General features: G+C 37.9%; 9 protein-coding genes and 1 long non-coding RNA gene across 14 annotated transcripts; 3 read left to right on the top strand and 7 right to left on the bottom strand.

Annotated features, from left to right (window-relative positions):
* Positions 1–4,044: 4,044 nt before the first annotated feature.
* LOC103441987 (MLO-like protein 13) lies at positions 4,045–8,354 on the bottom strand. Its single transcript, XM_008380716.4, has 14 exons — positions 8,144–8,354; positions 6,987–7,044; positions 6,613–6,830; positions 6,351–6,467; positions 6,150–6,177; positions 5,946–6,052; positions 5,729–5,803; positions 5,532–5,620; positions 5,308–5,357; positions 5,182–5,222; positions 4,834–5,052; positions 4,664–4,731; positions 4,512–4,572; positions 4,045–4,409 (listed from the first exon to the last, which is right to left on the bottom strand). Exons 1-14 carry the CDS (start codon positions 8,264–8,266, stop codon positions 4,176–4,178), a joined length of 1,488 nt encoding a protein of 495 aa, XP_008378938.3. The 5' UTR covers positions 8,267–8,354; the 3' UTR covers positions 4,045–4,175.
* A 454-nt stretch (positions 8,355–8,808) lies between these two features.
* Positions 8,809–9,963, bottom strand: LOC114826383 (uncharacterized). Its single transcript, XR_003775195.2, has 3 exons — positions 9,910–9,963; positions 9,732–9,829; positions 8,809–8,998 (listed from the first exon to the last, which is right to left on the bottom strand). It is a non-coding gene; the product is annotated as an uncharacterized lncRNA (long non-coding RNA).
* Positions 9,964–10,739: 776 nt separating this feature from the next.
* Positions 10,740–15,993, top strand: LOC103428984 (chloride channel protein CLC-c-like). Of its 4 annotated transcripts, XR_011583538.1 has the most exons (9): positions 10,740–11,051; positions 11,835–12,035; positions 12,352–12,529; positions 13,068–13,330; positions 13,507–13,776; positions 14,035–15,163; positions 15,307–15,410; positions 15,562–15,616; positions 15,707–15,993. XR_011583538.1 is itself a non-coding variant. In XM_070826617.1 (8 exons), exons 1-7 carry the CDS (start codon positions 10,906–10,908, stop codon positions 15,394–15,396), a joined length of 2,277 nt encoding a protein of 758 aa, XP_070682718.1. In that variant the 5' UTR covers positions 10,740–10,905; the 3' UTR covers positions 15,397–15,410; positions 15,617–15,993. The 4 variants fall into 4 exon arrangements, 3 of the variants coding, with proteins under 3 accessions (XP_070682718.1, XP_070682719.1, XP_070682720.1); XM_070826617.1 differs by lacking the exon at positions 15,562–15,616 and having other exon boundaries at positions 15,617–15,993; XM_070826618.1 differs by lacking the exon at positions 15,562–15,616 and having other exon boundaries at positions 15,307–15,405; positions 15,849–15,993.
* Positions 15,994–16,606: 613 nt separating this feature from the next.
* LOC103428973 (probable small nuclear ribonucleoprotein F) lies at positions 16,607–19,356 on the bottom strand. Its single transcript, XM_008367109.4, has 5 exons — positions 19,142–19,356; positions 18,338–18,425; positions 18,189–18,226; positions 17,990–18,054; positions 16,607–16,899 (listed from the first exon to the last, which is right to left on the bottom strand). Exons 1-5 carry the CDS (start codon positions 19,145–19,147, stop codon positions 16,830–16,832), a joined length of 267 nt encoding a protein of 88 aa, XP_008365331.1. The 5' UTR covers positions 19,148–19,356; the 3' UTR covers positions 16,607–16,829.
* A 1,779-nt stretch (positions 19,357–21,135) lies between these two features.
* On the bottom strand, positions 21,136–26,884 carry LOC103441988 (uncharacterized). The gene is made up of 12 exons (XM_008380717.4): positions 26,679–26,884; positions 26,221–26,367; positions 25,936–26,112; positions 25,689–25,771; positions 25,364–25,562; positions 24,579–24,700; positions 23,969–24,035; positions 23,022–23,072; positions 22,339–22,391; positions 21,955–22,165; positions 21,471–21,641; positions 21,136–21,379 (listed from the first exon to the last, which is right to left on the bottom strand). Exons 1-12 carry the CDS (start codon positions 26,748–26,750, stop codon positions 21,320–21,322), a joined length of 1,413 nt encoding a protein of 470 aa, XP_008378939.3. The 5' UTR covers positions 26,751–26,884; the 3' UTR covers positions 21,136–21,319.
* A 10,359-nt stretch (positions 26,885–37,243) lies between these two features.
* LOC103411065 (NADPH-dependent pterin aldehyde reductase) lies at positions 37,244–39,951 on the bottom strand. Its single transcript, XM_008349721.4, has 2 exons — positions 39,739–39,951; positions 37,244–38,089 (listed from the first exon to the last, which is right to left on the bottom strand). Exons 1-2 carry the CDS (start codon positions 39,949–39,951, stop codon positions 37,565–37,567), a joined length of 738 nt encoding a protein of 245 aa, XP_008347943.3. The 3' UTR covers positions 37,244–37,564.
* Positions 39,952–40,256: 305 nt separating this feature from the next.
* On the top strand, positions 40,257–47,020 carry LOC103441992 (DExH-box ATP-dependent RNA helicase DExH9). The gene is made up of 13 exons (XM_008380723.4): positions 40,257–40,544; positions 40,664–40,864; positions 40,961–41,518; positions 41,936–42,040; positions 42,522–42,632; positions 43,018–43,268; positions 43,398–43,521; positions 43,704–43,986; positions 44,065–44,219; positions 44,517–44,666; positions 44,763–44,995; positions 45,136–45,400; positions 46,414–47,020. The coding sequence occupies exons 1-13, from the start codon at positions 40,257–40,259 to the stop codon at positions 46,690–46,692; spliced, it is 3,003 nt and encodes a 1,000-aa protein (XP_008378945.3). The 3' UTR covers positions 46,693–47,020.
* A 90-nt stretch (positions 47,021–47,110) lies between these two features.
* On the bottom strand, positions 47,111–47,806 carry LOC139198174 (uncharacterized). Its single transcript, XM_070826444.1, has one exon. It carries the CDS (start codon positions 47,804–47,806, stop codon positions 47,111–47,113), a length of 696 nt encoding a protein of 231 aa, XP_070682545.1.
* An 867-nt stretch (positions 47,807–48,673) lies between these two features.
* Positions 48,674–57,588, bottom strand: LOC103441991 (auxin response factor 1). Of its 2 annotated transcripts, none has more exons than XM_008380722.4 (15): positions 57,358–57,588; positions 56,561–56,649; positions 55,511–55,626; positions 53,932–54,027; positions 53,761–53,817; positions 53,442–53,594; positions 53,201–53,285; positions 52,548–52,638; positions 52,279–52,443; positions 51,410–51,529; positions 51,259–51,334; positions 50,827–50,992; positions 50,239–50,741; positions 49,701–49,891; positions 48,674–49,294 (listed from the first exon to the last, which is right to left on the bottom strand). In XM_008380722.4, the coding sequence occupies exons 2-15, from the start codon at positions 56,604–56,606 to the stop codon at positions 49,126–49,128; spliced, it is 2,034 nt and encodes a 677-aa protein (XP_008378944.3). In that variant the 5' UTR covers positions 56,607–56,649; positions 57,358–57,588; the 3' UTR covers positions 48,674–49,125. The 2 variants fall into 2 exon arrangements, with proteins under 2 accessions (XP_008378944.3, XP_008378943.3); XM_008380721.4 differs by having other exon boundaries at positions 57,363–57,585.
* Positions 57,589–60,776: 3,188 nt separating this feature from the next.
* On the top strand, positions 60,777–63,465 carry LOC103411067 (large ribosomal subunit protein bL21c). The gene is made up of 5 exons (XM_008349722.4): positions 60,777–61,339; positions 61,568–61,648; positions 62,455–62,556; positions 62,693–62,767; positions 63,302–63,465. The coding sequence occupies exons 1-5, from the start codon at positions 61,004–61,006 to the stop codon at positions 63,371–63,373; spliced, it is 666 nt and encodes a 221-aa protein (XP_008347944.3). The 5' UTR covers positions 60,777–61,003; the 3' UTR covers positions 63,374–63,465.
* Positions 63,466–69,025: the final 5,560 nt, after the last annotated feature.

A 69,025-nucleotide genomic window follows, 5' to 3' on the forward strand; every position in this document is an offset into this window, starting at 1 on the left:
TCTCAAATGCGATATGTTGTAATTCTTTCTAATTTCATTGTTTACCTATCTTTGTGTGGATTAGGCGGTACTGGAAACAGTTGCGAGAGTAAAGTCGAAGAAAAATTAGACGAAGGAAGATACACCAACATTGATAGATCACAATGTAAGATTGCTTCATGGAAAATATAATTGCTCCGGTTATTTATCTTGACAGACCTAAATGTAACTTTGTTTTTAATATTTTTAGGACAGTGTCTTCATAATATCAAATTTTAAATCAAAATATCCAATGCTGCAACTAGACTTGAGGCAAACTTACTGGCTCATTACAGTTTCGTTAAGTTCATTGGTCTTCTCTTAACAAAAAATGCTGATTTGAACTCATCTACTGGTTTCGTTGTAGATTAATATCAGATTTGGTGGTCGTTATTGTATCTGCAACCTGCGGTGGCATTGCCTTTGCTTGCGCTGGACAACCGATCTGTTACATTCATAAGTACATACGTGTGTACATATATTTCCAAACTTATAGAGAAAACTTAATGCCATGATCTTACTTAATGTTCATATTCTGCTTCCTTCATACCAAAACTTGACAGGTTATTAGTGAATATTTGCTGGCTAGATCCGTTATGGACCTTGGAGGTTTCAACTTCGTCAGTGAAATGGTTCAAGTACGTTTTACCCTGCAATTTTATTATCCAACAATAAATTCTTCAAATCCAAAAGTGTGCTTATATTCAGGGTATGGTTGCTTCGTCCTACAAAACCAAAAGTGTATTTATATATTACGTATATACACTACTAATTTTGTTAGTACTAGGGACATAGTTGATTTTTCTACGTGTATGTATATGGGTTTGATTACAAAATTCTGTAGATTGAAAATGATACGTTATGTTATCATTTACTTGGTACATGAAGATGTTTTATTTTGAAAATGAAAGGTACACTATACTAGGAAGAGATTGAAATTGGTGAAATGCTCACTGAGGCTGGTAAGGAACTGAAATTGGAAATTATGAAGCCACATCTTTTGTTTGATCTGAGTGTTAAATCATTGGATGGAGCTTTTGTTGCAGTTATCTTGACACTATATGCTGCGAATATCTTGACACACTATAATAGGTTTTCTTTTTAGCAAGTTTGAGTTTCTTATTCGCATTCATGATTTTGAAATCATTTACATTTTTTTTTTTGCATGATATCTCATAAATTGAATTTGAATATATTTATTATATTTTAACTTTTTTTAGCCAAGCAAATGATTTGATTGATAACTTAAAGTCGATTTCTTTTTCTTTATGTCTACATATTACAGGGGCAACGAGGATGGGGGTTAAGTCAAACGCATGTGTGGGAAAGATTCCAAGATTATTCAGTAAGTTACTGATTAAGTCAAATTAAACTACACCTTCATTTCTTTTTGTGTCCATGGTCTAATTTTACTTGGATGATTTAATTCTATGGGATGATTTCTTCTGGGGTTTTTCCATTTTTTATTTTAAATACATTTAAGGTTGAAGAAGTCAGCGATGGAATTTTGGATGCCAAAGAGAAGAAGCCTGGTATTGTTTCTTCTTTCTTTTTGAGTGAGCATCTCTTTCTTTTCTTCTTTCTTTTTGTTGTTGAATGTTTCAAAATTTCAACTCACCATGTTCATGTGCATTGTTGAGGAGTGTACCATTATTCAATTACTTTGTGTAGAAATTATTCATGCATGTTCCGACTAATACATTCAATCCTCGCAGCGAAGCGCGGACACATTTTCTAGTCAAGAACTAAAAACAATGTTTTGCAAAGAAAGATCTTCTAGATCTCTCGTAATACTATACTTAATCTAAGGATTTACACGAACACATATTTAATTAAAGGGTAAATATCTGTTTACTATCCTCAAGTTTTGTGGTTTTCAACATTTGGTACATGAAGTTTTTTTCGTCCCAGAATCATACCTAAAGTGTTAATTTTGGAACAGTCTCATACATCCGTTAGTCAAACTGTTAACTCTGCCGTTAATTGATGATGTGGTGCTTATGTGGACAATGACTAGACACCACGTGTCATTAAAGGATCGACGTAGAAATTCAAAATTCAAAAAAATAATTATTTAAAAAAAAGTTAAAAAAAAAAAAAAAAAAATAAGCAAAACGCAGATTGCCTTCCCCAAATCCCCCCGTGCCCACCCTCCCACCCACACCCAGATCGTCTTCCTCAAATCCCCCCGTCCCCTCCCTCCTTCTCCCTCCCTTCTCTTCCCTGCAACCATCCTCCCTGTTGATTATTGACTCGAACATGTAGTCAAAGTTCAATTCTTTGGGCTACTTTGTGGTAATGGGAGACAAACTACAATTGTGCCTAACTCTTTGTGCCTAACTCTTTTGACTTGATGGTAGGCCTTTGGCCATTGATGTCTTTGAGAAGCTTTTCTTTGGGTATAAAAGGGGAGCAAGGTGCAGCCCATAAGCATAGAAGAGGAGAACAAGGAAGAAAGAAAAATAGCAAGAAGCCATTCGGCATAGAGAAGAATTTTCTCAAATTGTCTTGCTTTGTATTTTTGGTTTTCTCTTCCTATTGTAAGTGTGAGAGCTTGGTTATTCGGGTCTTTGGGAAATTGAGTGATAAACACTATTGTATGTTCTCATTGATTATAGTGGAATACTCCGTTGTCTCCAAACTGAATGTAGGCATTGCCAAACCAGTATAAATCTTGGTGTTCTTGTTGATGTTGGTTTTATTCTGTTCTGTTTTACTTATTCACTTACAGTGGATGCCGCTTCCGCACAACACTCCCTGCAAACCCACCCATTCCCTCCCATTCTTAGCTCCAGAGACCACACAACAAACAAGCCCACCTCTCTAATTCTTAGCTCGGCTTTCCCTCTCTAGGATTTGAGAGAGACAGAGAGAGATTATGAAGCTCTCGGCTTTGCACCAGAGCTACCTCACTCGACAGAGTAACACCTTCAGGGGATCAGCGCCGTTGGACTCCACATCAGACGGCAAGTCGCCGGCGACGGTGTTCTGGCTACTACTCCACGGCCTCTGCTGCCTCATCAGCCTCTTCCTCGGCTTCCGCTTCTCTCTCCTCGTCTTCTTCTTCCTCTTCTCCACCTCCTCTTTGAATCTCTATTCGGCACCGTTTAGGAAAGTTGCTGATCTCACCGTCAGAAACCTAGAGCTCTCCGCGAACCCGATCGTGAATTGGGTTTAGTTGCGTGCAAGCTTCTTTTGGGGATTATTGTGTAAAATTTCACTGAAAAATGTCCACTGTGAGAAATTAGAAGGAATCATGGTTAGATCTGGTTGGTTGTCTAATACGAATATTGATTTGGGCTAATTGTTTGATTTGAATAGGAAGTCAGCTTAAAACAAACGAAAAAGCCATGCCAATCCAGGTAATTACTTCAACTAATTGGTGATGATTTGGGTTAATTCATAAAATCATTTATTAAGTCTTTCGATTTTAGTTGTGATGGGTTTGGAATAGATACTTTCTTTCTTATTTGTTTGATTGGAATGTGATTGGAAGTGGGCAGATGGGTGGAAGAGGAGCGGGCAGATGGGTGGGTGTGCGAGGTGGGTGGGTGTGCGGGGAGGGTGAGTACAGAGGAGATAAGGGAGGGAGAAGGAGTGGAATGGGTGGGTTTGTAGGGAGGATGTATGCAGGGAAGAGAAGGGAGGGAGAAGGAGGGAGGGGATGGGTCGATGGGAAGATCTGGGTGTGGGTGGGACTGTGGGCACGGGGGGATTTGAGGAAGACGATTTGGGTGTTGGGGAAGACGATCTGGGTTTTTCTTTCTTTTTTTAAAATTATTTTTTTGAATTTTGAATTTTCACATGGATCCTTTAATGACACGTGGCGTCCAGTCCTTGTCCACATAGATGTCACATCATCAGTTAACGGTAGACTTAATAGTTTGATTAACGGATGTAAGAGACTGTCTTAAAATTAACACTTTAGGTATAACTTTGGGACGAAAAAAACTTCATGTACTAAATGTTGAAAATCACGAAACTTGAGGGTAGTAAACTGATATTTACCCTTAATTAAATATTGACTGCAACAAAGAGGATGAAATATTTATTTGTACGTAGAAGTAAATTTCGACAATGAAATATTTTGTTTGTACACATAGTTAAGTATATGGTTACATGCAAATTAAATGAACAAAAGAGGTAACTAAAAAAAATCATGAACAAAGTTGAGAGGATGAAACTGGCGAAGTGGTAGTTGTTTTGTTGGCAGCTGTTTCTTGTTGTACAATATCAATTTGAGATAACTCTGTATTCATCATGTTGTGCGTTTGTGTTCTTTGTGACAAAGATTGGTCTTTGTCTGTTTTATCTTGCTTGTTTTTGGCATCTCCCACCCACGAACCGATATATTGTTGTACATTTTGATCAAACTTGTACATGGTACCCATCTGAATCATCCAAACGGAAGAGATTATTTACTGTACAAATAAAATGAAAAAGACAAGGAAAAACAAAACAAGCAGTGAGAGAGAGACCGAGAGAGAGCTTACCTGGCTGACAAGTGCATACAAAGGTAGTGTGCTGTAACTGCAAAGCACTTGAACAATCACACTGCATACGGTGATGGAACCATGAGATGAGAGTAATTAAGTACACAAGTTGCTATATTATGTCGAATTGCTTCCTTATAGAATTCCATTACCCCATAATAAGTCTCGGCACGATGTACCCCAACTTTTCCATGATGCATGAACGAAATCCATACGTTGTCTGCAAACAAGTGAATCTTGACTGTCAGTCATACGCAGATCCAAATCTGGAGGAATTGTAAGATATATATATATATATATATATTGCACAGTGCACACATACCCAGATCCAGAAGAAGAATGCAATCTCAAATGAATTCTGGAACAATATGAAGTGGATCAAATTCAGAACAATGCGAGGGTTGTGAAACCAAAAGTGTTCGTCTGAAGGTTTCACTCTTGCACCTGCTCCATGATCACCCAGTGCTGTCGTCCCATGCGTAACCTCCTGAGCCAAACGGGTAATTATGTGTTCCAGCTTAGCGCCCACAAGAAGCAGAAGCTGTCATCCCATATCAAACATTAATCATTTTACATGCGATCATCTCCTCAAAGTCACTCAACAAGATTAATAGGAAATTATTGATTTCCAGTTCCACTTAAAATTAAGGGACCTTAAGGCAATACTCACAATCAGCGGCAAAAACGCTAACCAAAAATAGGTATGCCATCCTGCACATTCGAAGATATAGATTGTCAAGTACTTCACTCAGATATTTAATTCAGCTCAAATTGAGATTTTATTACAAGAGCTTACCTTCCACATTCAGCAACAAAAATAGCACAACAAAGAGCCATAGGTACCAGCTACACACACACACACATACATACGGTTGAGTGAATATGTATTACTATATTAGTCGACAATCAAATTCCATCTAATCTTCATACACGGCTCCGGCCACAAAAGGATCTTCATACTTATACGCAGCTGAGCTGCTTAACAAGAACAACAACAAAACCTCAACAGCCAGGCATTACCTTATCCCAACAATTTTTCTAAAATCAGCTTCAAGTGTCCGCATAATGTATTTGTGAAAATCAAATTGAGGATCCGAAGGGAAGTGCTCCTGAAACCAAACCGAGTCAGTCCCATACATTTTTGGTAATGACATGTCCACGGGAGAAACTTTAACCTTGATATGTGAACCACATAGAAACATGAAGGAGATATTAACCTTGGTAAACCCTTGTCGCAATGCAATGTAGTCCGGCTTAGAGACAGAACCATAAAATTGTTTGAAGAATGATATCTAGGAAAGTACATTAAACTGAGTGTTATCAGATATCTTAATCCTTCATATTATATAGGAAATAATATAAAGCAACAAGGAATTTTGAGAACCATGCATATAGAGTCCATAATCTCCAACAACAAAACTATAGCAAACTCACCACCCAACCTATGACAGCTGCTCTTCGCCAATATCCTACTCCTCGTTTACTCAAGAATTCACGATGTTGTCGTTGAGAAACATGCACATTTCCACCACTAGTTGCATCTGCATAGGGTAGCGTTTATTCAATCATACAAAGCGGATACAAGCACTTGGATTGGCTAAAATATACTTGCAAATCCAATTTCATATTTACTCTTACCAGACTCCCAGCGCTTCCATTGACGTACCTACATATGGTAAACCGTATGTGTTACAACGTAGAGATACAAACCATATCCATCGCAGCACTATACAAACTGAAAGGTCCCAAACCATAAAGAGCTGGAATAGGACACCATGTTGTATCAAACATATTTAGATAATCATCCAAATAGTAAAAAAATTCTGAAACAAGCATTACCCTTGCCCCTCCAAGAACCATAGTTGTGACACAAAAGATCACATGCACAACTGCCAATACAAAGATGAAGATGTGTAGATGATGTAGTGCTTCCAATGATAACAACGGAACCTTCCCCTAAGGAAATAGAAAAAAGCAAGCATAGTCCTGTAACTTTCTCTGCCAAAAAAGGGGAATACGCGCGCACACACACACACACCAAACTCATATTACAAGCATTGAAAGTGGTGGTAAAATGTATAAGGTACTAAAAATACAGTACCTTTTGCAGACAATTGTCTGAATTTGTATCTGTAGACAAAAGCCGCCGCCGGTTGTTTATAGATTGATCAAGAGAGTAATGTGCATTATTGTTTTCCTCAGAAGTTTCCCTCTTGCACGGAAGCATGTGATTTGCTAGATTAGAGGGGATGCATATGCGTATTATGGAACGCTGAGATACAGTTAGTAGAAGGGAAATGAACCCTAAAAGCATCAACTCTGTTTCAACGATAGGAAACACAATGATTAGTGTTAGTAAAGTATATAGGCATTCTTAATTTATGATCCATCCATCTAATTGGTCAAGATACAAGAATGAAATGATATGTTGGGAGGGGGAGAGAGAGAGAGAGAGAGAGAGAGAGAGAGAGAGACCTTCTTTTAATTTCTGTAGGGCTTCAAATAGCGCATCTTGTTTCTCATGCTTTAAGTACTGAATTTCCAGACCAAAAAAAAGAAAAAAAAAAAGTTAAACCAAACAGCAAACTAGTTGAAATTTTTTTGATGTGCCCAAATAACCCCTTGAAGAATTGTCCTATAGATAAGTTCAACTTTCCAAAAACAAAGCTAAGAGTACTCTATGACTCTATCCGTCAATAATTTGGAAGTAGGAAAAATCCTCATTTTTCAAGATTTTGGACTTGTCTCGCAGCTTATCAATGCTACGTGCATCTTTTGTGACTGAGACATCTAAATTTCTGATAAGCTCCAAAACTTATTTCCTACAATTTTCTTACAAAATTGTGATTTCAAGATTCGTTTCCCTCCCTTGGAACTATTTGAATCTCAACAGTATCAATTTCTGACAAATATTTATGGACTAAATAAGTTCCCGCCCTCCGTATATGCATTGCATTTATCACCTGTCAATACATTCTTGCTTATTCACATATTTCCATATTCACCAGCTGCTAAGAATTCTATAGATTGAATGAGGAGCAGTATGGTGATGACTGAAGACGATGAAGAACTAGCCTACTGTAATTACTTATTATTGTGGAACTGATGACAAAGGGTTATTTTTCTCCAAGTACCGATGAGGGAACAATGAAAGACAAACTCCATCCACCGCTACTGCTAGGGATCACTTAAGTTAAATCTAATTTATCATTGTTCTATTACTTCTTTTGACCCATTACCTATGTTCCTTACCCAGGGGCCTGATTCAAGCTGTCAACACTGGTAGAATTCTAGCAAGGTTGAGCTTTTTATGTAGGTGGTGTTAGCACTACATCTTCTGAATCATCATCATCGTCATGAACCTTGTGATCAAACTGATCCCTCCACTAAAGGATCTAGGCTAAGGCTAATTCAGTTATCAGATTTGTTAATGATTGTATTTGCTAATATTGTTTCATGATGTTAGATTTGTTTGTGAACACTTTAGGTGAGGTGGCATGCCGGGGGAATGGGGATGGGGTGGCGCACGGTGGAAAAAAATTTCCAGCATGGGAGGGAGAAAAAGCAAAAAGATTTCAAGTGTTATAATGATTGCAAATATGATAAGAGAGGGGGGAACAATGTTTAGATACCTTTCCGAGTTTATGAAGAGCGCGCTCGGCACAAAGAGAGAGCAGAACAATGACAAAGCAAACAAGCGCAACCACCCATGTCGGTGTATACTCTAAAGAGCTGTTGAGTTCTTCTTCTGCCATATAGCTTGATCACACCAAAATGAACAATCCACCAACAAAGATTGCCGCGGTGAGCATTTTAGGTTGGGACGGAAATGAATGTTGTTTTAATTGATTGCGAACTTTAAATATGTAAGTATAGGGAAAATTTGATTCTGGGGACAAAGAATACCCTTTTCCGAAGCAAAGGAAAAAGAAGAGAATAAAGGGAGAAGCAAATAAATTGGGGGTACTCATATTCGAGGTGGCCGTGCATTTCAAGTAATGTACATAATTTGAATCATATATTATTGTTAGCTTATTATGAAGTTTAGCTCATTTCCCCACAATTTAATGTAAATAATATCGTTTGTTAAAAAAAAAAAAAAAAAACTTGCGTGTGACAAAATTTTGGGTAAAAAAATAGTGTTACATATCACTTTTGATTTGACGTCATTTCATATCAACCTTGACACGCCTCGACCCCGATGTCCTCGGGACATTGGGATGGTCATGTAATTTAATTTAGCGAAAGCGGAGAAATATACTAAACATGCATATGGGAACGAATAACACCAACTAAATTCAGCTGCTAATAATTAAACATTAAGATAGTGCACAATATGTCCAGAGCATACGTCTAATACAGAGTAAAGGCGGAATTTAAGATAAGATAGTGCTATTACAAAAGGTGTCGATACAGGAGGAAGATAGCACGATATCAATGATAGGGGAATGCCTCGTAGCTCAAGTCCCAATCCTCGTTCTCAACTCCTGAAGGGGGCGCAAAACAAATATGAGTGGACCAATTTGATATGCATATAATAAAACAGTTATCAACGTACTAACCCCCAGGTTTTATGAAAACACATATATATGATAAAATAGGTTTTCCGGAACCTAGCATGCCGCGCAGTGTCTCAAAAACATAACTCGTATATGCAGTCACTAGTGAATGTCCATAACCCTCCAGGCCCCTTGCCAGCTTCTCATCCCTAGGAACTTCATCCAGAGGAAATAACACTTCAGGCCCTATACCAACTCCCCGTCCCTGGGAACTTCATCCAGAGGAAAAACCACTTCGGGCCCTATGCCAGCACCAAACCGTCGCCCAGGACGGAACTTCATCGCCCCGTAGCGGAATGTGGACAACTAGGTAAGTACAAAATCATTGAACATATGTCTATTGAAAAACAACTTCATAGTATAAAGTCATCCATCATCTATACTATAAAGAGGTGTTCTAAACATGTTCTAAATATTATATCGTCATCCATCAGATATTCTATAAGAACACGGGTTATAGGAAAAATACTAGTAATTCAAACTAGCCTCAGTAAGCATGTTATCTCAAAGCGTTTCATAAAACGTAATCATTAAATCATGTTTTTCATGTATGCAATTCTACTATTAAAACATGCATTTTTAGAAGGGGTCCACTCACTGTACATCGTTGGTGCAAATCCTTACTAACAGGAGTAATAGGAATCACCGCTAAGAATCGTACCTTCCACTTGCCGTGAAACAACCTGTGGTGGTCGGAAAACCTCTCGACACCCACGACCTCGCCGGAGAATGGGTGTGCCTAAACCCGAGCTCCAAAACCTTGAAAAACATGAGTGTAACACTTAATACCACACACCCAAGCTTCAACTAGGATGAAAAGAGATAAACTCGAAGCTTACCTAACCGAAGAAAAGAAGAAACTCGCCGAAGCTTCCTGGGCTCTCGGCGTCCTTGCTACGACAGAAGAGAGAGAGAAGGACGAGGTTGCTGCTGATGATGATGATCTTCCTTACGCAATGGTGTGCGTATGTGTGTGTGTGTTCACGACGAGAACGAGAGAGAGATGGGAGGGTTTCGAAAGAGAAAGAGAAAAGAGAAAGATAGAGAAGAAAGAAAGAGGAGAGGGTCACGGGTAGGGGATAGAAAGAGAGAAGAGTGAGGATTGCTGGAGCGCTGCCACGTGGCAGCTTGAGAATGATTTGGAATCTAGATCAAAGGTCTAGATTTAGTAAAAAAAATAGGGGTCAAAATAATAATTCCATAACTATTTTGGGGAACACTGAAATATACATATAATTGGGGGTTGGGGTGTTACACTTCATCTTGATATGAATGATAGAAAAATCGGATTGCATTGGAACTAAAATTGAGGCTCGAAACTAGATGCAGTAAAATTAACCATTCCTCTTTATAACAACGACTTGACATCATTTTATATGACAAACATGATAATCATTTAATGAGTGTTTAGTCATTCATATATGTCGAACAAATTCACGGGTAGAATAACAAGTAACATCCCGGCAATGACTGTTAAATTCATATGTTTTGACTATTCTAATACGAAACACCGGTTCCGTGGGCCAATCGATTACATGCAGTCCATAATGAAAAACGGATGAAAAAAACATAGAGAGAAGATAGGGTTGGCAACTCCATGACAAGGACGGAATAGCGTTGCTGTCCCGTGGTTACCTCATAAAACCTTGTCCTTATCTTCATCAATGTTGGATGTCTGTTTACGTTAACAATTTCTTATGTTTACCAAATCTAATCAAATTGTCGAGGAAATCTAGTATTTTCATTTCTCAGAGAGATTTCTTGTTCGAAGTAAGAGAGAGAGAGAGAGTGAGATATGATGAACTGCACATAACATCAAGAGAGAGAGAGAGAGGATGGAATCGGAGGAGGAAAAGAGTATAGAAATAGAACGAGGGGAGTTGAGGGAGCCACTGCTTGAGAGGAATAGGAGGAGAAACACGACCTCTCAGCTTGCCATTGTTGGTGCCAATCTCTCTCCCATTGAAAGCCTTGACTACGAGTGAGTTCTTTTAATCTAATTACTTTCTCCTTCTCTTTCTTTTTTCTGGAAATAAGAATTTTTGATTAGTTAAGGAGGGGAGAAAATGGACAGGAAATAATCCCCAGAAAGGGAAGGAAGCAAACTTTGAATCTTACATTTTTTTGTGCGTTGTTTCGGGTTTCGAAACACAAACCAAATAGAGTTGGATTATATTTTTTTCAATGTTATCTTCTATTTTGGGATATATTTCCGTTTTCACTTGTACATAATATATTTATTTGTTTATTTTGGTGACATTCATTCCTCATGTTTTGTTGGTTGGCAGAAGACAGAAAATTCTGGTTTTGTGCCTTGGTGTGTTGGTTTTGAAAATATGACCAATTAATGAAAGAAATAATATTAGATTTAATATTTTTGGTTATAGATACGATGCCGACGCTGATCACCTTCAAAGAAAGGGATGTGAAAATGTAGCACATCAGTGTATGTTGGAGTGTGTATGTAAACTAGAAACTGGGAAAGTAAGAACAATTGCATGAAATTCTTAATTTCACCTGGAAGTTTTTGTTAAATTAATTAAAACATCGTGCCAACCATAAGAACCGTTTTGCATCTCATCAAACAACACTTTCCTGTAAGCCACGGTGGTAGTTCGTTCACATTTAAAACTTTATAGACGTACGCCATACTAAATTGCGTTGGAGCTTATTTGTGGATTATGAAGGCTTGTTGAAAACATAATTGTTGAAATTATCATATATTCTCGAGGAGCCTCACTTGTATATCTTTGCACTCTTGTAGGATTATTGAGAATGATCTTTTTAAGCAGGACTGGAGGTCTAGAACGAAGGCTGAGATATTTCAGTATGTTTGCCTCAAATGGGCACTTGTGCTGCTTATTGCTTTAGGCACTGGGTTAGTCGGCTTCTTCAATAACCTAGCTGTCGAGAATATAGCTGGTTTCAAACTTCTGCTTACCAACAGCCTCATGCTTCAGGACAAGTAAGCCTGGCTACTACTCACCCGATTACTATTTGAGTTCACACACTCCCATCCCCCTCCTTTTTTTTCACTTTTCGTTGCAAAAGAGTCTTTATATCGTTCCAGGTGCATCTATCTATAGGGTTTTTTTTGGGATACCCTAATTGTGGTTAATCTGACCCTGACAATGTTCACATAATTTGTTACTGCTGAAATGTATCCTTCACGTTTATTTTTATGTTTCTTTTGTTGATTACTTGCCTTTTTAATGTGTGTGATATTCCATACATGTATTATATATCTGTGTAACTACTTTTTTATGTGAACTCCAGTGCAGGTATTATCAGGCATTTGCAGCATTCGTTTGTTGTAACATAACCTTGGCTGCTGCTGCTGCAGCTCTTTGTGCATACATTGCCCCGGCAGCAGCAGGCTCTGGCATACCTGAGGTTAAAGCATATCTAAATGGAGTCGATGCTCATTCTATATTGGCTCCAAGTACCCTCTTTGTAAAGGTGAGTGGCATACTGAAAGCAGCTCTCTTTCGCTCTTTCTTTTAATCTCTCACTCACGCTACGATGCAGTTTTTACATCCAATAGATAGATAAAGGTTTGTGTGAGTGCATTTCATAGAATGTAAACGATATAACTAGTTACCAAAACGTTTCCCATGTTTTGGTCATCAAATGATGTGGTGAATGAGACACTACTACGTTATTTGGTACCAAAATCTGGGATTTGGTTTTGGAAAATGGATTCCATCTTTAGCGTTACTCATGTGTAGAATGTTCTTGAAGGGATATAGGACTTGTAATGTTAGAAGATGAAAGAGATGTTCTACTTACTCAGAGCGATGTTCTACTTACTCAGAGCGATGTTCAACTTTCTTTTATCACTAGGACAAATATTAAGTTCTTGATGAAGTGAACCGAAACCTAGAAGGAGAGCTACTTCTAAATCCATTATTGTTTTTATGTGATGCAATGAAAGTAAAATTTTACTAATGGTTTAGGTATTATATTTTGTAATAATTACTTAGTCTCAACTTGGCAGATTTTTGGTTCTATATTTGGAGTAGCTGCTGGGTTTATTTTGGGTAAGGAAGGACCTATGGTTCACTCTGGCGCTTGCATAGCCTCTTTGCTCGGACAGGGTGGCTCTCACAAGTATCACCTTACCTGGAAATGTCTCAGGTTCTTCAAAAATGACCGTGACCGAAGGGATCTGATTACCTGCGGTGCTGCTGCTGGTGTTGCAGCTGCCTTCCGTGCCCCAGTTGGTGGGGTCCTTTTTGCGCTAGAAGAAGCAGCTTCATGGTTTCTCTCTCTCTCTCTCTCTCTCTCTCTCTCTCTCTCTCTCTCTCTCTCTCATATGTACATATATATATAGATAAAATATTCATATACATATATTTAGTAGAAAACTTGATGTTTTCTTCATTCTTCTGTTCTGTCGAGGAGTAAATTTTGTTTCTTATATCAAAAATTTCTAGGTGGAGGAGTGCTCTTCTGTGGAGGGCATTTTTCACAACAGCTGTTGTAGCGGTATTGTTAAGAGGCTTCATACAATTATGTAAGGGTGGAAAATGTGGACTATTCGGGGAAGGAGGTCTTATAATGTTTGATGTCAATTCAGCAAAGGTCAGTTATAGCAGCGGCGATCTACTGGCAGTCATATCCCTTGGAGTTATCGGAGGCATATTTGGAAGCCTTTACAATTTCCTTGTGGACAAAGTCCTTCAAACTTATAGCATCATAAACAAGTAGGCTCTGAAAATTCAATTTATAAGATATTTAAATTTCTTACCATACAACACTATAGCGACTCACAGACATGGAAAGTTACGCGTAAAACAATTTCATCCTGTATAACCCAAAATTCTGCACTTTGTCTTCTCCTTAGTACTACATATGTTAGCTTTCAAACTTGTTCAAATACTTTTATAGGATGTAACTTTACATGCACCTAAAATGATGTATTTGTAGTTTCTACTGTTTCTGATTACCGAGAATGATTGCAGGAGAGGTCCTTCAAGTAAAATTCTGCTCGTCGTTGCCATTTCCTTTTTGACTTCTTGTTGCTCTTACGGCCTCCCATGGCTTTCGCACTGCATTCCTTGTCCCCGTCACCTGGAGGACAAGTGCCCTACCATAGGTCGCTCTGGAAACTACAAGAATTTTCAGTGTCCACCTAACCACTACAATGGCCTTGCTTCACTCTTTTTCAATACCAATGATAATGCTATCCGCAACCTTTTAAGCTCTAGCTCTGATGGGGAGTTCCGGCTTTCCACTCTTATTGTTTTCTTTGTTACGGTGTACTTCCTGGGCATTGTTACTTATGGTATTGCTGTTCCCTCTGGGCTCTTCATCCCTGTTATACTTGCTGGGTCATCCTATGGGCGTGTAGTCGGGACCCTCCTTGGTTCTCACTCTGATCTTGATGGGGGCTTCTTTGCACTCCTTGGAGCGGCATCCTTCCTTGGTGGCACCATGAGAATGACTGTTTCTCTCTGTGTCATACTTCTTGAGCTTACAAATAATCTTCTGATGCTTCCACTGATGATGCTAGTTCTGCTTATTTCGAAATCTGTGGCGGATTGTTTCAACAAGGGTGTCTATGACCAAATTATAAAAATGAAGGGATTACCTTATATGGAGGCGCATGCAGAACCATACATGAGAAACTTGGTTGCAAGTGATGTTGTTTCTTGGCCCTTATTTTCATTTTCCGGGGTTGAGAAAGTGGGGAATATATTACAGGAGCTCAAAACAACAGCGCATAATGGGTTCCCCGTGATTGATGAACCACCTTTCTCAAATTCTGCAGACTTGTGTGGGCTGGTTTTGAGATCGCATTTGCTTGTATTGCTTAAACGAAAGAATTTTACAAAGCAAAGGGTGTTGATTGGGTCAGATGTTACGAGTAGGTTCAGAGCACATGATTTTGGAAAGGCGGGATTAGGCAAGGGAATCAAGCTGGAGGATTTGGACATTCAGGAGGAAGAGATGGAAATGTATCTTGACCTTCATCCCATTACTAATACCTCCCCATACACCGTAGTTGAAACAATGTCCCTCGCTAAAGCTGCTATTTTCTTTCGGGCGCTTGGCCTCAGGCACTTGCTGGTGGTGCCTAAGACACCAGGGGTAAATCTCTCTCTCTCTCTCTGATATGTATTCTTCTGACATACCATTTCTGCTTCTAACACGAAAAGAAGGTGAAATGCCAACTTACTCATAGCTTCCCCTATAATGTTGTAACATTGTTCTAAATCATTAACATTTTGCAGAGGCCTCCAATTGTTGGGATCTTGACAAGGCACGATTTCATGCCGGAGCACATATTGGAACTTTTTCCGCAGTTGAATCCTCACGAATAAAAGTAACAATCCACGTAAGCTGAAACCTTCATAAACTCTTGTTTTTTAATGCAATGCTGTATTAGGCAATTACAGTTTCTATTTTCTGTATACAAAGCCTTGTTTGATCAAGTTTTAACCTTTAGGAGTCAATCATATTTTCATTTATGGATTACTGTGATACAGAAGTTTGCTATTAGGATGTAAGATCTCTTTGAGTTTCTGAAGCTGGGAAATGCAGGTAATTCTTTACTAGTTACGAAAACTCCTTCAAACAACATCCAAGCATCACCGGCATTTTGCAATCTCAAAAATCTGTGCGTCGTTTCAGAGTTCAGACCAGGTCATCTTTCGTCAAGGTTCATTACGGAGGTCCGTAGCCATGTTACCAAGCAAACGTGGAGGAGTTTAATTTTTTCATGATTTGAGTTTTGCATCTGGCACTCTCTTCGCAGTACGTATTCAGATAGTCCTCGCAGACAAGCAAGAAGCTCGATAACTACTGTGTAATATCAACTCTGTATGGATTGTAATACGATGTTGCTTTCTGAAAGCGCACTTGGATGGCACTGAATAAATGTTCGGTCTCCGTATGCTGTTGCTGGGGACGCTTGCAAATCGCAGAGTTTGTTGGGGCTAGAAAATTTGGTTCAATCAATAACCTAATATCAGGGGAGTAGAGTTTGATTTTCGATAAAAAGAAACGATTGATGATATTTCTTTCAGGTGTTTTGGATTCCACATGCATCAACGGCTAACAGTTTTCAAAACAAAGCGATAGGATGACATTTGTTTTTCGGAATATATCTTGAGCAGCAAGCAAGCATGCGATTTTTTCACCATGTTTGGTCTACAAGATGGGAACCGTTGTTTGGCGGAAATAACCATTTCCACTTCGAAGTATTAGAATTCGAACACTTTATGCCATGATTTTTCCAACAAAACTAGAATACAAATGAAAATGGGGGTGGTTTCAGGACGGATATCATCATTTCCAAAACAGAAACCGAATCATACACCCGATTTTCATTGCAGTAGCTGTCCCATTCTGGGCAGCTACCACAGGGAACGGGTTTAACGGTTGAATTTCCATCCCTGTTGGAATGGTAGATGTCCTGCCATGATGCACTCTCGCTATTGGATGAATCTTCATCCCCAATTCAAAGAAGGAACAGAGTGGATTATGCCATTTTAGTGCTACTCTGAACATCAACAAGACCAAATGCGCGAATTGGGTGCAGTAAATCACTACAAAGGTTTTTCATTTCCAACTTCCAACGATACGAGCCTTGTTACATGAAAGGAATGGTTCATTCAACGTTTACGAAGCATTTGTCAAAAATCAAACATCCGGCAATGCCACTCCATACAATGCACCTAAACAACAACAAAAGCAGAGATAAAATCCTGATTACTTAAATATCTGTTTTCATAACCAACCCTTACTGCACGTCTCAGTCCTGTTCAGCGTCTTCAATCTCTTCATCCTCTGGCACCCCACGAAGATAGAGAACGTTGTTGCACCTGTAGAAGAAAGAGAGCAGGTGAAGTGTTAGCTTTGTATTTTACCTTAATGAATGCATCGCATGTTTACATGGTATCATTGGTATGTGATGCTTGGATCATTTTTCTATGCAACAAAACATATAAAAAAACTTATGAAAGGAAACAGATTGTATTGACTAGAGAAAAACTGAGAACTTGAATAATCTGTTGTGTATAGATGTGTGGTGGTTCGTCGCCAAACTCACAAAAGTTCCACCCAGTAAAAAGGAAGAATTAAAAATCAGAAATCTCCAATATGACATAGAGAATATAGCATTTAAAGCATGCACCCATCGAGGAGCTGTTCCCAATTTATACTATCCATTCAGTTCATTTGCAGCTATACAACATATGCGCCAAGAAGTAAACACATTCTAGTAGCATTCAAAATTCGTAAATTCTAGGCTTTTAGCCCAAGTTGCGCTGGTTATATATCTATATTATCACTTTAGAAAAATAAATGACAGGGTCCAGGCTTTTGCACCTTTTCAGGGCCATGGTTTACTACAAACGGTAATATCCGGTCCTCAACGTTGTCAGAGTTAGGGGCTCATTTACGAGTGATTATGGCGGGCCAAAGTCACTTCTAGAGAGTGTAGATAAAGTTTAAAACTAATAATGATAGGTGCTTCTCCTTAGAGGTTTTTTTTTTTTGAGATACAACAGAATCACTTAGGCCTTCAGTGAAACTTTAAAAATGCCAAAGTCAAAATGAGTAAAACCACTTCTGCAAAAACAATGCCAAATGCGACCTAACTTAAACATTTTTCCATAGCATTATATCCTATCATCATATGGTCACAACTTCCTAATTCAAGGGTGCTCACAGTTATCCCAGTAGACTCTTTAGTACACAGAACAACATTTACCCAAAACTTTGCTCCTGACATCATATGTAGATCCTAGACATTAGTTGGGATATATCTTTTCGAGAAAATCAAAAACTTATAAATGTGTCAGAAAAAAACTAGCATAAGTAAATGAAAAGAAAAATGTAAGGCACATTCCAACAGTAGAATTCTAAAGGAAAATTACAGTTAAGTGGTTCAAAGAATTCCTGAAAACTCACCTGATCAAAATTTCTCCCAGATTTCCAGTGGATTGTCCATCAATATATTCTTCGGTGTTGGCCAGCTATGCATATAAGATTTCATACATTAAACATTATACCAGAATTTTTCTTCGCGAAAAAAAAAGAAGGTAAAAAAGAAGCTAAGATAATTATTCACAATTTGTATAGAAAAAGAGTTCAAATTTGAAAGTAGTACCTGCAAGTTCATATAGGCATCCGTTGAGACAAGGAAGCCTGAAAAGATGCACGATCAAAGAGGATCAGAAATACACGGCATGTTAATAAATTTTTGAAGCAGAGGAGTCAAATTTTTTTTTCTCCTGGAAACGTAAATAAAAAAAATACCTTTGTACTCCATTCCCCATTTAAGTTTCACAATGACAGTCTTTCCAGTCAGATTGTTCAAGAAAGGTTTGGGGTTAACTGGTATTGTCTGCATTTTGCACAAAAACATAAGTATTACAATTCAGAGAACTCCATCTAACCTATTCAACAGCTGAATTTACATCTACCATCAAATCGACGATTGAAAGCTCAGAAGTTAGTCATCAACTACTAACTAAACTTGGGAGAAATATTATTGTGCTATTTTTATAAGTTCAGTATTGATATGCTATTTCAAGAAGCAAATCCTACTTATAAATAAACACACATTTAAAATAAACGTAATAAAACTAATGCATATAGGGCATACATTCATACTACGAAATACTTTTAAAGTGCAGTGCACTTAGCACTAAGTTCTAATGGTATTCGTCTCGACTTGTAATTGTAATTGGAAACTGACTCCCGTGGACGGCGCATTCAATACCAAATTATTAAGGTAGGCTAAAAATATATTGTTGCATTCGAAAAAAAAAAACAAGAAAAATCCAGAATCCAGTATCCTAACAGATCTCCAAATTTTAACCAAAATTAAATCAGGGAAGGAAAATTTTGACCTTTTGGTTGCAGAAAAGGAAAAAGCAACCCCCCTGTTAAAATCTTGCACTGAAACCCCCAACAGAAGAAATTTAAAGCACGAACAAATACTCGTCGAGATCGTAATTTTAAAGAGAAACTAGAAAATTTTAGAGTATGTGCCCTAATTAGCTAGAAGTTATAAAAAAAAAAAGACCCAGAAAAACAGATGGAAAAGAAATTACTTACCGCCATTGGCGAGAGAGAGGAGAGCTTCAGGGAAGCTAAAGCTGAAAGATGACGCTTTTTCTCTTCACTCTACGGAGGTTTTAGGGTTTATCCCAATTCCCAGACGACTTTTTTGTTTTTAAAGATTTGGACTGCGAGTTGTCTTGGGTAAGTTTAAAATATGGTGTTATCAATGCACTTATTTGGCTTTCTAATTAAAATGGTTTTTAAGATTTGCTTAACTCTTTATATTGTTTTCTGATATTTGAAATAAACAGAAGTGATCCCTGAGATTGTTTACCATCAATTATTTAGTTATTCGGTGAAAATTTATGTTAAATATGGATCCAAATGACAAAATTACCCTCAATATAATAAACAATGGACCAAAATGAGTTGACAAAAGTTGAGGGTATTTTTGTCATTTTATCCTTATTTTATAGAGATTTTTCACGGATGACCAAAATGATTGATTGTAAACAAACTCATGGACCAATTCTATAGATTTCAAATCTTAAGGACCAAAGTGATGAGTAATGCAAATCCATTGATCATTTTGGCTAAAAATCCCACTTATTTTTATCTCTTAGACACTCTCTTAATTTTTTACTATCGTATCGAATGAATTACAGAAGATTAATTGACAAAATTTAACAAGGTTGTGCGGGAAGTGAAAAGAGAGTGTGAATAGCACTATTTTTTTTTTTAAATTAATAGGTGCAATTAATTGGAAATTTATAGGATTTGAATAGACTTTAAAGTTCAGATGTAGTTAATTAATAAGATTTTTTTTTTAACAAACTATATTATCTACATTAAAGGGATGGGATGGGCTTTGCCTCAAAATGCGCTAACAATAATATGGTTCAAATTTGTCTTTGGCGAGAATCGAACATAGGACCTCTCACTTACAAGTGAAGAGGAATACTAGTTAATTAATAAGATTTTAAAAGAGGATTTTGAAAGACTTTAAAATCATAGTGTAGTTAAATTAAGATTTAGGATTTTAAAGAATACATCCAAATTCAGGGTAGTCGATTACAATTTAAAAAAAGTCCGCACTAGGTGTAGAAAAAATGCCAAAGATGTGTTAGGATTTTAATAGATGAGAGATTTTGATAGATTTGAGGGTGAGTAGTACAAAAAACAAACGTCATCAAGAATCCAACCCTTCCCGCTGATTTCTTTTCACGGTCATCAGAAAAGAGTAACAATCTTCCTCCATCCCTCAAGGTATTACTTTTCTCTTCCGAATTTGTATGGTCATGTATCTAGTGAATCATTCTTTCTTCATTATTTCCATGGTGTTTCAACCCAGGTAAATAGTTGGGCTTGGCGAGGAGGTGCACATATATGTTTTTTTTTAATGTAAATAACACTTATTTATTAGATATGCAATAAATTTACTTGAATTTCGTTTAGGCCCACACTAGGTCCTAACCCGTCGTTTGACTAGGCAATAATAGTGGCTGTAGTTGTGACAATGGCGGTAATAGGGGGAATGGTGGTTGGTGTGACAATGGAGGAGATGCTGATGGTAGCGGTGAGCGGAAATGGTGATTGTAAAGGTGGTAGGGGTGACGGTGGCAGAGTCAGCGGAAGTGGAGGTGGTGGGAGATGGTGGCGACAATGGTGACAGAGGAATAGTGGGGTGATGGTGGTGGTGGAGGAAATGGAGGTTGGGGTGGTAGTGGGTGGTGGAGATAATGGTGGTAGTTGCAAGGGAACGAGAAGATGTCTTAGATTAGGAGACTGATACCCTCCCTCTTTCGCCACCACTGCCCTCCTGCTTCAACATTCATGCATCAGACCTTGTCCCTTGAGCTGAGAAATTTCTATGGGAAAGTTTAACTCAGATTCACACATCATCCATCGCCACAATATTTGAAGAGTACACACACCGATCATCAACCATCGGTTAATGGTTTAGGAACGGCCAACGAGAGGCCATATCGAATGTTTCCAGGCGTTTCGTTTCATCCTTTGATTTGTTTAAAGGATCCACGAACACGCTATTTTCACAAATTATACATGAAATTTTCAGCTATAAAGTTTACTATGTCACTGTAATTATGTACATACTTTTCAAGTAAAATTTCACAAAGTTTGATTTACAAAAAGGAAAAAAAATGACATCCACAATATACAGAAAATCAATCTGCTTCTACTTGTAGTCTAGAAGGGCATTCTGCCAATAAATTATTGTATACCTTCCTTGAAAGGACCAGAATCATGTACTAGTTTCATGACGAGCTCAACCTGCATGTAACAAGTGCATATTATGAAACGAAATGAGACGAAAAATAGAATTAAAAAGGCACATAAATACATAAATTATAAATGCAATCACCTGAGTCGATTCACGCCCTACAAAGTTCTCTATGGCCTTCCTGAAACCTTCATCCATCAGGTAATGACAGCTATAGGTTGTCACAGGCAGATAACCTCTCTGAATCTTATGTTCGCCCTGAGCTCCTGCCTCTACTGTGTTTAGATTAAGTTCAATTGCAGCTTCTATTGCCTGCGATGTCATAAAACCATAAGAAATGAATACTTGTTGTATATATTTCCTTTAACGGTGCTGATTTATAGTTTTATGCTCGTTTACTCTTTGGTGCAATCAATAAAAACCGAATAAATCTAAATTTAGATGCGGTTTCCCATCAAGGAAGTCAAGGAAGGACAGAGACACTGGGCAGAAAATATGGCCCCTAATTACTTAATCATATTGGGCATATGACAGCATTTCGAATTGCTTTCACATTTACAAATATTATAGATATGTCAATTAAAATGACAGAAGAAATGAAAAATAAAAATAAATATAACTACACCTGGTAATAGCAAGCTTCAAAATGCAAACTTGGATAGTATGCTCTTGGATGACATCCCCATAGGCGTCCAAATAACGTATCTCCTCCTATAAGATTCAGAGCTCCAGCAACTAGCTCATCCCCTTCTTCAGCAACAACAAGTAGTACCTGGTCTCCCATCTTTTTGCCCATTTGGTGAAAAAACTCCCTAGTCAGGTATGGAGTACCCCACCTGTGGAATGAGTGAAATTTTAAACAACTTCACAACAAAAAGAAATATGACTCAAACTTCTCTGTTAAAAAGTTTTCACAATAATTTATATTATGAAAATATGATTTATGGCATATATCTCGAACTCAGAAACATCAGGAAATGGCTAAGAAAGAGATCTATGAGGAACCAACTTGTTATCAGTGGTGTTCCGGTAGAAGTTATAGAACGAATCCCAGTGCCTAGTCTGCCAACAGAATATCATTAAAGAAGAGGATGGTCAGGCTTATGTTCTAACTGTTTTGTAGCATAAAGTGTCATAAACCAACTAGAATTTCTTAACAGAAGACAGCAAGCCTTGCAAGATTCTATTGCTTGAGAAGTTTATCGTAGCATTGGATGCACTACACATGCTGGAGTCAGTAAAGATCCACAAATAACAGATACTTGTACAAGTATCACTAGATATTTTAACCAAAGAAATCTTTCAGCAGGCCCCATTTGTTTTGAAAATGAATGAAGAAGTTCTTATAGAACATGAATCGCTGATGGATTGAGCCATATCAAATGATGATTCATCATGTAAAACAGCGCAAAAAGCAACTGAAAGGAGTGTATAATTACATATAAAAAAAAGGTCGTACCCAGTGGACAAGGCTCCCGCTTTACGCAGGGTCTGGGAGAGGTGAATGTCGGCTAGCCTTACCCCCATTTTATGGAGAGGCTGCTCCCAAGTCTCGAACCCGAGACCTACCGCTCATGGGCGAAGGCACTTGCCATCGCACCAAGTGCGACCTCTAGTGTATAATCACATATAAGTGGAAAAAATCATTAACAATCATAGCTATCAATTATTAGAAGAAACATGGTCAAATACCTTTATTTCATTACCCCGCAGCCGTTTCATGGTCAAATTCTGCTGCACAATCTGCAGATCAAGTGTTCAATTAGAAAACCAGTACCTCATGTCTCAAAAAAAGAAAAATAATAAACCACCTGACTTAACCCAGCAAACAGAGAGAGAAAGAGGATGATGGAACATAAACTCAATCATAAGAAAATAATCTCACAAGAGGCAAGAAGAAGATAATGGAAGTATTCATTAATCACATAAAGAGAATCAGGTATTATACAAGTACTTTTTGCCAAACATTAGACTGCCGGCCAACTCAAAGATTATACTACAAATGGCTTGTAGCTCAATTGGTTAAGAGGCTTCGCCTTGAACGCAAGCACCCTTGTTCGAATCTCCTCACCATAATTTAATGTAGATATTTTATCATTTGTCAGAAAAAGAAAAAAAAATAATCAAAGATTATACTGATCACTAAAGGAGGCATTATGAAAAGGTCATACACAAAACATCAAGGAATATGTTCCTCGAGGAAATTCGTCAAATGTAGACTGTTCCATGGTTTGAGTTTCCATATACATACAAGAGGGTCAATATTTACTTAGGGTTTAGGGAGTCTTGCTCCCATGAGTTGACCAATGTTTCTCTCATTCTTTAAGTCATGGCTTTCACCTTTATTCATTCATTTGTTCTTATAGAAAACAACTTCTCATTTTCCACACATTCATTTGTTCCTTAGCATTATCTTAGTTGATTTTGTGATTTTTCTGGTATTTCTGTTATATTCGTGAACCTTTTCTTGGTTCCAAGCAACACCACATCATTGTTCTGTTTAAAAAAATTTTGTCATGAAACAATCTAACAGGAAATCCATTTTACAGAAAATAAAATTTTCTACGACTTAGTTTCTCATTTTCTAGATAAACTGAATATCAATTGGAATATATGAAATCATGTTTTAAAGGGCCAACCTTTTTGCGCTCTTGACGTATATTTTTCCTTTTACTTTGCTTCATGTCCATCAAGAACTCGTCAAAACTGTATCACAAATAAAGGAATTTTCTAGATTCAAGTTCAACCATTCAAATTTTCAATCACAAAATGAAAAGTCTAATAATGCTTCAAACGTATTAGTCTAATATGGTTTGGAAACTAATGATGAACCTCCTTACTGCTTAAATATGTTTCGGAGAGTAGCTTGTGTTAGCCTTCAATGATGGGTAATAAGTTCCTCAAATATAACGAACAATTTGTATACAAGTGCACAAACATACATTCCCGGGCACGCACAAACAGACACACGTATACATACAAAGCTGGTATTTGAACATATTCTAGCGGTTTATTAAGGCTTAGAACTTTAAATACATATTTATTCACCATCACATATACATAAGAACTGCCATTTCAATCTATACTAAACTGTTTTCTTGACAGTAAACTATGAAATACATATTACTTTTCTATCGCATATACATTACAAATGTAATTGCCAATCAAAATTATATCTTCAACCGATGTGAACATACTCCACATTTGACATTAATCCAGTAAATAAGAACAAGGTTATGCATTACTCACTTTTTGTAGTTATGGTTTTTCCAATGGTACTGCATTCCAGTTCTCTGAAGAAAACCTCTTTCACTCAGTTTGTTCCACTCCGTTTCAGATGGGAAGGTAATGTGCAGTGATGAGAGCCGGTACTGTCAAAACAGACAAGTCAGAATAAGTAGTAAGGGCACTGCCATTCAGAAATGGACAAGTCTTATTCTTCGTAAAAAGAAAAGGTCAGAAAAGAGAACCAATGGTCAAGACAAGTGACATGAAAAATAACAACAGCCTCATAGCTAATTAAGTTTCATTATCTTTAAAACACTTTAATATTACTCTAAAATAATACCTCAATTATTAATCTGATAAGGCAAGTTCCTTCCTTCCACTAACTACTTTGGAAATTATAAATGAACAGAATGACAAAAACTGCAATAGCATTCTAAGAGTTCATTCAACTCTTCCCTCAAGGAATCTTCTTTTGGCTTCAAGGACCAGTCATGCTTATGCCATTTTGATTTTGACACCAGAAGTTTACAGATTCCAGTCCGTCCGTGAAACTCACTTAACTCCAATCTTATACCCATAAGATGAAGGCATTATAAGCAAAAGGCATAACAAAAAAAAAAATTCTTAAAATTATACATCTAATCATTTCTTTTGTATGAATGTTGACTTTTATACATCTCAGTTATATGAAAAATTGCCCGGTCAAATACACAGCTCCTCTAGGACTAAGTAACAAGCATAGTAATTTCAAGAGGATCAAAAGGTTCATAAATGCTACAAGAAAGACTATTTGATTACTTCCATACCTTGGCAGTCAGCTGCTTCAAAGCGGATACTATGATGTCAAAAACTTGATCTTTGAATGACGTATTACGAATTAAAATCCTGGGGCCAGTTACCGGAGTAAAAGGCACACAAGACTGCAACTTTGGATAATACCTCCCCCCAAAACTATAATATGCATCAGCCCAAGAATGATCAAAAACAAATTCACCATAGGAATGACTGCACACCAAATCAAAAAGGTCAGACCACAGCAAAAAAAAAAACAGTAGAAGTCAAAGCCTTTGTACATAATTTTGGAGAAATGACAATAGAGCTTGCATCTGAAGAGCTCAGAAGATTCTAAACCTTTTAAGATAGAGTGGAACAACACCTACAATACTTTCACTTTCATCCTTAGCAATGACATGGCGAGGAGTCCATCCGGTTTCCTGGAAAATATTGGAAGTCCAGGCTCATTGAAACTGATAGACACTCTTCATGACAGCTAAAGAACCGGAAATCTCAATTGCTTATACAATAGAAGATCTAAACAAACAATGGTATTATGTATTAGCTTATAATACAAACAGAAAGGAAGAGCTCAATTCCTAACCTTGACGGCGGAAGCAGACTCTTCCAAGCTTGAAAGAAAAGCATGAGTAAGAAATGGATTGAATTTTTCAGGGCCTGTAACATCGAGAGCGCATGCATCCCACTCAGTGGATGAGACCTCAGAGATTGATGAAATGACCGAAACTGATATCTTTTTCGGTTTCACTCCTGAGATTCCCTGCAAATATAACCAACAAACATAGATTCATCATTGATATAACACGATTAAATTACTAGCACACTTGAAGTTAAACGATCGAATTGAATAGAGAACACAAACAAACACCTCTTTCTGTGAACCTGGAGCTGTCAAAGTGAAATCCCCAAGTGAAAGACTTATCTCTATTTCTTGTGGCTCTGCAGACTTCTTGGCTCCCCAAAATAGTGCACTAATCCTAGATGCCTGACCAGCTTTCAGGGATTGCGATTTTCCCTAAAATTCAATTCCAACAAAGAAAAAAAAACCAAGAATTCAAAAATATCAAATAATCTTATAGCAAAATCAATCCATCAACCAATACTTGAACTACAAAGTGAGAGACTGAAGAAAATAACAAAAACCCAGAAGCTAAAATGTAATTTTAATAAGGTTTGATCAGTAAACTAGAAACCCCAAATTGTCACCTCACATTGATTCAGAACATTAAACCAACAAAATAATCCAATCAGACGATGATTGTATACAAAAAACCAAAAAAAAAAAAAAAAGAAGGAAATTGGGAGACAGAAAGAAAGGTGACTTACCAAGTGAAAATGAGGTGGGTATTTGCCAAGAAATGGGGAAGGCCTGCAGTAGCTCATTGCAGCGACTGCCATGGCTGACCCCCGCCCGCGCACTTGAGTTCTCAAGCACTGTGTCCCAAGTTCTGATAACCTCAGGAGCAAACGGTCTTTTGCATGACACGTTGCAAAATTTTATTTTCAATATTAAAGAAAAACCAAAAAAAAAAAAAAAAAATTGACATCGGAACATCTGTACATGCAAATTAAATAGTCAAAATTGTAATATATGTTATAAATAGAAAAGGTTAGAGAAATAATCTTTGCTAAGGACATGAACAAATTGGGTGCAAAATATTACAATGTAACTTTAGTAACTATAACACAAAAGGATGATAGATAAAGAGATGGAGGGATACTGATATTATTTCTTTGATTCTTTCTTTCGCAGTGTGTTTTGATAGCACACATGGTGTTCTATTTATAGAGCAACTCCCGTAATAATAATCATCCAAATACAATTATGACACTTTTGAAAGTATCAAATACTATTCCCAAGTCTTTATTCCTTTGAGTGGGCATTCACCCACTAATTCTACAACACTCACCCTTGAAAGCCCACATATCAATATCAGTTGTCTCGTTAAAACCTTACTTGGAAAAATCCAGTGGGAAAAAACCATAGCAAAGGAAAAAGAGTACAACTTTGCCTGGATTGTTGATATTGTGTTATATATGTTTATGTTGCCTCATTAAAACCTTGATAGGAAAAATCTTAATCGAAGGAAAAAAAGTACAACATGCATATATCATGGATGCTCCCCCCCTGATATGTATCTCCTCCTGATTCCGCATTCTTCAAATTTAGTTGATTAGTAAGTCGACATAATCCGATACTCTGTACTAGCTTCTGAAATGTGCACTTTGATAGAGATTTGGTGAATAAGTCTACTAGATTTTCATTAGAATGAATTTGTCTGATTTCAATAACTTCAACATTCTGAAGCTCATATGCACTGAAAAACTTTGGAAATATGTGTTTAGTCTTATCGCCCTTGATGAATCTTTCCTTCATTTGGGCAACATAGGTTACATTATCTTCATAGATGACAGTTGGACAGTCTTTGAAGGTAGACCACATAAATTCCAGATATGATGGATCATTGATCTTAACCAAGAACATTCACAACTTGCTTCATGTAAAGCAAGTATTTCCGAGTGATTAGAAGATGTAGCAACTAGTGTTTGCTTTGTTGAGTGCCATGAGATTATTGTATCTGCATCCAGTTTGTGAGCGGGCTTTATGCGGATCAGAGAGAAAATCAGCATCTGCATATCTAATAAAGATTTGGTATGTTGTCCCACGAAGGTATCGCAAAACATCTTTAACTCATTTCCAATGACGAATTGTTGAAGCAGAACTATACATTGCTAACAAGATAACTGAAAAAGCTATATCTGGTCTAGTACATTGTGCTAAATACAATAAAGCACATATTGGATTCATACATGGTACTTCTGAACCAAGGACCATTTCATCATTTTCTTTTGGACGGGATGAATCTTTCTTAATGTCCAAAGAACGAACCATTGGCTTACTGAGTGGATAAGTCTTGTCCATGCCAAATCGTTTCAGGATTTTTTCAATGTAAGCTGATTGGTTGACCAAAATTCCACTAGCACAATGCTCGATCTGCAAGCCAAGTCAATATTTTGTTTTCCCAAGATCTTTCATTTCAAATTTGCTTTTCAGATATTCAGCAGTTTTATTGAGCTATTCAGGGTTTCCAACTAGGTTCATATTATCGACATATACAGCCACTATAGAAAATCCATAATTGGATTTCTTAATGAACACACAAAGGCACATGGCATTGTTGGTATACCTTTTTTTTGATCAAATACTCACTGAGACGATTATACCACATTCGTCCAGATTGTTTCAACCCATACAATGATCGCCTTAATTTAATTAAGAGCATACCTTGTGGTTTGTTAGTTGTTTTAGGCAACTTAAGTCCTTCTGGAACCTTCATGTATATGTCAATATCTAATTCTCCATATAGATACGCAGTGATGACATCCATAAATCGCATGTCAAGTTTTTTTCTGAAACCACTAAACTTATTAAGTAACGGAACGTAATTGCGTCCATTACAGGAGAGTATGTCTCCTCATAATCAATTCCAGGTCTTTGTGAAAAGCCTTGTGCAACGAGTTGTGTTTTATATCTTGCAATCTTGTTTTTCTCGTTGCGCTTTCTTGTGAATATCTATTTGTAACCCACGGGATTTACATAAGGTGGAGTTTGGACTACTGGTCCAAAAACACTTCGCATTTCTAAAGAATTTAATTCTGCCTGGATTGCATCTTTCCACTTAAGCCAATTTTGTCTCTGTTTGCATTCATCAACAAAGCGGGCTCAATATCATCACTTAATATGATTTAAGTGGCTACTGCAAATGCGAACATGTCGTCGATGATTATTTCATTATGATCCCACAATTTATTAATACATGCATAATTTATGGAGATTTCTTTACTTTCATGTACTTCTGTCTTTTCAGGAACATGTGTCTCATCAATGACATTTTCTTTTTTTTCTGAAAGTACAGAATCATGAATTGTGGATTTGTCATTCATTCTCTCTGCCTGAATAATTTCATTTGGATTCAGCTGTGCCATCATCTTTCTATTTTGAGGGGTTGAATCTTTTGAACCTGGGGGTCTACCACGCTTCAGGCGTGCACCAGATGATTCATTCGCTACCACTTTATTTTGTCCAACAGGGACATCAATTCGTGCAAGTGCATTTGCAGCTGGTATACGAGATTTTTGTCACTTTCATAGCATCATTAAATGCATCTGGCATTTGATTAGCAATACTTTGACGATGAACAATCATTTTCACCTCATTTTCACATTGAGTGCTACGTGGATCAAAATGAGACAAGGTAGGTACAACTTATGTCAACTATTGTCGTTCTTCTAAAACGGTCTTTTCTTCCCTTAATGACAGGAATATCCTCTCATCAAAGTGACAATCAACAAAACGAGCTGTAAACATATCATCTGTCAAGGGTTTCAAATATCTAATGATAGATGGTGAATCAAAACCCACATAAATTCCTAGTCTGCGCTGATGTCTCATTTTAGTGCATTATAGTGGTGCAATAGGAGCATAAATAGCACAACCAAAAACTTGTAAATGTGAAATGTTTGGTTGATGCCCAAACACAAGTTGTACTGAGGAGTATTGGTGGTTGGCTATAGGTCTTAATTGAATCAATGATGCAACATGTAAGATGGCATGTCCCCATGCAGAAACTAGCAATTTTGTTTTCATGAGCAAAATGCGAGCTATTAATTGAAGCCGCTTGATAAATGCTTCTGCTAGACCATTTTGTGTATGGACATGAGGAATAGAGTGTTCAATATCAATGCCTAATGTCATGCAGTAATCATCAAAGGTTTGAGACTTAAATTCACTAGCGTTATCAAGTCGGATTGACTTAATGGGGTAGTCTGGAAACTATGCTCGCAACTTAATTATCTAAGCAAGAAGTCTCACAAAAACTACATTCCGAGTAGACAAGAGACAAACATGCAACAATCGGGTAGATGCATCAACCAAAACCATAAAATATCGAAATGGTCCACAAGATGGTTAAATAGGCCCACAAATATCCCTTGAATTCTGTGCAAAATTGATGGGATTCAGCATCAACCTTTAGTTATGATGGTCTAATCACCAACTTCCATTGAGAACAAGCCTTGCAAGGGTTATCATTTGAGATAGCAATGTGTCTGCTCAATAATGGATGTCCATTAGAGTTGGTAATGATCCTACGCATCATGGTGGATCCTGGATGACCTAGACGATCATGCCAAAGCATGTAAACCTTTGAATCAATGAACTTCTGGTTCATGACAATATGTGATTCAATTGTCTTTATGTATGTATAATACAATCCACTCGACAAACCACACAACTTCTCCAATATATGCTTCTGGGTATCATTGAAGGTAATGCATAAATACTCCATATTTTCTGCACTTTTCGTTTTGATGTGGTATCCATTTAAACGTGTATTTTTAAAACTCAACAAATTTCGAGTAGATCGAGTATCATACAACGCATTTTGGTATGGACAATATTGTTCCATTTGGTAACATGATTTGGGCTTTTCTTGAGCCTTCAATTACATCTGATTGCCCTGATATTGTTGTTACCCTTACTTTTGTAAGCATTAAGCTTGAAAAAAACTTTTGATCTCGAAGTATTGTGTGTATGGTTGCGTTGTTTGCAAGACAAATATCTCTGTTATTTCTCTTGTTTTAAGAATAACCATAGTTTTTATCCATACTTTTATCAAACATAAATGATTCAATCAGACTGATACACTTCATTCCCTTGATGGAGGCTTGATATAGATCCACTAGATGTTTTGGGGTACGACAGGTACGCACCCAATGCCTATTACCACTACACCTATGGCATGCTATTTTAGAGTTTCTAGGAGCATTGTTCATATGAGCTTTGCCTTTGTGGCGATTTACATTTTTGAAACTCGGGCCTGAATTATGCATTGGAACCTGGTTGTGAGACTGGACACCATGATTCTTGCCTTTTCCATTTCACCAGCCTCACTTGTGGCCACGTCCTCGTTTATGATTATTGCCACTAGAGGATGTGGCGTTCACTTTAAGTGAAACAACATTCATTTTTGGGAATTGTGCATATCCAGTAGGTCGGGACTAATGATTTTTCTATTAGGAGCTCATTGTTTTGTTCAGCTACCAGGAGCACATATATCAATTGGTTGTATTCAATGAAGCATCGCTCTCTATACTGTTGCTGTAGAAGCACATTTGAGGCATGAAATGTGCTAAACGTCTTTTTCAGCATATCTTCCTCAATGATGGTTTCCCCACAGAGCTTCATCTAGGAGCTAATTATGAACATCACAGAATTGTACTCAGCCACTGACTTGAAATCCTAGATTCTTAGGTGAGTCTACTCATAACGAGCCATTGGAAGAATCACTGTTTTCTAGTAATTGTATCTGTTTCTCAATGTCTTTCAGAGAGCAAATGAATCTTTAACCGTTAAGTACTCACTCTTTAGTCCTTTATCAAGGTGGCGACAAATAAAGATTATGACCTTCGCTCGATCTTGAGATGACGCATTGTTTTCCTCCATAATGGTTTCTCTAAGATTTCTTGCCTCCAGATGGATCTTGGTATCCACTACCGAGGTAAGGTAGTTTTTCCTAATAATGTCCAGGGCAACAAAATCAAGTTTTGTCAAGTTTGCCATTTTCTTTTCTGAAAGAAAAATGAGATGTGTAAGAACTTACAATAATATGTATTTCTGGAGGAATATAATGTTAAAACTTCTGGTTCTTAAAAAATTTTCATTTTGATCTTCAGGCCAAAATGATAAGCACTCGAAACTTCAGGCTCGAGATTTACATGATTAATGAGGAGGGCGATTGTACTGCACCATTCTCATTGAAGTAAGCATAGGATGAGCGATTATTCCGCACCACTCAAACAGGAGGAAGATTTAAATATGCAGAGCAGTTTAAATATACAGAGTAAGGTGAACGATTATACTACACCACCTAAAATTGCAGTAAAATTGAATCTGCAGTTCAAGATGGACGATTGTACCGCACCATCTTTGATCGCAGTGAAATTAAATTTGTAGTTCAAGATGGGTAATTGTTTTTGTTTATACCATATTTAGGGCCTCGTATTTAGATCTCGTACAAATATTCGAGGGACTTAAATGTAATTATGTGATAAAGGAATGGGCAAATATGTAATAAGTGATGAGCCCTTATTCTATAAAAGAACTCATCACCCTCACAATTAGAGGAGGCGAATTCCTAGGCCCTCACACCCCCTCTCAAAGCTCTCACTCTCAGAGCTCTCTCTCCCTCAGATAAATATAGAATCAGTGTGGACGTAGCATAAACCTTGAGATGAACCACGATACATCTTGTGTTATTTACTTTTATGTAGATTCACGGTCGGATTTACGTTGTTCCAAGACCTCTGGTTTTGTGCATCAACATTTGGCGCCGTCTGTGGGAAACGATACTAAAAGTTGTGTCGGTTCTCTTTCATTTTTTCACCTCCACCGTGAATCTGCAAAAACCCAAAAACCCAAAGCTTTTACAGAAAACACAACGGTTCATCCTCTTTCTCTTTCTCTCCTTGCTTTCTCTATCATCTTTGGGTACTTGGAGAATGGTCTCCACTTGAAAAGCATGGATGGCAACACACATTTGTTGAAGAAGATTCTACTTTCTGTCGCAACGTTTTGAAAGCCCAAATCCCTGCTACTACTAACACCACTCTGGAAGTGTGGATGCATGTAGTGCAAAGATAGCATATTCATGATTTGTGGATGCATGCATGCTGTTCTTGCAATCCATGGTAGTAACTCACGAAAACCACCACTGGCAACACCTCCATCGTCCAACTTTCTCACAGCAGGCGGCGATGCATGTGTGATGTCAGCAACACCTCCATCGTACAATATAATCAGTTCTAGGTGTAAAAACAAAGAGAGGTTTTGGTTGGAATTTGTGAAAGGATAAGCAAGTAGAAGCAAACCCATCATTTTCTCCGGCAAGAGGAAGAGAAGATGAAGGAGGACTCATGCACTACTGCCTCTAGAACCTAGGACCCAGGAGGAGCTCGATTGAATTTGGCAGAACAGCGTTGCAGTACTGCCCCTGCACTCCAGTGGAACCCTCGGTGGACTCATGCACTCGACCGCCGGCCACCATCATTTTTTTCACAAAAATCTCAGCAAGCCACTGTCATTCCTCTCTCTCTTTCTTGGCGAGGGACAAAAGTGAAGTCATGGAGGAGCTCGCAAAGACTGAATTGTTGACTCGTAACTCGTTTGCGGGGGTTGGCGCGAGAGTTTTGTTGAGACGGCAGAGCTGGCGAAGGCCACGATGGTGATGAGAGGCAGCGTTTGGAACCATAGGATGGTACAGAAGCTGTAGTAGCTGCTCGAGCTCGCCATGGCGGAGAAACTGGAGGAGTTGAACGAGGTCGCTGCCTCCAAGTCCTTGACCTCATCTTCCCAGACAAGTTCTTCCCCGAGCTAAATTTTTGTTCTTTTTCTTCTCGGTAGGTTTGAATTGCTGAGTATGGTGAAGAAGCACTCGAACTTGTTGGGGAAAACAGTGATAGTCGCGGACGAGGACAACACTTCCGATGTCAAATTGGACCACAGATTCTGGCATGATATGTTGGGGAAAATGGAAACTCAACGGCATGGCATGGCAAAAAAGCAGCTGTCACTTTAGTGTCTAGCAAGAAAATCATGTGAGGCGGGACAAGCAAGAAAATCATCAACCAGCACATGGGGGACAACGCAAAAGAAAAAGAAAAGGAAAAAAAAGAAAGAGGAAAACACTTGGATAAGTATACTGACCTTTCATCATGTATATTTTCATTTTGAAAGCCCCATCCGGAGAACATGCAAAAATATCAAAGTATGAGAAACCATGCCTGCTGACCAAACCTGCCTTCACGTGAAGTTTTCCTTCAACAGCTGCACATGTTATCCCACTATCTAACCATATTTACAGCAGCTTTTTTGAATGATGTAATTTATTTTTCTTATCTTTCGGAAACATCTGTATAAACCCCATCAGAGGGTAATATGTATAAACCCCATCAGAGGGTAAATAAAAAATAAATAAAAAAACCCAAAATAATGGGCTACAATATCATGGGCGAAGGTCCATATGCCCAAAAGACCCAGGCCCTTTATTACCACCAACCAGGTGATCAAAAGTACGCCCAGTACTCCACAATTATTCGGCAACCTGCCGCTATTACCACCAACCAGATAATCAAAAGTACGCCTAGTACTCCACAATTATTTGACAACCTGCCGCTATTACCACCAACCAGGTGATGAAATGTACAACTTGTACTCTAAAATCATTTGGCAACTAGCCATTCATGCCACCAACCAGGTGATGAAATGTACAACCCGTACTCTAATATCATTTGGCAACTAGCCATTCATGCCACTAACCAGGTGATGAAATGTACAACCCGTACTCTAATATCATTTGGCAACTAGCCATTCATGCCACCAACTAGGTGATGAAATGTACAACCCGTACTCTCCTTCATGCCACCAACCAGGTGATCAAAAGTACGCCTAGTACTTCATATTATACATGAGCATTATTTATGTCAAGCATACATAAACATTCATGAGCATCACTCATATCAATCATACATAAACATTCATGAGCATCACTCATGTCAACATTCATGATCATCACTCATGTCAATCAGCTTCAAAAGCTTCATTTACAAAAGCTCTAGCTTCAAAAGCTTCATTTACAGAGCTCCAGCTTCAAAGCTTTACTTACAAAGTTTCACCTACAAAGCTTTAGTGCAGGGTATACAAATACCGCATTCGAACAACCACCACTTCGGCCCATACATGGATTCAATTTGAAGTCTCCAGCCAGTAGACTCTATTGACCGAAGACTTGGGGGACTACATTATGTACCATATATTGGGCCTCAATTGGGCCTCATGAAAAATACTTGGGAGACTTAACCCATCACTTATGTATTGAAGAGCAAGCCCTTATTCTATAAAAGGGACTCCCTCATCTTCATTAGAGAGCAACGCCGCCAGCTGAGCAACCGCCTCGCCGCGAGCATCACTCCTAGCCCATCACTTATGTATTGAGGAGCGAACCCTTATTCTATAAAAAGGGACTTCATCACCTTCATTAGAGAGCAACGCCGCCAGCTGAGCAACTGTCTCGCCGCGAGCATCACTCATAACCCATCATTTATGTATTGAGGATCGAACCCTTATACTATAAAAGGGACTCCCTCACCTTCAAACGCCACAAGCCGAGCCAACCAAGGCAACATAAGCCACAAGCAGAGCGGCCTCACAACATGTGCTACTTCTAGTTGAGCATCATTTCAGATTTGGCACTGCCTCATATCGAGCATCAGTTCTAGACGACATCTAGTTACTTCAGCCCACACAGGGACTGAATTTCAAGTCTCCATCCAAAAGACTCTCTCGATTGAAGACTTGGGAGACTACTGTTTATACCATATTTAAGGCCTCGTATTTAGATCTCGTACAAATATCCGGGGGACTTAAATGTAATTATGTGATCAAGGAAGAGGCAAATATGTAATAAGTGAGGAGCCCTTATTCTATAAAAGAACTCCTCACCCTTATAATTAAATGAGGCGAATTCCTAGGCCTTCTCACCCCCTCTCAAAGCTCTCATTCTTAGAGCTCTCTCTCCCTCAGATAAATACATAATTAGTGTGGACATAGCCCAAACATTGGGATGAACCACGATACATCTTGTGTTATTTACTTTCATGCAGATTCACGGTCGGATTTACGTTGTTTCAAGACCTCCGGTTTTGTGCATCAACAATTTTGATTGCAGTAAAATTAACATAAATAAACACTGAGTTAGTAATCATGAACTACACCAAACAAGAAATCAAAGATATAAGTAATTGTTAAATTGAGAACGAGAAGCAGGCATGGTGGTAGCCGTTCTTTGCGAGGGTACATCATGCAGGTGAGGCAGAGGAAGAACAAGAACAGTAAAATCCTTGGAGGAAGCATTTTTTTTTCTTTTCGGTGAAGGGAGATGAGAACTAGTTAATGTTAGAGAGTCGTGCTGATAACGTGTTATAAATAGACAAGTTAGAGAGATAACATTTGCTAAGAACAAGAGCGAAGCGGGTGCAAAATATCACAATGTAACTTTAGTAGCTATAACACAAAAGGATGATAGATAAAGAGAAGAAGGGATACTGATATTATTTCTTTGATTCTTTCTTTCGCAGTGTGTTTTGATAGCACACAGAGTGTTCTATTTATAGAGCAACTCCCGTAATAACAACCATCCAAATACAAGGATGACACTTTTGAAAGTATAAAATACTATTCCCAAGCCTTTATTCCTTTGAGCGGGCATTCACCCACTAATTCTACAACAATATACAGTTTATGGGTACGTCACGTTTGCTATTCATTTGTCGGATCCTAGATATTTGAAGGGAGCATTCTACAAAATTTGAACCAGTTTCTACTTCAAGTTTCCTCTGTAACAAAGCCCATGTCGGTGTTGCTGCCGTACGTCATAAGTCCATACTACGGCATATGTACGTGAATCCACGTAACACAAGCATAGCATGAGTAATGGTTAGGCTTGATTTTCGATTGGATTCGATCCAATCGAAAATAAATTGTACGATTTCCAATTCAACAGGTTTCGAAATTGAAGAAATAAAATTCCATGTTCTGAACTTCAAAACTCTTCCTAATTCAAAAATATTGAAAATTTTTGAAATTAGATTACTTTTGAAGTTTTTGGTACACAATACATTTAGGATGATGTTATCTACCCATTTCTTTTTACCTCTCATACTTTTTTGAATTTACGGCCATCGGATCAAATAAATTGAAAATGATAAAAAAACATAAATTAACAAGGATTGTGTGGGAGTTAAAAACGAATGTGTGGATAACACTACCCTACATATAACTCAAATGAACCAATTTTTATAGATTCATACATCATTCAAAATACATCAAATAGAACAGAGTCTCAAAATAGCACAATTCCTATCCCATTTTTTTTCCTCTTCAGATTTTTTTGGATTTCGGATTCAAATCGATCATAACAAATGTGGATTGAATCCATAAGCAGAGAGATTTGAGCGAAACTGAAATAATACTGCATCATTTCAACAACAGTCAAATATAGACTCACTTTTGTTCATTCATACACTAATACTAAAACTACTCCTCCATTCCATCCTACAGGAATGTCTAGATTCATCTATGTAGCGGAGTTGTCATGTCATACGTTAAGAGAAGCACCGTTGTCAGCCGCCGTAAGATTCAAAATCATGGTAGCAGCCCTGACGGCCCACGCATCAGGTTTCGGATAATTCTTCATACTAGACTCCCCAAAGCACGACTCAAGCATGTCCGTGTGTATCACACCCGGGCTGAGCGCAAGAACCGCCATCTCACTCGGTACTTCCCTCGCCACCGATCGAGTCAACCCCTCCACCGCCCATTTCGACGCACAGTATGGTGCCACGTGCGCTGCACCCGATCGACCCCACCCGGAGGAGATGTTTACTATGATTCCGGATGGGTTCTTCCCCTCATTCCGCGACAGCATCAGTGGAATGAAGTGGCGCAGCACGTTAGCAACTCCTTTAACGTTGGTATCTATCACGTTGTCGAATTCTTCCACCGGAACCTCCCAAAGCTTCTTGTTGTCGTTGATCATGCCTGCATTGTTCACTAGAATATCTGGGATTCCCCTCTTCTCCATAACAACTCGCGCCAGATCAGCAATGCTGTTATTAGACCTCTGCCAATAATATCATTAAAAAAATCAGAACCAAATTCCCCGGATTAAAAGAAAATGCAAAGGAATTGAAATAATCTTCCATGTAAAAATTACTGTGAAACCTTCAAATGATATATTAAAATCCAACCAATAATCTCACTTGACACAAATTTTTAATATCACAAGATGAAAGCCTTATTTGCTTGCAAGAGGCCTACGAAAACAAATTAACTTCCAAACCAACTAGTCATTTTATTTATTATGCCTTGAATTCTCCCTAAGCACAAGCATATCTAAATGCCTTTACATGTCCTCAAAGTTCAACCACAACGCAATACCTTACGTAATAGAACCATAAGCATACAAATAAAATGAAGTAAAACTTTTTTAGCACTTAGAGAAACCTCCACAGATACCATGGGGGTTCAGCTTAATACTTTACAGGATAGTGTCTACCGTCCACTAACACAAATTTAGTCTCCTAATAAGCAACATCATTACTCTCAAATTTGCATATATCAATGAATCAATGCATAGACTACAAAATCACTATGCAATGGAACTTAAAGAAAGTCCATCAGAAGAAAGCAATCACGAAAGAAGCAAAAGGAAAATAAAGAAGTAATTGTCAAATAAAGAGAAAACATGTGTTCGACATGTATTTTCGTCAAAGGATTTAGCGTATCAACTAACACAAGATTATAATAATCTAGAAGCAGAATACTCAAGAGGTTAAAAACGGAGCAATAGCATTGAGGAATAAGTTGCTCATACAGATTTTTTCGTGACCCCAATTTCTAGTCTTGCTCCCATGAGTTGAGTAAGATTTCATCAATTCTTTCATTGTTTACTCTTAATTCATTTAGTTGTTCTTGTTGAGGGCATATTTTCTGTTATTTCTCAGGTGCTTGTAGCTTCAGAACTTTGAGCAGTGGTCTTGTCATGGATGATTTTTAGGCCTTGTTTGGTCTCTAGGATTGGATTGGAATGGATAACTTGTCAAATTCAAGGTATATTAAAGGTGCAGGAGAACAAATTTTCAATTTGCGGGAATAAGAAGGGGATTAGACATGAAGGAAATTTGTCCCTTTCAATCCTCCATTTTGGGATGGATAAGTTTCCTTAATAAATAATCCATCTTCTACCTCCAAGTTTGACACAATTTTTTCATTTCTTCTTAAAGAGCCTTGGCACAATGGAAAGGTTGCTCCTTTAACCGATAGGTCATGGGTTCAGTCGTGGAAACCGTCTCTTTGCAAAGCAAGGGTAAGGCTGCGTACAATAGAAGTCCCCCAGCCCATCTCCCGGACCCTCACAAAGCGGGGAGCTTGTTGGCTCGACCCTTCTTAAATATACCTTCAGCATAGTTGGTTATCCATTCTAATCCAATCCTAGAGATTAAACGATGCCTTAGTATTATCATGATTGATTTCGTGATTTTCCAGATACTTGTCTAGTATTTAGATAATAATTGTTACCATGAAACAATCTAATTTAAATATCAAATGGAAATTTCTCTAAATTAGATATAAAATGAAACAATTTTGCAAAAAGACGGAGCTACCAATTCACAATTTGCACACAACAAATCAATGCAAATTACTGATAAATAATACTGAAACCGTAATTATTTAAAGTAAAAGAATTAAAAGAATAAAATGAAAACTCACGACATCGGCGTTGAGGAAGAGGTGTTTGTCGGAGGAGAGCTCGGATTGGAGGGCGTTGAGCTTATCTTGGGAACGGGAGCAGCCGATTACGGTGTGGCCCCTCTTCGCCATCTCCACAGCCAGTGCTCGCCCCAGCCCTTTGCTCACTCCCGTTATGACTACGATCTGCGACGCTGCCTTGCCTCCTCCGCCTCCCTTGCTCGCCACGTTCATCCCTCTCTGCTCTTTCTTCTGTCTCTCGGTTTCGGCCACGAGTGGGCTCTTTCTTCTCTGTAAAATGATAAGTATGCGGAGTGGACGGGACTTGTAAGGTGGACATTAGAAAGTCACGTGAGGATCACGTTGGATGTGTGGGCCCACCAACCAAAACCTCGCCTAAAACGCACATTACATTTGCTATTAGGGACTCCAATTTCATATAGCCGCCGCCGGAGACGAAGCAGAACGGTGCAAACCCTAGCGCTTCTTCAGGAATTAGCAACAGGACGCCTCTGAAACGCAGCGTTTTGGTTCCCAACATGGAAACGGAAGCGGCATCCCTGAAGAGGAAGTCGGAGGGAGAGGCCGAGTTGGAAGAAGCTCCACAGAAACAACAAAAGAGGGACAACGGTTGGGCAAGCGTCGACGACGAAGCGGTGGCCTGCTTGCACGACGTGTCGTATCCTGAGGGCTATGTCGTTCCTCCTCCTTCTTCTTCTTCTTCAGCTGCAGCAGAAGCTTCTGAGCCTGCCAAGAAATTCCCCTTCCCTCTCGACCCTTTTCAGTCTGAGGCCATAAACTGCCTCGAAAAAGCCGAGTCCGTCATGGTATGTAAATTTGTTACTGTTTTTTTTTCAATTGAAACTTTTAGCATTGAGTTTATTTTAATTGAAAGTTTTTGACTTGTGAATTGGTGCATTTTTGAATTCAATGTCTGCTATGATAGGTGTCTGCTCATACGTCGGCTGGGAAAACTGTGGTGGCATCGTATGCGATTGCAATGTCTCTAAGAAACAAGCAGAGAGTGATATACACTTCACCAATCAAAGCACTGAGCAACCAAAAGTATAGAGAGTTCAAAGAGGAGTTTTCCGACGTTGGCTTGATGACGGGCGATGTAACTATCGACCCCAATGCTTCCTGCTTGGTATGCAAGTGCAATGCACGCCTTTTCTTTTGTGTTTGATTTTCGGGTGTTTATCCTTTTGGGTTTTTGGTGATGATACTTTTGAATTTCATTCAGGTTATGACCACAGAAATCTGGCGTAGCATGCAGTACAAAGGGTCAGAGATAACGCGTGAGGTGGCGTGGATTATCTTTGATGAGGTGCATTATATGCGTGATAGGGAGAGAGGTGTGGTGTGGGAAGAGAGCATTGTTATGGCTCCAAAGAATGCTCGGTTTGTGTTCCTCTCAGCAACTGTGCCAAATGCTAAGGAATTTGCTGATTGGCTTGCAAAGATTCACCGTCAGCCTTGTCACATTGTCTATACTGATTATAGGCCAACTCCTCTGCAGCATTATATTTTCCCTTCTGGAGGGAATGGTTTGTACTTGGTAGTAGATGAAAAAGGGAAATTTCGCGAAGACAGCTTTCAGAAAGCTCTTAATGCTCTTGCTCCTGCTGCCGATAGTGCTAAGAAGAAGGAAAATGGCAAGTGGCAGAAGGGTTTGATCATGGGCAAGGCTGCTGAGGAAAGTGACATCTTCAAGATGGTCAAAATGATAATTCAGCGTCAGTATGATCCTGTAATACTTTTTAGCTTTAGCAAAAGGGAGTGCGAATCTCTTGCAATGCAGGTACGTACCTATCTGTTTTAAAATATACTTCTTAAATGAGGTTGGCTGCTACCAAGCTCCCGCCCAATGTATTTTCTTACTACTATTGGTTAGTCTAATGTAGTGTGAACCTTTTGCACCATATTGCCTACATGGTTCAGACATTATGAGCTATGTTTTGAGTATCTGTTCAATACCCTTGTCAACCTTTTGGATGAAAGATTAAGTATAATATACATGTATTGGTTATTCATTCAGAAACGATACTACTTGGTTGGGAATCCTTGTGAACTATGTTCCAATTAAATGTGGCTGTGTCTGACTGTTGATTTGAATGTTTTGATAGAAATATTTTCGTTGTAATTTTTTAGTTCCTTTATCTTTTTGTCAGCACCAGTTTTTTAGTTCCAATTTTTTGTTTTCTTTTTGGTGTCACAGATGGCAAAATTGGATCTAAATGGGGACAATGAGAAAGCAAATGTAGAAACCATCTTCTGGAGTGCTATGGATATGCTTTCTGATGATGATAAAAAGTTACCTCAGGCAAGCTCTCGTTTCTTCCTTTCTGAGCTGGCATGTCTGTTTAAGCATTGTGTTTGGTTTGCATGAAGTAGTGTTATACTCTTTCAAGTATTACGCCAGATGTAACTTTTTTCTATGTTTAAGCGTTCACGGGTTAGACTTTGTATGTGTGTGTGTCTCTTTCTTTTCCTCCATGTATTTGTGTTATCTCGTGACTACTTTGAAGTTGAGTAAGCAAGGTGGAGGTTTGATGGTTTAGTTAAAGCATAGTGGAACTAATACTCATTTAATGGTTGGGTTCTTCCAGTTAGCGTCAAATAGGATAACAAAAAAGTTGCAATGACGTTACTTAATATTACTTGCTCAGTAGATATTCAGATAACTTGATGTTTAATTTTATCTGAAATAATGTTTCTATATTTTTTATATCTGTGCCCACTGCTGCTAAGAATTTTGCTTTATTTCATAGTGATATTCATTCCTTAGTATACTGCCTAAACAGGTTTCACATATGCTACCCCTTTTGAAGCGTGGAATTGGTGTGCATCATTCTGGCTTGCTTCCAATTCTAAAGGAAGTGATTGAGATATTATTTCAGGAAGGTCTAATCAAGGTTGGGTCTAAATTCTATTTCATCTATTTTTGTTGTATGCTTAATCTTTAACTTTGATTGGCTACTATTGCTTTGGTTGTGACATATATTTGATCCCAATCAGTGTGTCCAAATCTTGACCGGGCAATTGGCCCTTTTTTTTCATACAAAAATCTTGATTTTGTTCTGGCTAGACTACTATGACCACTTTTAGCGACCTCCAGATTGGTCTATTTCTTCTGGTGACAAACTGTTGCAGACATATTGGCCTAGAAAGCCTTTTCAATAAGTTGTATTTTCATTCATTTTCTCGCACTTCCAGCTGAATTACATACATTTTTATGTATATCTATGCTTACATTTTCTTTTAACAAAGTGGTATAAATATTGAACTGTATTTCTTTAGTGTTTATTTGCCACAGAGACCTTCAGCATAGGATTGAACATGCCTGCAAAAACTGTTGTGTTTACCAATGTCCGGAAATTTGATGGTGATAAGTTCAGATGGCTATCCAGTGGAGAATATATACAAATGAGTGGCCGTGCTGGTCGCCGTGGTATTGATAAGCGTGGAATATGTATACTTATGGTAGATGAGAAGCTGGAACCATCTACTGCTAAAATGATGCTTAAAGGAAGTGCTGATTGTTTGAACAGGTGCATCCCCTATGCTTTTACTGAACTTCTATTAAAATATATATATATATATATTGAACAGTAAGAAGATTCCCTCTTTGAGTTTTGTTAGGTTTTTCTCCTACTGACCTTTGTTCTCTTGCTTTTCAGTGCTTTTCATTTGAGCTACAACATGCTTCTGAATCAATTACGCAGCGAAGATGGTAATCCAGAAAATTTGCTTCGTAACTCGTTCTATCAATTTCAAGCTGATCGTGCCATCCCCAGTCTTGAGGTTAGTTGGCTACCATAGAGGATAGTGATTTTGTAATTGCAGTTGGACTGCCTTTTATTCGTATCTTGGTTGGGATTTGTGTTTCAGAAAGTGTCTTCACAATCTAAAGAAATCTATTAAGACATTACATATACGATCACTTCTGTTGTGTTTCTGATTTGTGAATTATGTTATTGTTGCAGAAGCAAGCAAAGGATCTTGAGAAAGAGAGGGATTCAATTATAATTGAAGAAGAAGATAGTGTAAAGAATTATTATAATCTGTTACAGCAATACAAGAGTTTGAAACAGGAACTTCGTGATATTGTGCTTTCTCCAAAGTACTGCTTACCATTTCTGAAACCTGGTAGGCTTGTCTCAATCCAATGTGCTAAAAGTGATGAAAGTTCCCCCTCTTTTTCCATTGAGGACCTCGTCACATGGGGAGTGATACTAAATTTTCAACGGGTGAAAACTGCTTCAGAAGGTGAGGATGCTGAATTGCTTAGAGTCTTTATTCTGATTTGAGTTTTCGAATTGCTAAACAATCCATTCTGTTGTCCAGATGATGCAAGTAGAAAACCCGAAGATTCAAACTACACAGTGGATGTTCTGACAAGGTGCAGGGTGAGTACAGATGAAGTTGCTAAGAAAACCATCAAAATTATCCCTCTCAAAGAGGCAGGAGAACCTGCTGTTGTCTCCATCTCCATATCTCAGGTAAATGCCCTACCAGGAGAACCATCAAAATTATGAACTGTAACCGATGTTCCTTAGGTTGTTGATGCAGTGATTCACTGATCCTTAGGTTGCTGATGCAGTGATTCACTGATCTAAGTGACCTTATTAATATTCTTTGCAAATTTCCGCTTCTATTTTGATAGGGTTTAAGTTTGTGTACAAGTCATTTTGGCAATTCTTTAAGGGATCATCTTCCATTCTGTGCTATGTAAAGTATTAATTGTTTATCACTTACCCAAAAGCTTTTTATTTTGCTAACTTATGTTTTCTGAACAGATAAATAGTATGAGTGGACTTTGTATGGTCATTCCTAAGGATCTTTTGCCACTACCAGCTCGAGAAAACACACTGAAGAGAGTTCTTGAAACTCTGTCAAGATTTGATAAAGGAAAGATTCCTCTTCTTGATCCAGAAGAAGATATGAAGGTATGCTACTGCAATTTGACTTTTTAGTTTTTATTTTATTATTTTCTTTTTAAAATTCTGTGTCACTAATTTCAAGTGCACTTTGCTGTTCTTCAGATTGAAAGTAGTTCATACAAAAAGGTGTCTCGTAGGATCGAGGCTTTAGAGAACCTGTTTGACAAGCATGAAGTTGCTAGAACTCCACTTATTGAGCAAAGGCTTAAGGTTTTTCATATGAAGCAGGATTTGGCTGCCAAGATCAAGTCAATCAAGAAAACAATGCGCTCTTCCACTGCATTAGCTTTTAAAGATGAACTGAAGGCAAGAAAACGGGTCCTTCGGAGGCTAGGGTAATGAATTCTCGTTATTTTCATCTCACTGTTTCTGGCCTTCCGTCACTTTCTATTTTAACCATAAAGTTCTTTTTTATCTTTTAGTTTTAAACTGGGAATTCCATCATTTTGATGCCTTAGAAATGATTGGAATGCAGATATGTTACAAATGATGGTGTTGTGGAGTTGAAGGGTAAAGTTGCTTGTGAAATCAGTAGTGCAGAAGAGTTGACCCTGACTGAGCTCATGTTCAATGGGGCTTTCAAGGACATAAACGTGGAAGAGATGGTGTCTCTTCTCTCATGTTTTGTGTGGCAGGAGAAGCTTAAGGAAGCTACAAAACCAAGGGAAGAGCTTGACCTGCTATTTTCACAATTACAAGATACAGCTCGGAGGGTTGCTGAGGTTCAGCTTGAGTGCAAGGTAAAAAACTTCCTTTCTGGTACAGTTGAATATTCTTTTGAAACTTCCATCAACTGTGGACAACAGAACATTATTTCTTACGTAAATGTTTCTTACTTGGAACTTGGAAGTCATAGTCAAAGGAAAGTTGAGTGCATGTTCACTTGTGTAACATAAAGAACAGCCCGAAAAAGTGGCCAACCTATTTTATGTTGGCCCTTCCTGATTGCAGTCATAAGTTAATGCTAACTACTTTACCAAACTAGTCTGGTGATGCAGTCACGCAGGACCCATAATGCTTGAACAATATTTTTTTGAAGAATATGTGACACAAGAAGCCCCTAAAGTATTTTTGCGAAGCATTTGAATAATGTTCATGTAGAAAAGTGACATCTTATACCTTGTCCAGAGCTTAAGGTTCATATCCATAGTCCCATTCTGCCATTTTGTTATCCTGAACCGTGAACCCTGACCAAATTGCTATTTTGCAGCATAAGTACCTACTATGGGAACTGGAATATCCTATCATAGTATCATACGGATAGGGGTTTAATGAACGTTTGAGTTATAATCTCATAGCCTCTGTGAGAATATTCAGTCGTCTTGCCATGATCAACTTGATCAGAATATCAGATAAAGCTTGTATATCACCAGTCTACCAGAGATTCGTCTTCTCCTTAAAGTAGAATGAGTGCAAAATTTCCAAAGACATTATATTATAATTTATATGCATGCGTATTCTGCAGTAAAATTGTGTGAGACGCTGAGATTCGTTTCTTTGTAAGGTATCATTTAACCTACCAAGAGATTATGATTCATTGACTAAGTGAAGTTGTTATTGCCTATGGACAAGAATAATACAAATATCTACGGTCATTGCTCAGTGTCCATATATTGATTGGTCCGCTGGGTATATTGGTCTAAATTGGCTGAACTGTTTGTCGAACATCTGTGTGCTTGGATTTGTTTACACTATTGTTATATAGATGATTTTTACCTGCCGTTGAAATGCTTTTGCATTATATACACTGCAGGTCGAAATTGATGTTGACAGCTTTGTGAGTTCTTTTCGGCCTGATATTATGGAGGCTGTGTATGCTTGGGCAAAAGGGTCCAAATTCTACGAGATCATGTCAGCTACACCTGTTTTTGAGGGCAGCTTGATCAGGGCAATTAGGAGATTAGAGGAAGTCCTTCAGCAACTGATTCAAGCAGCCAAGTCTATTGGAGAAACCGAGCTTGAGTCAAAATTTGAGGAGGCTGTTTCGAAGATCAAGAGGGACATTGTCTTTGCAGCTTCCCTATACTTGTAATTTTTTATGCTAGTAAGGGAATTTAGATGTCGAAGGGGGTGCAAAAGGTTCATACAGGGTACTGTCCGTTGATCTGCAAATGGATGCATTTCATTTTCCAAGCGAGAGATGAGATGGCGATTGGCGATTAAGTCCTGGAACGAGCATCATACAAAATTTTGGCCTGAAGATGTACATATTATTTCCAACATAGCATAGTCTCTCATGATCGTCATTTTGTTTATGTTATTGTACGAGGATGTGTAACGATAGTAGGAAAACTTACAAAATTGTTGCCAAGACCGAAACATTATCTGATATAAATTTATGCAGGAGCTTTTCTGCGACATGTATAATTCTAAGTTTACATACATGTATGATCAGAATCATTATTGTGTACCAGAAATTGGCAACTACTGCCTTAAAGTAAGATATTACACTACTGGATGTTTTCTTCACGAATGCGAAAACAGGGGCAGATGCAGTGAAACAAACGGATGCCCCAGTCAACAACGCAATTCAAGACCCGAGTGGCGGAGGCGGCAGCATAACATCTCTCCTTTGTTGTTGCTCTGGGCGTTTGTGTTTGTATAACTGGTACTCCATACACAGGATTTGGATCCGTATATTGCTGATAAGATGCCGTCGGAATTGGGTGGTGATACTGTGTGCTGCTGCTGCTGCCGCCGTTGAAAGCAGTTTCTTGTTGGCTTGGAACCGGATCATGATGATGGTGATAGGAAAATTCTGGAGCAGGCTGGAGTGGAGGTGCCAAGGGAGTCTCGTAGGTGTACTCGGCATCCAGCCATGGTGGTAAAGGTGGAGCCGAGGGTTGAGTTGAGAAGGAGGACGAGGAGCATGACCAGTAATAGTTGCGGGGTGGTGGTGGCGGCGGCGGTCGTTGAGGTGGCGGATGAGGACAATAGGGTTGGTGGTGAGTCTTCCTTTTCTTCTTCTTTCTTGGCCAAAACTTGAGCTTCTTAACAGCTTTGATCATGCTCTCTTTGGACTGGAAGCAGTCGAAGGCTGGTAGAAGTCGGGATTCCGGAGAAACGGGTGAGCGATGTGATGTGAGAGCAGCAGCTTGAGCAGGAGGAGTTGATAAGTTTATAAGATATTTGCTTTTGAATTGCATTGCATTGGATTCGCTTTCGGTTTGCTTTTTAATTTTCAAACCTTGTTACCGTTGTCTTTCCACTCAACACCAAACTCATCATTCATTCATGGCGCTCTGATTTTGTCGTCTAGTTGCTAGTCAGCATCGGATCTCCAACCTAAAAACCCAACATGACATCATCGACCCGGTTGGTGGATACATCTTAGACGTCACGTGGAAATACAACTTACTTGATGAGCGTAAGGGGTGCAACTTAGGTTGAGTTAACCTGAACTTTCCTAAATTCGATCCAATTTTTAACCTAATTGGACTAGCTGAAATTAGTCCAAGCTAACCCGACCTTAATCCAATCAATTTTTGTGGTTGGGTTTGGATAAACCAAAATGTTATTGGGAACTTTAACGAAAAGCTTCAGGTATTGTTCACTTTAACGAAAAACCATATTTTTACACTAAAAAACTCAATCATGATACTATTCACTTTACCCTTTATTTTATCCTTATTGTTAAAATTCAAAGTTTTCAAACCATTTTCATTAGTTTTCCTATTGTTATTTTGGTTCACATGCAATTGGTATAGCAACTATTACTACGGATGGTTTAATGGTATTCTCTTTCACTTGTAAGTGAAAGGTCTAGTGATAGGTTTTAAGTTTGGTTCTCACCAAAGGCAAATTTGAGCCACATAATTGCCAGTTCATTGTGAGGCTTAACTCACTTTTCCACTCTCTTAAAGTAGATAATATCGTTTGTTCATCAAAAAAAAAAAAAAGATGCAACTAGTATAAAAACCTTCTATTGCCACATCTTTTGATGAGAGACAAAGAAGGGTGTAAACACCGAAAACGAAAAGCTTCTTCTATACGAAAAACTCGGCGCAATTCACTTGCAAGCAAGAGATAAAGGCTATATATTTATGTACAAAAGCTCAATCCAACATGTCTCAATAAGTTCAAATGTTCAAATGTAGATGATAAATTTAAAAAAAAAAAAAAAAGAAGATGAACAGCATGTACCCTGCCGTACACAGTAGAAAACTTTGGTAGCCCAGTTGGGTCCCAAACAAGCAAGCACTACGAGCTCCTCTCGACAAAAGAACAAACAATAACCATAACACCCAAACACTGCCGCAAGCAATGATTCTTCGGATTGCATATGCATTAGAGACTACTGCCCCGCACCATTTAAGCATGCAGGGAAACTACACAATGTGTTCCAGCATGACTAGTTTGTCGCCGGCACAGCATTATCTTTTCAGACAGTCTCTTGTGACGGTCAAGTTCCATCTTCCAATTTCATCTTCTTTTTCTTCCAATTTTTCTTTATGCAGGGGGCAGATCAGTATGCAGGTCCAACTATAGATGATCGGTCTTCAGTGTTGACTGCTGCTTCAGAATCCAGCTGGCCAGCTTTGACCTCGTTCAGCGGAAGTTTTATCTTGGGCGACAACCTCTTTACTTCCTCTAATGTGTAGATAAAAATCTTCCTTACCATGCTGCAGAACTCACTGCAATATGATGCATAGAATTTACAGGACGAAAATCCAAAGGGGCAAAACATAAATGATAAAGAAATTAGAATCCATAGACCAGATTGCAGCAATTAGATTAATTTTCAAGAGCAAACTAAGAACAGTGGAGCAAACAAAGTTTAGATTCATTATCCTAATTATTTCTGGTCAATATCATAAGGGGGAAGGATACCCAAAAATTATGTAAATAAAAAGGAATCCTCAGTTATATTGTCCCGACACCATCTAATCGTTAAGTTTCTTTTAAGAAGAGTGGTCTCCTAATCCCGACTGCTACTAATTCTTAGATTCCCGATAAGATACAATTGAAGCACTTTAAAACAATTAATTTTCAAGTTTGAGACTCAAATGAGGAATTAAAGAATTGGTCAAATGAACTTACTGCCATGGATCATCCCCAACCATCATCATGTCATCTTCATCATCGGTGTAGACAACCTGCCATTTCTTTGTAGATCCACAGAGTTCACCTTCAATATCGAACATCTCTTCTAGTTTCTTAAGCAGATCCTCGTACCGCTCAAACCGTGTCAAATCTACAGCCCTTCCAACAGCAATCCCTTGCATGTGAACCTAAGACATTTAAAAAAGAAAGAAAAACTCAGTCAGATGGTCACCACCAACACCTAAGGCCCAATGACTTCTTAAAAGAAGGAATAAAGTGGCATGAACCAGTGCAAAGTCCAATTCAAAAAGTAATGTAATAATAAACACACTAAAAGGTCGTACCCAGTGCACAAGGCTCCCGCTTTACGCAGGGTCTGGGAGTAATAATAAACACACTACGGAAAAGAAATATGTGGTCATGTTTAGACATTGATATTTACAAGTTCAGACCATACAGAGCCAGAAACTGCAACAAAAGCAGTAAAAGGGCGGGAAATATTATCAGCTTGAGGGATAAAAACGACATGAACTACCTTTGTGCAGCTCCGGATTTGCCTGCTTTGAGATTCCTGTGGTGATCTCAGACATGACTTCTCAGCATCACAACTTCCTGAAGGAAGATCAGATCGATTGAGATTTGATGGTTCTGAATGTTGGTCAGATTCCGCATCAAATGATGAAACTGGTAGAGTATCCCCCAACTTTCCAGATACCGTAACCACAGGAGAAGTCTCTTCTAAATTAGAATTTTCAAGTAGCTGAATTCCGAACAGCCTACAGCCATTCCCAGTGCTTTGTCTCCTTTCCCCACAATCTTTGTTCATAACAGGTGAAAAAGGCTCGGTTACACCATCAACTCGATTAGGCCAAAACATTGAGTTCCCAGAAACGGCAGCAAGAGAATTATTCCCAGTAAAGCACAGAGAATTGGGTTTTGAAGCAGAATTATACTTGGGAGATGGATAAATGTCTCGACCACGCTGTGAGTCGCTATAGGAGAAAGCCGAAGGAGACTCAGCTTTGGATTTCCATTCACCTAGTAAACAAAGAACATACAAGAATTTAGAATAAAAAAGTCAAAACAGATTAGGAATGGCACGTCCCTATGTAAACAAACATACCCAGTGCAGAAAGGTCTGGGGATGGCGAAGGTAAAACAGGAGGCCGAGCCCGCTTATTCCTCAGTGCAGGTTGGGAGTTTTGGGGAGTAGTTGCCACCAAGGGCTCCAAATCCCATGGTGATACTCGATCTGGTCGCAATATTGATGAGGGCTCATCCCATTGGACCTGAAAAGTTAAACACCCCGACAAATAAATAAATCTTTGCTATATGGTTCATCTTCAACTGATGACACTTAAATCTTGACACACCTTAAAGAAAAAAGTTATTTGTCTTGAAAAAAAAAAAAAAGAGGAGATAATAATGCCTCTAGATGTGGTTTCCCATCACAAAACCATAGTGTGATTTAACTCCAAATGTCTATGGCCACAGTCAATATATTCTTGTAGGACTGACTCAAAACTCAATTTAGAAACATCATTGGAAAAAATACCTTTAGTGATCTCCACTCAGAATTCGCCCATCCAGGTGCCGTATTATCTCCAACTCCAACAATTGTACCACTGAACCTGTAGTGTGGTAAAAAATGGTTAGGTCAGACTGTTAATGACTTCATTCAGAAAAACCAAGCAGGGAAAACATACCTTCTTTCAGGAACTTCCTCACCCTCAAATCTCATCTTAAACCTCATCCCAACAGATAGCTTCTGACTGCGAGCTTCAATGTACTTGTTAACACTTACAAGGAACTCAGACCGACTTGTTCTGGCACAAATGGACCCAGCAAATAATATTTTGTCAGGAATCAGGATAAATTTGAGAAATAAAACAAATGACCCAGCTACCCATTAACTTATCAAGAGATGTCTCATTCCTCCAACAAGGTAAGTATATTCTAATAGAGTAACATCAAGAGATGAAATAACCCAACCAACTAGGCTGCCAACCTTTTTTAAATATACTCTTAACAGAAATGATTATGCCAGCACCAATAACAAAACTCTTCAACATATTTAGGGACAGTTTGATAACTATTTCGTTTTTTAGTTTTTAGTTTTCATTTTTTCTGTCAGATAAGAGGGCATATACAAGAGAGAATGAGAGATATAGAAGAATGGAGGAAGAAAGGAAGGAGGGACATATGCAGAAGAAATATATACAGATGGTTACACAGAATGAAAACTAAATCAAAATCTGATTAAAGATGTTTTTACTTTCAAGATTTTGTTTTCATTCATTCTTTTTGCTTTCCCTCCCTCCTTATCCATCCTTCTTATCCATCCTTTCTCCATACACTTTCCCCATATCTCAAGCACAAAAAGTGAAAACTAAAAATGAAATGGTTATCAAATAGGATTTTAGTCTAAACACCATTATTCACTCGTACAAAATCAGAGTGCAATATATAAGAAATAGTCTGAGAAATTACACATAATAAGACTAGAAGGACATTGGTAACAAATAAGATATGATAAGAACTCATTCGACTCCATATAAAGCAAAGGAGACAAGACCTTGGCTTGTAGAATACAGAAAATAGTGTCCCAGTTGCAATGGCATGAGATGCAGTCGCCAAAACTCCAAGATGCATGCTGTGACTAGAAATAACAGAAGATGGCATATTGCTTGGTTGTCTCATGAGTCTCCTTACTCCAACACGCAGCTCTCCATTTTCACCTCTGGAACATACATGTAAAATGACATATAAGCAAACAATACACCAACTTAATGTTAAGGTAACAGAGAAAAGATAATTAGTCCTCCTTATTGACTACAGACTTGCCTTAGGAATATAAATGCATCCCCAGCTACTAATTTCTTAGAACTCACAAAAACACTCCATCCAGTTGTGAGCAAGTGGCGCCTTGGTTGCCCTGGTTTGTTTTAGAAGAGGAAAAATATAGAACAATACAAAAGTGTAGGGTCTCACTATCATGCTGATAACAGCATAAAATTAAGGCAAAAAAAACAACACAACATCTTATAATGCCAGCCAGCATGACTAATATATGGATACAAATATTCCACAACACGATGCTGGATCTGAAGTCATGAGTTTCACAGAAAAGAAAAGGAGAAACTACATGGTATTGTACTATTTTGGAAGAAATGAGTACAATAAAAAGATAAAAAGATGTTGAAGTACAGCAAATAGATAAAAGAACGCTGAGCCACAAAAGAATAAGGGGAAGCCAGTCCAAAGCATAGCCAACCAGACCACCAAAATAACAAAACTTACGTAAGCACATGTAAGCTACCAACCATTCAAAATAAAAAATATTAACTAATTACTAATACAAAGTTACAAACATAAAAGTGGTTCAATGCATAATGAATGTGACATAGACAAAATGCAATTTTAGGAAGATTCCTAGCTAAAGCAGTTACAATAAGAAACACGAGTATCCAGTAAACCATTCAAAAAATATAGCCAACCTCGAAATATGTGCCGAAAATGCCATTCATTTCCATGCAAATCAGATGCAACCAATTCTTGCCATGGAGGTTGCTGGGTCATATCCTGAAAAATTTGAAATTCAGGCAATGCATAGAGAAACGAGCCAACCCCTACCAGGCCACCCCAAGGCATAGGATAGGAGAAAAAGACAAGCAAACATATGGTATAAATAAGGTAGAAACTCAAAAATATTAAAAGTTTGTTAAAAAATTAACTAACCAGTGGTGGCAGACAATCATCAGCATGCCTACGAAGGACGGAGAATCCACCATGTGTGCTGGTGTCAGAAGCAGTAAGTGTCTTGCAGAATGAATGTACCGTACACTGTGGAGTTTCTGGGAGTGGAGGATCTGGGCTTGTTACCTCACTTTGCTGATCCATGAAGAAGAATCAAATTAAGGAAAACAACACAAATGCAAAAGGGGAAGCCAAGGGCTGCAATCAATTATAAATATAGGTACAAACAGAAACTACAAAAAAAAATACTTCATCAAAATTGGTTAATTAGTCTTTTACAGGTTAGGGGAAGATAACTCACATCTGCTTCTGGTAGGAGGGTAACTTGTGCATAAACCTCATCTGTTTCAGGTTCAGCCTACATTCAGGTTAACTAAAAATCACAAAACTACAAACTAGAGCCAACTGATGCATGATAAGAGAAAAAAGAAAAAAAAAATTACTATAACAAACTTAAACAATGGTCACCCACCCGAAGCTGAACATTAACAACTTTACATAGAATTTTGGACGGAAGATTGAATGAAGGCATTTGCTGCTCCGACCCTTGATGCATTGATGCTTCAAGCTATTATAAAGAAAAATACATGTAAAGTCAGTAAGATAGACAAAGTTCATATAGAGCAAATTAGCAGTGAATTAAACTATTTTAGATCAGTTTATTTTATAATGATGAATATACAGTTGTCATATTCGGCCCAAACAGCAAAACTACACAAGACTAACAATGTATTATTCTTATAGGAAAAGGTGATTAAGAAAATCCACTAATTGACATCTATGAGAGCAAGAAAAATATTGTAAAACTGAAAAGTTCGGAAAACAAAAATGGAAGACAAAAGTAAAATAAAATTCTAAAATTATGCACTAAAACATATTATATGAAAGCCAAGCAGAATACACAATCTAAAGCGAGTTGCATGCTTGACCTAAGCTTTAAAATAAAACTTTGGACTAAAGTTCATAGTACCGATATAACATAGGTGGTGCTGGAGTACAGTTCACAAACTAAAAGACCCAAGGCCCACCAATCAAAACCTCACCTAAAATGCACAATATCTACAAACCATATAACAACCCACATCCCATGTAAAGACAATCTAAAGCATCCAACCTAAGGCAATCAAAACCTGGAGCTTACAATCACACTAATCGGCAACACCAACAGCACATTATGTAAAGACAATCTAAAGCATCCAACCTAAGGCAATCAAAACCTGGAGCTTACAATCACACTAATCAGCAACACCACAGCACATTACATGGCTATTAAGGACTCCAAGTTCATGGAAACACTTTGGTAAGTATCATCACTAGGATCACAAAGCACATCCAACACCAGATTAAGTCCACACAACATACGTTATACCGCAGCTCCAAATTTGGAGAGAAGTCAAAAAAAGAGAGGTGGGGTACTAGCGACTAGCTATTCAATATTTTAATATTAATTCAAATGGGAAAAAGCATGCGTCTTGTTCCAGTTTTCCCACTTAACTTTCCATTTGGTTCGGATCCCCCCTAATCTTTTAAAATGAGCCAATGTCCCCTCTCTGTCAACTCTGTTAGGATTTTTGTTAAATTTAAATCATGATGAACATATGAGGGGTATATATGTTAATTGATGTCACAACCAGAATATACCCCACCCCAAATTGACTGGAACATAGAACCCTCATTTTCGATTAGAACATTAAACCCGAGTTCATTATATTGCAATCCAGACTAAAATTGAGAGAATGATCTTCGCATGAACAATTAAAGCTACTGTCTTCTCTCTTCAATTCTCTTGATGTTTTAATAAAATAAAATAAATATAAAAAAAAAAACCTTAAACCTGTAGTAAAGGAGAATCATCTCTCCCTTTAGAGCTCACTATATATCTCTTCATTGTACAGGTTGTCCATTGACTACAGCTATTTGTATTAAACGGTAATTGCTTATATAATTCAAAACTGGTTTCTGACATTATTAAGTAAAACATCATTCCAAAAGATGCAGTTACCAATTCAACCCACTGGCTACCTGTAGATAAACTTAAAGCTCGGACATACCTGTTCCATATGACCCTGTGGAAAGTAATAAACTCGCTCCCCTTCACGTGGAAGGGTGACAAGGGGACCAGCACAAGCATGCCATAGTTCCTTATACAAAGCATCACCAGGTGTCCCTATAAAATCAACGAAGTTTAGCCACACAAATGAGGAGAAGGAAGATGTACTATGGACACAAAATGAAGACATCAAATAAACCCACTCAAACAAAGGCAAATACTTCTAGCCCCTTCGAAAGCACTGTAGCGATTAGAAATCTATTAATTATCAAGACGTAAGAAAATACAATTCAAAGACAAGTATTAAAAACAGGAAACAAATTTACAATAACAGAGGCATCCTATAAATGTTGTTCCTTCAATTCTTTTCTCCTTGGCTTATAAGATGATACAATGGTTTGTTGTCAGCTTATCATCCTAACTTTAAACTACATAAATGCCCTGGATGTATCCTGTTAGATAGCATATGATATGGCTATCACATTACAAGAGAAACAATTCCCTTAGTTAGTCATCACCTGTGGTAATCCTTAAACTAAAATGATCTTTTACAAAGTGAGCCAATTCTTAGGTTCTACAAAAACTCAAATACATTCCAGCACAACAATGAATTTATAACTTCTCTAGAAAAGTAAAATACATTTATGGTAAAACATTTTTAGAAAACATTTTTAGTAAAAGCATTAGTAAAATGATTACTCCCTAAATTCTAACTAGGCCATGGCCTCAATAAGATTTGTTTCCACACGAACGTATCAGTAACAAGGTATAAGCAAAATTTCTGCATATTAAACACCTGTGATCTGTCCCTTTGGGACATCCGATAAAACACCTATGATCTAGAAAATATGAAAACATATATGATAAGCACCTTTAGTTGGATTTGTATAGATGGTCTTAATGGTAATCAGTAATGTCTTCATGTTTTGGTAAAAATTAACGATCATAAGGTTCATCAATAATTCACCTTCTAATTAAGTATAGCATACTAACAGCAGCAAAACACAACTTTCAAATTAGTAAGGGGTTCCACCAAATGAGAAAATCAAACCTGTTCTGGAACTGCCTTGGGGATGATTGGAAGCTGAGAATGCCATAACAAAACTAAGAAAATATTCTCCCAACCCTGAAGCTTTTTTTCTGCGGAAACCCAAGTGTTAAACAAGTTGGTTGTATAGAAAGTAGAAACAAGCCACCCAACGCTGTCCAACTAATAGTACTACCAACTAAGACAAACCCATTAAGTAAATGCCCTTAATGATCACCCATAATCAATGCAAAACTAGCTTCAGCGCCTAATAGTTATTAAGCCTTAAAATCTACACACTTTCTATGCCAGCAGCTAGCTTTGTGTGAACAATAAAGCATTAAATGACTAACCTTTTCGGGTCCTTAACCTTTCTTAGCCCAAAAACGGCAATTTTTTTCAGTAAAGTAGAATTTGAAACGCACTTTAATGCAGAATTGAAGAAAGCAAAAGCCAGAACGGAACAAATTCCATGAAATGCACTTTTTTATGTTTGTAGATTTCGATTGTGTATGATATCGAAAATGCATTTTCATCGATTTCGCTATTTTTCGGATCCAAAAACGCAACTTCATTTAACCCCCAACTAAGTACCATCTTCAACTCTAATAAAATTTCACTATTTTTTTTCCCTTTTGAAAAAAAAACAAAACAAAACAAAAACGGAAAAAAAATTGAAGCAGTTAATCATGAGTTGGACCATTTTCCCACAAACAAAACTAAGATCCCCAAACTCTGGATCTCTCACAGATTTTGAATCCCAGCGCAAAAAGAAGTGAAGAATTGAGAGACAGATTTAGTGAGCAGTAATAAGAGTGTACCTTACCTCAGAGAAACAGATGCAGAGCTGATCAGCTGAAACGAATCCTCCTCCTGAACTGAAACAAGTAAATTAGGGTTTTGATTTGGGAGTGGGAGTGGGGGAATTTGGGATTTGGGATTTGGGATTTGGGAATTGGGATCGGAGGATGATAAGATTAAGGTCGTGTTTGGTAGAAGCCGACACCACCCTTTCGCTGCCCCTCTTTTCTCTCTCTCTCTCTCTCTCTCTCTCTCTCTTACGCCCTTTGGCTATTTTTTTATTTTATTCTTTTACATTTACTATTTAAATAGAGAATAGTTATTAACACTTTAATAATCTTATTTAACATTCTAAATTTTTTATAATTAGAAAGAAAGAAAAAAATAATGAGAAGTGTAGAATGAGATTTTTAGAAGAAAAAAAAAATCCTCCTTTCCCTAAGGATCCTAGAAATTCTGTGATCGTGATCGTTCATCGTATATCATGCGGTTAAAAATCATTTCAAAATTTAAATTTTAAAATTAAATATAAATATTACTTAACGAAAACTGACTGTACGATATACAATGAACGATTATGATCACAAGATCCTTGGAATCCCTGTAAAAAGATCTAGCGATAATTTTTTCTTTTTTGCAATGTTAATATCAATTTTCTTTAAATAATAAATTATCATATAATTTAATGTTTTAATTACAATTAGGTTTTTTTTGTCCAAGGTAGGCAAATAAACAGGCTACCAGAGATTTTTCAGTATGATCGTCACACGGAATTGTACATCACGTATTGTTATATAAATTGTGGGATGTGTGTTAAAAAGTTAATAACTTAAAAAATAAAATTTTTCACTATTTACATAAAAATATATGGTATACCACCCATATTCCCGTCATAATTAAAAATTTCTCCGGACTAAGAGAGAGAAAGAGACTGACGAGTGACGACTCTTCTGTTGACAACTCGATGGATTTAGAGACTGACGTTGGTTGGGTGGGTGCGTAATGCGCACGCTCTTTGTAAATTGTTTCATACGGAAAAAAAAAAAAAAAAAAATATATAGTCACGGGTGATGGAGGAAGGAATTCAAGGTACCCTGAAATCCCAACAACAGTTGGTACAACTTGTACCCCCTGCTGTCTCTTTCCCCATCGCTTTCAACTTTTTATTTCATATTCAACCTTCTTTTTCCGAGCAAGTGGTTGCTTTTTGCTTTTTTTTTTTCCTAAGAGAATACCATGATCTTCTTCTTTGATGGGCCTAGTCCGACATTGGTGGGGAATAGAAGGAAGTTGATTAGTTGGTTTACGTTTTGTGTTCAATTTTTTATTTAAATAAATGATATTATTTACATTAAAATGATAGAAAGTGGATTAAGTCTTACAATGAACTAGTAATAATAATAATGTGATTCAAATTCACCGTTGACAAAAATCGAATTTAAAACTTCTCACCTTAAAAGAACTTATTTTCTTATAATAATAAGTGAATAAGAATATCACTAAACCTAAGTAGCTGTTCAAATTTATTTTAGTATAAAGTATCGTTAGTATTAAAAGAACTTGTTTTCTTATTATTGATTATTCTTAATTCTCTATTCTTTCTTTTTGTCTTTTGATTTGAGAATATACTAAATTTATTAATTCCCTTTACAGGGTTTGGGATCTATTTAATTGAGATTTTGAGAGATTTTAATTATTTTTACAAATTCAGGAGTATTTAATTAGGTTTTAAGGGATTATCAAAGAGTCTAAAAGTGTTTTTAAATAAGTTTATAATATTTCAGATGTATTAATTAAAAATTGATTTTAAAGGATTTCTAAAAGTTGGAAAATTAGAGATATTTCGTAGTATATTTTAAGCATTCTCAAATTTCATACAAATTTCATCTCTTCCATGAGAATTTGAGAGCACTCACTCAAATTTTACATAAAATCTCTACAAATCAATTAAACTCCATCAAAATCTTTTAATTTATAAATGCGGTAAAGTCTCTTAAAATTCCAATTGAATACACCCCCGTTTAAGAGGGATGCTATTCTTTTGAAATATATAAGATCCTACTACACATTAGTAACACAGAAGGTGCTATTGATATGCATATGTTTGGTTCCCGATGATCTTTTGTTATTCTTGGCGTGAAACATTGCTGCAGAACTGTCACACAAACTTCATGAAAAATGATAGTTCCTATATATGTACTACAAAATACGTAGCCATTAATTTGCTAACAACGTTTGAGATTGTTGAGCCCAAAACCGATTAAAATCGGGACATGTTTCCCACTTTTGCTTCAACCGGGCTATTATAACCGGCAAAGCCACCGCAGCATTTTCCCTTAACACATCTAGCACCTCAAGCCCCATGTCATCGTATAATCGCTCAATGCATCTCAGATTCATCGCTGTGAAGTGATCTTCAAGACGGATTTGATGAACTGTTCCGTTGTTGATCTTGTCCAGTAACTGTTCTGCACGTTTACTGGTTGATTTCACCGTCTCCAAAAACATGTCAAGCTCATACATGTCGTCTTCATAGCGAAAAAGGCTTTGTTCATACTCTGATCTGGGCACAGAAGTGGAAGTAGTACTAGTAACGCATAGTACGCAACTGTTGTTGAGTACTTGAGACTCAAGCCCTCTTCTTCTGGAATCACAATGTGGTGATGAGGAATTCTTTGGCAGCAAGCAATAGCTTGGCGTGCAGTTTCGTTTATCTTTTACCGTTGTTGTTCGTCCAGGGTAACTGTGATAATCTTGACGAAGAGGGGGCAGAAAGCGAGTGAGATCTTCTAGTAAATCTGGGTGGTCTTTGAAAAGAGCTGCAACCTTGTGGTAAATTACTTCAGTAGCCTCGCGGTCATCGTCGCTAGATTCACAACTACTAGTACTACAACTAGCGTTTCGTTTTCGTTTGGATGACCGGCTGACCATTCTATAACTAGCCATAACGTTTATAAAAGACTCATAAACATTAATACCATCATCTCGGCCTTCGCCTAGCAGTCTGGTCTTGACCTTGTTGACGAAATCAATGGCTTTTCGGAAGGCAAGAGGAGGATGAGGGCGGGGTTGAGAGGTAATTTGATGTTCCTTGGGCAAGAAGGCATTGAAACCTAAGAGTAGATGAGGGTGGCCTTGGAAGAGTTGTTTGACGGCGCGAGTGAGAGCGTCGGTGTCAGTTTTTTGGGTCCGGAAGTCTTGGAGGAGCTGAACAAAGTGGTGGAAGTTTTCGATCTTGTCTTGCTTTGCAAATACCTCCTTCACCTCCCTTAGATATGCCAACGATTCGCTTTTTGTTGGTTTCATCTTTTTCGTGTCGTCGTCTGCTTCTTCTTGTTGCTTGGTTTTCTGAAGGCAATCTCAAAGGAATTACAGAAGGAACATAAACGATGAGAGGAGAGGGGAGTATTTATAAGTAGGGGATGTAATGCCTTTCCGTGTTTCAAAAGGATTCCTACCGCACGGTGGGAAACATTAACAAATTTGTTTTTATTATAAATTTGCTGGGAGGGCAAAATTGGGTTTTCGGCTTTGCAGATGCAGGGTACAAGTAACAAATTACTGGGTCGAAATAGAATCCCCCAACGGATAGGATAAGTCTGGCTGGTGAGTCGGAGACGCAGAGTGCGAGTAGTGAGGGAGCTCTGAAAAGAAACGACGGCAACAATGGCGGCCTCTACAACTGCAACTCTTTCGTTATGCTCTTCGTTCGCAACCCATTGCAAAATCTCGCAAAATCTTCAAACTCCATCAACCCATTTCAGCTTTCCGTCGCTCTCTTTGTCTTCTTCCCACAAGCTGTCTTCTTGCTCTTCACGGCGACCCACGTTCCCGCTTCTGACCAAGTCGTCGGAGTCGGATTCCGCCGTGGTCGTCGAGGCCGAGTTTCAAGCTCCCGAGCCGGAGGCTGGACCGGATGATTCGGAGCCGGCGGCCTTGCAAGTAGTGGAAACCCTTTCGTCGGAGGCCCCAAAACGCGAGCAGCTGTTCGCTGTTGTTATGGTATGTATTCAATTTTACTTCTTTGATTGAATTTGTGATTGAATGCTGCCAAATTTCGTTTTTGGTCGTTAATTTGGTGGTTTAGTGGTGATTACCAGTTTACCCAGGTGATATTTTGATTTGTAATAACATTTAAGAGCAAAAATTGAAGTTGGGGTTCTCTAATCAGCTCGAAAGTTGTTAATCTTATGACTGCCGACTGGGTTGCTTGTGTATGATGTCTAATAGATCGGTGGGCGCCAGTACATTGTCATTCCTGGACGATTTATCTATACTCAGCGGCTGAAAGGCGCTAATGTCAACGACAAGGTATTATATTCTTCGCATTCTTCGCTATCCGTTACTTGAAATTCTTGTCGTTGATGCTCCATTTCGGCTTTAGTTTTCGTTGTATGGATTCATCAAGCCGCTAATTGTAGTTCTAGTGCAAGGCCTAGTTTTAGTTGTATTTTTATGCATCACTGTTACGAGAATCGCTCGAGTGGAATGGTCTTGTTGAAGTTCATATGCTTTTACTTCTTGGGTTGGATGAGAAACATTCCATTTCCAGCGATAGGCCTCCAATGTTAGATTCATCAGTTGAGTTAACCTGTGATATTAGGTGATTCCCTGCTAATCTTACAGCACATCATGAAATTTAGAAATCATTGTTAGAACAAAATGTGGTTTGGAAATGCTGCAATAAGTCGTTTCAAGATAAATTGGTGATATGATGCATGCAAACGTCGTTTCAAGACAAATTGTAATAATATTCTTGGTTTTGCTGGTTATGAAGGAATTTTTTTGTAATAATATTCTTGGGATTCTGATTTCAAATTATCAATCACTTCTTGAATAAGAGTTTAGTTTTTGTCCAAGCCAAGCGGTTCCTCACCTACGTCCCTTTCAGCATCTATGTACTTTTAACTCTATATAAATGTACTCTTGCTGTACTAGACTTCATGAAAAATTGGAGAATACTGTGTCTTGTCGTCTCTAATTTAGCCTTTAAAGGCTTTGAAATCATTTATTCTCTCTATTTATAAAATCAGTGAATGTTATCAGTATTGGATCTTTTATTTTCTAAGAAGTTACTGTTGCTTTGTCCTCAAGGTGTTTAATTTGATCCTATGCAGATTGTGCTCAACAAAGTGTTGCTGGTGGGGACTAAAACAAGTACGTACATTGGAAAACCAGTGGTGACAAATGCCGCTGTACACGCTGTCGTTGAAGAGCAGGTAATTCATTATGCTATAATGAATCTTTCCCCTTCACCATTGTAAAGAATGTCAATATAATTGTGAATTTGTTTGCGTTTCATTAGTATCTTTTTAATATTTTCTATGTCTTATTGTTGCGTATATCATTGTGCAGGGACTTAATGACAAAGTGGTTGTCTTCAAGTATAAAAAGAAGAAAAATTATAGGAGAAACATCGGTCACCGACAGGTATTACCCTCATTTCTTTGTGAACCAACGAGAACAGTTGATTTTATTCACAAGTGCAATGACTTATTTTTGTGCTATCTGTTTAGTTACTCCAGTTGACTTGATTTCATATATTGAAACTAGGAACTAAGTTAGAAACTAAGTTAATATGATGGTAGAAACTAAGTTAGTGCATACAGCTATATGCGTCATGCATTTTACGGCAATGAGGCTTGAGGCTTTGGGAATGCTGTACTGTCCTGACAAGGTTTTCTGGGATAATTTATGCATGAAATGAAGAAACATATGTATCTTTGTAGTACAAGGTATTGAATCTTGTAGAATCATCACATGTAATTTGCCGGTGTCCCAACCAAACTCAATTGTTTCGATTTATCACTGTTGATAGGACGCAGGGGTAGCAATATTTCCTTATAGTTTTCTGCATAAACTTCATCTAATGTCCCCGGGAGTTTGGTAATACACATCACTAAATCCTGAATTGCATATTGCTGTTATGATGATCTAGTTTTAACTCGTTTGTCATGCATCCAGCCCAATACGCGCATAAGGATAACAGCGGTCACGGGCTACCAAGACTATCCAGCAGTTACCCTTGAGTCGTAGGGTTGCATAGGGAGGTTTTAACATATGATTCGGGATTTGTTTTGTGCTTGTGAAATGTTTTGAAGTAATGAATCTTACATTTCGTTTTCTTAGATTTTGTTTCGGTTCTCAGTTTGTGTGTAAGCTGGTCTATGGATCAACATTCGTTTTTTGCCCCAAAACGCTCAGTTCCGTTGTCGATCATGTCGTTAGTTTCGCATGATTGCAAGGAACCCCTTACACAGGTTTGAAATCATCACAACCTTCAGCAATCTACACATTGCACCTCAATTAAAGCTAAAACGCCAGTACAAATTCATTATTATAAAATGTCGTATCTATTTCTAAAGTTCGCGAAGGAGGATTCGAATTTGGGTGCACATGAGTAGCATAAACGCTGGCACAACTAATGTATGCCTAAAATAATGCTACTTCAACCATGCACTCATTTGGGTGAAGAAGCATAAAAGTAGAAAACAACCAGATGATGCTTTACTGTAATGGCTGAAAGCAATCATGTCTATGCAATCTGTTGTGGGATCGATCATGATGCCCCTCCCCTAACAACTAATTATTTGCTACTTAGTGCTATGAGCTAGTAATATTTATCTTCACTTGTAAGTTAGAGGTTTTAGTTTGATTTTTGCGAAAGACAAATTTAAACTAAATTATTATAGTTAACCCATTGTGAACCTTAATTAACTCACGCACTCCCAATGTAAATAATACTGTATCTATAATAAATATTTAACATTTTTTAACGCTATCGAGAAAAACAACCCCTAAATATGATGGAAAGGAATCCTCTCCGGATCCCTTCCACTTGAGCCTCCTGACCAACAAATTTAGATTCTTGAAATTTGATCCAACTGCTAAAGTATTATAACTTTTAATGAGACCTCCTATTTTTAATTGTTGAATCAAATTTCAAATATCCAGATTTGTTAATCAACCGGCATGCAAGGATTCATTTCCAAATATGATAACACCGCTTAACATAAAATTGTGCTCATGTGGGGGACCATAGCCCGCCAATTACATCAAGTCAGGCCGGCCCATGTCCGTGTACACCAGCCACGTCAGATGCCTTCATAAATACACCTGTCGCCTTTTTCTGCTGATGTCTAAAACCCTAAAGGTGCGTTTGTTGCAGTAGACTGTTTCGGACTGGACTAGCTTCAAGGATTAAGTTGGACTGACTTAAACTAGACTAAGCTAGATTAGCTTAGTGAAATGTTTGGTGCAGTGTCGGACTAAACTATGGACTAAATTATTTTTTGAATCCAAGTTAGTTTTTTATCACTTTTTTTAATTTACTTTTTCCTTCAAAACGAAAAACAAACAAATATTATGGTTATAAAATATTATTTTGTAGCTATTTAACTTTTAGAAACCTAATTAATGTTTCATCCAAAAGCCTGCGGAGGCTTTAAGAAGAGAACCAGATATTTTGCAAATCTCTCTCTTCCTCATCACTGCAAATCTCTCTCTGCCTCTTTATTCCTCTCACAAAATCCCTTGCAAATCTTAAAATCAAAGGTGAGAGATGGGGTTGAATCTACTTTCGGTTTTTGAGTCTTCTGGGTTTTTGGCTTTTTTGGCTTTTTTGGGTTTTCTGGTTTTCTCAGTTGAAATTTTGGGAGTTGGATATGGTATTGAAAAGGGAAAGGCTGCAGAAATCCATGAAATGGGTTTCTCAGAGAAAGATTTTCTGACCACAGATCCATGGTGGCTTCGTTGGAAGAGGAGTCTTATGGGAGAAAAATAGCAGTCGGGAGGGGGAAAGCAGAGAACTGATGAAGAGTGAAGCGGAAAGGGGTGAATGAGAGCTGGTCTTAGCAATCCGTCCAATTTTGGGGGGCCTCACTAAGACCACCTAGTGAGGCGTTTAGTCTAGGCAAGTCCCATTTAGTCTCATTAAACACTGTCCCGACTGCTAACAAACATGGGATTTCACTCACTGTTAATCCTAGCCAGTCCAGTGACACTTAGTGAGGATAAACAAACGCCCCCTAATAGGAAAGAGTAAGACTATCATGTCTTTATATCATATTTTCATATCATCTTAGGTGACATTTAATGTGGACAGTCGCATAATTTGAATTAATTAGATTTTTAAATTTAGTTCATTATTTAATACATTAATAATTAAGAAAAATTAGTTAATTAAATGATAATTATGGTATACGATGAGTCATTCTCCTTTGTTTTCTTGGGTTTTGTAAAATTTTTAAATGATATAGATGTCCACATCAGATACCACAAAGATGGTATAGAAATATGATATAAAAACATAATATGATAATATGATATGAGTAGCATTGCTCATTAGAAATACGCATTCGCACCCAAAATCCATAAACCCTTCCCTCCTCACCCAAATTTTTAAGAATGGCTGCCGGTTTCGTATTCAAGCCCTTAGGCGACGAGGAATTTTTCGACGCCGATGAACAACAACCGTAGGAGGATGAGGTAGACGAACAGGAAGAAGACGAAAAAGCCCTAAAACCCTCGCGAGCTTCTGGTCACTCTGAGTACCCGTGGGACTTTGCTTCATACTCCGAAACAGTCGCCCAAGAATATGCTCGCCGGAGCACCACCTCCGTCGATTTCAAGATCTCCAAAGCCCTGCAGCAGCGCCCACGACAATGCTAGCTCTGAATCCGAACCCGAATTCGACAAACAGGTCTGTTTCTTGTTGATTGTACTCAATTTTTCATTCAATCAATTCAATTTGTATGAAATTATTTAAATTAAGCGTTATTGGTGTTGGTAATTTAGGAAGATTAGAAGCCGGGGTGTGTCAAGAATACATTTGCGATGACCATTAAAAATGCCCTCAAAATTTGGGGGGGGGGAGCGTGTTGTGATTACATAAATTTAGTTTCAACTAGAAGCCGGGGTGTGTCAAGAATACATTTGCGATGACCATTAAAAATGCCCTCAAAATTTTGGGGGGGGGGGGGGCGTGTTGTGATTACATAAATTTAGTTTCAACCAGAAGCCGGGGTGTGTCAAGAATACATTTGCGATGACCATTAAAAATGCCCTCAAAATTTTTTGGGGGGGGGGGGCGTTTTGTGATTACATAAATTTAGTTTCAACCATATAATGGATGTTCGAAGTCTAATTGAGCTTCTCAACCAAGAAAGGCAATATTTGGTTCCATTTTCATATGGTAAGCGATCTCAAGAAGTTTAACTTGCCTTATACCCACTCTTTGATTTAATGGAGAAAATCTAAACCTTATTGTTTCTCCATTGATTCTCAAACAAAAAGTTAAAAATGAAGCTGGTCATTCCAATTGTAATTGGGCTAAAATGTTCTTCACTTTTTTTTTTTAAAGCTTTTTAATAAAGAAGATATTGTTTGTATGGTCAGAGGTTTTTAGTTCTTTTAGAGCAACTCCAGTAATTGCTAGCTCGCGAGCCCAAAGTGGATTTGACGTAGGGCTGATGTCATCCAAGCGTCAGCCCAATTTTTTATTTTTTTCTGTCAGACGCGTGCACCTCACCTGCTCGTGGGGGCGCGTCACCTGACACTGTTTCAGTCCCTAGGGCCTGTGGTGCAGTTTCAAAAAGTTACCGTTGGGAAGCCACGTGGCTTCCCATAGTCCGTTGGATCTCAACAGCTATATAATGTGAACCGTCCGATTTGCAATGGTAAAAAAAAATAAAAAAATCTTATTTAATATCAACCATTGGATCTGAGATCAACGGTTGATATTATTCTCCTTTATAAAAAAAATAGTTTTAAAATTAAGAAAAGTTACCGTTGTGCCACGTGACACAATTTGGAGTGTTGGAATTCAATTTTTTTAATCTAACGGCAGAGATTAATTAGTTGAATAAAAAATTTTAAAAATTGTAAAAAATCCGAAAAAAATATTTGTTTTCACTTTTCTATAAATACATTCTCATTATCATCTACCTTTCATCACAATTTCATATTTTCTCAACTACTTTCAATCACATTCCTATCTTTCTCTCCAAGTTTCAATCCAATTTTTTTCAACAAAATGACTAGTGACGCAGGTACGAATTTGTCGCTTCTCGAAAATACAAACAAAATTATTTTGTATTATTTTATAAATAAAAAAATACTTATTGCCTATTGCTAGGGCTATTGATGCGTAACGGTGGATACGCAAAAGACGGTTACTATTCATTAAAGGCAGTTATTGTTCACTTGGTGGATTGAATAGAGAATTGCCTGGGGAGAGGACTCCCACGCTGGAACTGCTCTTAATGAACAATAACTAACTGCCTTTTGCATCTCCAGCGTGGGAGCCCTCCTCCTGACAATATGCAATAAAATATTAGTATTTTATTTATTTATAAAATAATATAAAATAATTTTATTTGTAATTTCAGATAAGATTTTTAATCGTTCTCGTTGCGCCACGTGTCATAATCCGAAAAAGACAATTATTGGTGATGGATTTTTGAAAAAGACAATTATTGTTGAAAAAAATTGGATTGAAACTCTGAGAGAAAGATAGGAATTTGATTGAAAGTAGTTGAGAAAATATGAAATTGTGTGATAATGAGAAGGTATTTATAGAAAAGTACAAATAATTTTTTAAAAAAATTTTCGGATTTTTTACAATTTTTTTTAAATTTTTTATTGAACTAATTAATATCTGTCGTTGGATTTAAAAAAATTGAATTCCAACATTCCAGATTCTGCTACGTGTCACAACGGTAACTTTTTTTAAATTTTAAAACTATTTTTTCTTTTATTTATTTATTTATAAAGCAGAATAATATCAACCGTCGATCTCAGATCCAACGGTTGATATTAAATAAGTTTATTTTTATTTTTATTACCGTTGCAAATCAGACGGTCCATTTTAAAGAGTCGTTGAGATCGAACGGACCGTGGGAAGCCACGTGGCTTTCCAATGGTAACTGAGGCAGATTGTATCGCGGGCCCCTGGGGTCTAAAATCTGTCGGCTAACGCGCCCCCACGCGCGGGTAAGGCGCACGCGCCTGACAAAAAAAAATTTAAAAATGGGACTGAAGCCAGGCTGACATCAGCCCCGCGTCAGGTCCACCTCGGGCTCACGGGCTGACGATTCTTCACAGGCCTGTTGCTCGGGCTTGCTCAGTCCCTCGGGCTCCCCACGCTTGAGGGCTTTAGCTGGGCTATCATGCCCTATTTGGTCCACTGTCCCCCGAGCAGCAACCCACAGTGGAGTTACTCCTAATAGGAGTGAGAAGAACTTAAGCTGCCGTAGATCTACACTGTAATCCTATTTTCTTTAGGATGACTTGTTTTGTTTCCTATTTTCTCATAATTGGGGCTTCAAAAGTAAAGCCATGGTCTCAAAATTCTTATTTCTGTTCACAAGCATCCAATGAAAGTGACAAGCACCCCAGTGCCCAACAAGCTGAAGATTTAAAACTGATATCGTGTTTACCAAACGGGAAAGGAGTAGGGGGAAACGGAATTGCACTCATTTGGAAGGATTCCAACGTTTAATAACACATAGGGAATATAAAAAAACGTGGGGTCCACCTAAAATCTGGAATTGAATTCCAGAATTACCCAGAATTGAATTACCCAGATGGAGATAGTATTTGGATTCCGGGGAAAAGCCTCCATCTGGAATCAAATGTTTCTTTCCAAAATACCCTTCCATCTTGTGGTTATCCTCCGCCATCCTCTCC

This window comes from Malus domestica, chromosome 08 (genome assembly GCF_042453785.1).
Source record: "Malus domestica chromosome 08, GDT2T_hap1".
NCBI lineage: Eukaryota > Viridiplantae > Streptophyta > Magnoliopsida > Rosales > Rosaceae > Malus > Malus domestica.

Coding starts and splice junctions, on each gene's coding strand:
- LOC103441987 (XM_008380716.4), bottom strand. CDS start 8,266: ATGGCAGAAGAAGAACTCAACAGCTCTTTAGAGTATACACCGACATGG. Junction 6,178..6,350: donor TGGTTCTTGGAGGGGCAAGG/GTAATGCTTGTT, acceptor TACCATATGTAG/GTACGTCAATGGAAGCGCTG. Junction 5,621..5,728: donor TGCGACAAGGGTTTACCAAG/GTTAATATCTCC, acceptor GTTTGGTTTCAG/GAGCACTTCCCTTCGGATCC.
- LOC103428984 (XM_070826617.1), top strand. CDS start 10,906: ATGGAATCGGAGGAGGAAAAGAGTATAGAAATAGAACGAGGGGAGTTG. Junction 12,036..12,351: donor AGCCTCATGCTTCAGGACAA/GTAAGCCTGGCT, acceptor ACTCCAGTGCAG/GTATTATCAGGCATTTGCAG. Junction 13,331..13,506: donor CTAGAAGAAGCAGCTTCATG/GTTTCTCTCTCT, acceptor AAAAATTTCTAG/GTGGAGGAGTGCTCTTCTGT.
- LOC103428973 (XM_008367109.4), bottom strand. Junction 18,055..18,188: donor ATGCCTATATGAACTTGCAG/GTACTACTTTCA, acceptor TTATATGCATAG/CTGGCCAACACCGAAGAATA. Junction 16,900..17,989: donor CTGGGAGAAATTTTGATCAG/GTGAGTTTTCAG, acceptor TTTCTTCTACAG/GTGCAACAACGTTCTCTATC.
- LOC103441988 (XM_008380717.4), bottom strand. CDS start 26,750: ATGGCAGTCGCTGCAATGAGCTACTGCAGGCCTTCCCCATTTCTTGGC. Junction 26,368..26,678: donor ACCCACCTCATTTTCACTTG/GTAAGTCACCTT, acceptor ATTGAATTTTAG/GGAAAATCGCAATCCCTGAA. Junction 25,772..25,935: donor AGTCTGCTTCCGCCGTCAAG/GTTAGGAATTGA, acceptor AATATTTTCCAG/GAAACCGGATGGACTCCTCG.
- LOC103411065 (XM_008349721.4), bottom strand. CDS start 39,951: ATGAACGTGGCGAGCAAGGGAGGCGGAGGAGGCAAGGCAGCGTCGCAG. Junction 38,090..39,738: donor TCTTCCTCAACGCCGATGTC/GTGAGTTTTCAT, acceptor TATTATTGGCAG/AGGTCTAATAACAGCATTGC.
- LOC103441992 (XM_008380723.4), top strand. CDS start 40,257: ATGGAAACGGAAGCGGCATCCCTGAAGAGGAAGTCGGAGGGAGAGGCC. Junction 43,269..43,397: donor AGTGCTGATTGTTTGAACAG/GTGCATCCCCTA, acceptor CTTGCTTTTCAG/TGCTTTTCATTTGAGCTACA. Junction 44,220..44,516: donor TCTCCATCTCCATATCTCAG/GTAAATGCCCTA, acceptor TTTTCTGAACAG/ATAAATAGTATGAGTGGACT.
- LOC139198174 (XM_070826444.1), bottom strand. CDS start 47,806: ATGCAATTCAAAAGCAAATATCTTATAAACTTATCAACTCCTCCTGCT.
- LOC103441991 (XM_008380722.4), bottom strand. CDS start 56,606: ATGGCATTCTCAGCTTCCAATCATCCCCAAGGCAGTTCCAGAACAG. Junction 52,444..52,547: donor GATGCATTTATATTCCTAAG/GCAAGTCTGTAG, acceptor TGTATGTTCCAG/AGGTGAAAATGGAGAGCTGC. Junction 51,335..51,409: donor GAGGAAGTTCCTGAAAGAAG/GTATGTTTTCCC, acceptor ACCACACTACAG/GTTCAGTGGTACAATTGTTG.
- LOC103411067 (XM_008349722.4), top strand. CDS start 61,004: ATGGCGGCCTCTACAACTGCAACTCTTTCGTTATGCTCTTCGTTCGCA. Junction 61,649..62,454: donor GCGCTAATGTCAACGACAAG/GTATTATATTCT, acceptor GATCCTATGCAG/ATTGTGCTCAACAAAGTGTT. Junction 62,557..62,692: donor ACGCTGTCGTTGAAGAGCAG/GTAATTCATTAT, acceptor ATCATTGTGCAG/GGACTTAATGACAAAGTGGT.